Below are 70,072 nucleotides of genomic sequence, written 5' to 3'. Positions count from 1 at the left end.
TGATTATGGCAGGCGAAACGGTGTTGCAGTAGTCTAGTGTGAGGGGTTATGGCAGGGGAAACGATGTTGCAGTAGTCTAGTGTGAGGGGTTATGGCAGGGGAAAAGGTTTTGCAGTAGTCTAGTGTGAGGGATTATGGCAGGGGAAACGGTGTTGCAGTAGTCTAGTGTGAGGGGTTATGGCAGGGGAAACGGTGTTGCAGTAGTCTAGTGTGAGGGGTTATGGCAGGGGAAACGGTTTTGCAGTAGTCAAGTGTGAGAGGTTATGGCAGGGGAAACGGTGTTGCAGTAGTCTAGTGTGAGGGGTAATGGCAGGGGAAACGTTGTTGCAGTAGTCTAGTGTGAGGGGTTATGGGAGGGGAAACCTGGTTGCAGTAGTCTAGTGTGAGGGGTTATGGCAGGGGAAACGGTGTAGCAGAGGTCTAGTGTGAGGGGTTATGGCAGGGGAAACGGTGTCGCAGTAGTCTAGTGTGAGGGGTTATGGCAGGGGAAAAGGTTTTGCAGTAGTCTAGTGTGAGGGATTATGGCAGGGGAAACGGTGTTGCAGTGGTCTAGTGTGAGGGGTTATGGCAGGGGAAACGGTGTTGCAGTAGTCTAGTGTGAGGGGTTATGGCAGGGGAAACAGTGTTGCAGTAGCCTAGTGTGAGGGGTTATGGCAGGGGAAGCGGTGTAGCAGTAGTCTAGTGTGAGGGATTATGGCAGGGGAAACGGTGTTGCAGTAGTCTAGTGTGAGGGGTTATGGCAGGGGAAACGGTGTTGCAGTAGTCTAGTGTGAGGGATTATGGCAGGGGAAACGGTGTTTCAGTAGTCTAGTGTGAGGGATTATGGCAGGGGAAACGGTGTTGCAGTAGTCTAGTGTGAGGGGTTATGGCAAGGGAATCGGTGTCGCAGTAGTCTAGTGTGAGGTGTTATGGCAGGGGAAATGGTATAGCAGTAGTGTCAGGGGTTATGGCAGGGGAAACAGTATTACAGTAGTCTAGTGAGAGGAGTTATGGCAGGGGAAACGGTGTAGCAGTAGTCTAGTGTGAGGGGTTAGTGCAGGAGAAATGGTGTTGCAGTAGTCTAGTGTGAGGGGTTATGGCAGGGGAAACGGTGTAGCAGTAGTCTAGTGTGAGGGGTTATGGCAGGGGAATCGTTGTTGCAGTAGTGTGAGGAGTTATGGCAGGGGAAACGGTGTAGCAGTAGTCTAGTGTGAGGGGTTATGGCAGGGGAAACGGTGTTGCAGTAGTCTAGTGTGAGGGGTTATGGCAGGGCAAACAGTGTTGCAGTAGTCTAGTGTGAAGGGTTATGGCAGGGGAAACGATGTAGCAGTAGTCTAGTGTGAGGGGTAATGGCAGGGGAAATGGTGTCGCAGTAGTCTAGTGTGAGGGGTTATGGCAGGGGAATCGTTGTTGCAGTAGTGTGAGGAGTTATGGCAGGGGAAACAGTGTAGCAGTAGTCTAGTGTGAGGGGTTAGTGCAGGGGAAATGGTGTTGCAGTAGTCTAGTGTGAGGGGTTATGGCAGGGGAAACGGTGTAGCAGTAGTCTAGTGTGAGGGGTTAGTGCAGGAGAAATGGTGTTGCAGTAGTCTAGTGTGAGGGGTTATGGCAGGGGAAACGGTGTAGCAGTAGTCTAGTATGAGGGGTTATGGCAGGGGATACGGTGTTGCAGTAGTCTAGTGTGAGGGGTTATGGCAGGGGAAACGTTGTTGCAGTAGTGTGAGGAGTTATGGCAGGGGAAACGGTGTAGCAGTAGTCTAGTGTGAGGGGTTAGTGCAGGGGAAACGGTGTCGCAGTAGTCTAGTGTGAGGGGTTATGGCAGGGGAAACGGTGTAGCCGTAGTCTAGTGTGAGGGGTTATGGGAGGGGAAACCGTGTTGCAGTAGTCTAGTGTGAGGGGTTATGGCAGGGGAAACGGTGTAGCAGTAGTCTAGTGTGAGTGATTATGGCAGGGGAAACGGTGTTGCAGTAGTCTAGTGTGAGGGGTTATGGCAGGGGAAACGATGTTGCAGTAGTCTAGTGTGAGGGGTTATGGCAGGGGAAAAGGTTTTGCAGTAGTCTAGTGTGAGGGATTATGGCAGGGGAAACGGTGTTTCAGTAGTCTAGTGTGAGGGGTTATGGCAGGGGAAACGGTGTTGCAGTAGTCTAGTGTGAGGGGTTATGGCAGGGGAAACGGTTTTGCAGTAGTCAAGTGTGAGAGGTTATGGCAGGGGAAACGGTGTTGCAGTAGTCTAGTGTGAGGGGTTATGGCAGGGGAAACGTTGTTGCAGTAGTCTAGTGTGAGGGGTTATGGGAGGGGAAACCTGGTTGCAGTAGTCTAGTGTGAGGGGTTATGGCAGGGGAAACGGTGTAGCAGAGGTCTAGTGTGAGGGGTTATGGCAGGGGAAACGGTGTCGCAGTAGTCTAGTGTGAGGGGTTATGGCAGGGGAAACGTGGTTGCAGTAGTGTGAGGAGTTATGGCAGGGGAAACGGTGTAGCAGTAGTCTAGTGTGAGGGGTTAGTGCAGGGGAAACGGTGTTGCAGTAGTCTAGTGTGAGGGGTTATGGCAGGGGAAACGGTGTAGCCGTAGTCTAGTGTGAGGGGTTAGTGCAGGGGAAACGGTGTCGCAGTAGTCTAGTGTGAGGGGTTATGGCAGGGGAATCGTTGTTGCAGTAGTGTGAGGAGTTATGGCAGGGGAATCGTTGTTGCAGTAGTGTGAGGAGTTATGGCAGGGGAAACGGTGTAGCAGTAGTCTAGTGTGAGGGGTTAGTGCAGGGGAAACGGTGTAGCCGTAGTCTAGTGTGAGGGGTTAGTGCAGGGGAAACGGTGTCGCAGTAGTCTAGTGTGAGGGGTTATGGCAGGGGAATCGTTGTTGCAGTAGTGTGAGGAGTTATGGCAGGGGAAACGGTGTAGCAGTAGTCTAGTGTGAGGGGTTAGTGCAGGGGAAACGGTGTCGCAGTAGTCTAGTGTGAGGGGTTATGGCAGGGGAATCGTTGTTGCAGTAGTGTGAGGAGTTATGGCAGGGGAAACGGTGTAGCAGTAGTCTAGTGTGAGGGGTTAGTGCAGGGGAAACGGTGTAGCTGTAGTCTAGTGTGAGGGGTTAGTGCAGGGGAAACGGTGTCGCAGTAGTCTAGTGTGAGGGGTTATGGCAGGGGAATCGTTGTTGCAGTAGTGTGAGGAGTTATGGCAGGGGAAACGGTGTAGCAGTAGTCTAGTGTGAGGGGTTAGTGCAGGGGAAACAGTGTCGCAGTAGTCTAGTGTGAGGGGTTATGGCAGGGGAATCGTTGTTGCAGTAGTGTGAGGAGTTATGGCAGGGGAAACGGTGTAGCAGTAGTCTAGTGTGAGGGGTTAGTGCAGGGGAAACGGTGTCGCAGTAGTCTAGTGTGAGGGGTTATGGCAGGGGAAAAGGTTTTGCAGGAGTCTAGTGTGAGGGGTTAGTGCAGGGGAAACGGTGTCGCAGTAGTCTAGTGTGAGGGGTTATGGCAGGGGAAAAGGTTTTGCAGGAGTCTAGTGTGAGGGATTATGGCAGGGGAAACGGTTTTGCAGTAGTCTAGTGTGAGGGATTATGGCAGGGGAAACGGTGTTGCAGTAGTCTAGTGTGAGGGTTATGGCAGGGGAAACGGTGTTGCAGTAGTCTAGTGTGAGGGGTTATGGCAGGGGAAACGATGTTGCAGTAGTCTAGTGTGAGGGATTATGGCAGGGGAAACGGTGTTGCAGTAGTCTAGTGTGAGGGGTTATGGGAGGGAAACGGTGTTGCAGTAGTCTAGTGTGAGGGGTTAAGGCAGGGGAAGCGGTGTAGCAGTAGTCTAGTGTGAGGGATTATGGCAGGGGAAACGGTGTTGCAGTAGTCTAGTGTGAGGGATTATGGCAGGGGAAACGGTGTTGCAGTAGTCTAGTGTGAGGGATTATGGCAGAGGAAACGGTGTTGCAGTAGTCTAGTGTGAGGGGTTATGGCAGGGGAATCGGTGTGGGGTTATGGGAGGGAAACGGTGTTGCAGTAGTCTAGTGTGAGGGGTTATGGCAGGGGAAGCGGTGTAGCAGTAGTCTAGTGTGAGGGATTATGGCAGGGGAAACGGTGTTGCAGTAGTCTAGTGTGAGGGATTATGGCAGGGGAAACGGTGTTGCAGTAGTCTAGTGTGAGGGATTATGGCAGAGGAAACGGTGTTGCAGTAGTCTAGTGTGAGGGGTTATGGCAGGGGAATCGGTGTCGCAGTAGTCTAGTGTGAGGTGTTATGGCAGGGGAAATGGTATAGCAGTAGTGTCAGGGGTTGTGGCAGGGGAAACAGTATTACAGTAGTCTAGTGAGAGGAGTTATGGCAGGGGAAACGGTGTAGCAGTAGTCTAGTGTGAGGGGTTAGTGCAGGAGAAATGGTGTTGCAGTAGTCTAGTGTGAGGGGTTATGGCAGGGGAAACGGTGTTGCAGTAGTCTAGTATGAGGGGTTATGGCAGGGGATACGGTTTTGCAGTAGTCTAGTGTGAGGGGTTATGGCAGGGGAAACGTTGTTGCAGTAGTGTGAGGAGTTATGGCAGGGGAAACGGTGTAGCAGTAGTCTAGTGTGAGGGGTTAGTGCAGGGGAAACGGTGTCGCAGTAGTCTAGTGTGAGGGGTTATGGCAGGGGAAACGGTGTAGCCGTAGTCTAGTGTGAGGGGTTATGGGAGGGGAAACCGGGTTGCAGTAGTCTAGTGTGAGGGGTTATGGCAGGGGAAACGGTGTAGCAGTAGTCTAGTGTGAGGGATTATGGCAGGGGAAACGGTGTTGCAGTAGTCTAGTGTGAGGGGTTATGGCAGGGGAAACGATGTTGCAGTAGTCTAGTGTGAGGGGTTATGGCAGTGGAAAAGGTTTTGCAGTAGTCTAGTGTGAGGGATTATGGCAGGGGAAACGGTGTTGCAGTAGTCTAGTGTGAGGGGTTATGGCAGGGGAAACGGTGTTGCAGTAGTCTAGTGTGAGGGGTTATGGCAGGGGAAACGGTTTTGCAGTAGTCTAGTGTGAGAGGTTATGGCAGGGGAAACGGTGTTGCAGTAGTCTAGTGTGAGGGGTTATGGCAGGGGAAACGGTTTTGCAGTAGTCTAGTGTGAGAGGTTATGGCAGGGGAAACGGTGTTGCAGTAGTCTAGTGTGAGGGGTTAGTGCAGGGGAAACGGTGTCGCAGTAGTCTAGTGTGAGGGGTTATGGCAGGGGAATCGTTGTTGCAGTAGTGTGAGGAGTTATGGCAGGGGAAACGGTGTAGCAGTAGTCTAGTGTGAGGGGTTATGGCAGGGGAAACGGTGTTGCAGTAGTCTAGTATGAGGGGTTATGGCAGGGGATACGGTGTTGCAGTAGTCTAGTGTGAGGGGTTATGGCAGGGGAAACGTTGTTGCAGTAGTGTGAGGAGTTATGGCAGGGGAAATGGTATAGCAGTAGTGTCAGGGGTTATGGCAGGGGAAACAGTATTACAGTAGTCTAGTGAGAGGAGTTATGGCAGGGGAAATGGTGTAGCAGTAGTCTAGTGTGAGGGGTTAGTGCAGGAGAAATGGTGTTGCAGTAGTCTAGTGTGAGGGGTTATGGCAGGGGAAACGGTGTAGCAGTAGTCTAGTATGAGGGGTTATGGCAGGGGATACGGTGTTGCAGTAGTCTAGTGTGAGGGGTTATGGCAGGGGAAACGTTGTTGCAGTAGTATGAGGAGTTATGGCAGGGGAAACGGTGTAGCAGTAGTCTAGTGTGAGGGGTTAGTGCAGGGGAAACGGTGTCGCAGTAGTCTAGTGTGAGGGGTTATGGCAGGGGAAACGGTGTAGCCGTAGTCTAGTGTGAGGGGTTATGGCAGGGGAATCGTTGTTGCAGTAGTGTGAGGAGTTATGGCAGGGGAAACGGTGTAGCAGTAGTCTAGTGTGAGGGGTTATGGCAGGGGAAACGGTGTTGCAGTAGTCTAGTGTGAGGGGTTATGGCAGGGCAAACAGTGTTGCAGTAGTCTAGTGTGAAGGGTTATGGCAGGGGAAACGATGTAGCAGTAGTCTAGTGTGAGGGGTAATGGCAGGGGAAATGGTGTCGCAGTAGTCTAGTGTGAGGGGTTATGGCAGGGGAATCGTTGTTGCAGTAGTGTGAGGAGTTATGGCAGGGGAAACAGTGTAGCAGTAGTCTAGTGTGAGGGGTTAGTGCAGGGGAAATGGTGTTGCAGTAGTCTAGTGTGAGGGGTTATGGCAGGGGAAACGGTGTAGCAGTAGTCTAGTGTGAGGGGTTAGTGCAGGAGAAATGGTGTTGCAGTAGTCTAGTGTGAGGGGTTATGGCAGGGGAAACGGTGTAGCAGTAGTCTAGTATGAGGGGTTATGGCAGGGGATACGGTGTTGCAGTAGTCTAGTGTGAGGGGTTATGGCAGGGGAAACGTTGTTGCAGTAGTGTGAGGAGTTATGGCAGGGGAAACGGTGTAGCAGTAGTCTAGTGTGAGGGGTTAGTGCAGGGGAAACGGTGTCGCAGTAGTCTAGTGTGAGGGGTTATGGCAGGGGAAACGGTGTAGCCGTAGTCTAGTGTGAGGGGTTATGGGAGGGGAAACCGTGTTGCAGTAGTCTAGTGTGAGGGGTTATGGCAGGGGAAACGGTGTAGCAGTAGTCTAGTGTGAGTGATTATGGCAGGGGAAACGGTGTTGCAGTAGTCTAGTGTGAGGGGTTATGGCAGGGGAAACGATGTTGCAGTAGTCTAGTGTGAGGGGTTATGGCAGGGGAAAAGGTTTTGCAGTAGTCTAGTGTGAGGGATTATGGCAGGGGAAACGGTGTTGCAGTAGTCTAGTGTGAGGGGTTATGGCAGGGGAAACGGTGTTGCAGTAGTCTAGTGTGAGGGGTTATGGCAGGGGAAACGGTTTTGCAGTAGTCAAGTGTGAGAGGTTATGGCAGGGGAAACGGTGTTGCAGTAGTCTAGTGTGAGGGGTTATGGCAGGGGAAACGGTGTTGCAGTAGTCTAGTGTGAGGGGTTATGGGAGGGGAAACCTGGTTGCAGTAGTCTAGTGTGAGGGGTTATGGCAGGGGAAACGGTGTAGCAGAGGTCTAGTGTGAGGGGTTATGGCAGGGGAAACGGTGTCGCAGTAGTCTAGTGTGAGGGGTTATGGCAGGGGAAACGTGGTTGCAGTAGTGTGAGGAGTTATGGCAGGGGAAACGGTGTAGCAGTAGTCTAGTGTGAGGGGTTAGTGCAGGGGAAACGGTGTTGCAGTAGTCTAGTGTGAGGGGTTATGGCAGGGGAAACGGTGTAGCCGTAGTCTAGTGTGAGGGGTTAGTGCAGGGGAAACGGTGTTGCAGTAGTCTAGTGTGAGGGGTTATGGCAGGGGAAACGGTGTAGCCGTAGTCTAGTGTGAGGGGTTATGGCAGGGGAATCGTTGTTGCAGTAGTGTGAGGAGTTATGGCAGGGGAATCGTTGTTGCAGTAGTGTGAGGAGTTATGGCAGGGGAAACGGTGTAGCAGTAGTCTAGTGTGAGGGGTTAGTGCAGGGGAAACGGTGTCGCAGTAGTCTAGTGTGAGGGGTTATGGCAGGGGAATCGTTGTTGCAGTAGTGTGAGGAGTTATGGCAGGGGAAACGGTGTAGCAGTAGTCTAGTGTGAGGGGTTAGTGCAGGGGAAACGGTGTCGCAGTAGTCTAGTGTGAGGGGTTATGGCAGGGGAATCGTTGTTGCAGTAGTGTGAGGAGTTATGGCAGGGGAAACGGTGTAGCAGTAGTCTAGTGTGAGGGGTTAGTGCAGGGGAAACGGTGTCGCAGTAGTCTAGTGTGAGGGGTTATGGCAGGGGAATCGTTGTTGCAGTAGTGTGAGGAGTTATGGCAGGGGAAACGGTGTAGCAGTAGTCTAGTGTGAGGGGTTAGTGCAGGGGAAACGGTGTCGCAGTAGTCTAGTGTGAGGGGTTATGGCAGGGGAATCGTTGTTGCAGTAGTGTGAGGAGTTATGGCAGGGGAAACGGTGTAGCAGTAGTCTAGTGTGAGGGGTTAGTGCAGGGGAAACGGTGTAGCTGTAGTCTAGTGTGAGGGGTTAGTGCAGGGGAAACGGTGTCGCAGTAGTCTAGTGTGAGGGGTTATGGCAGGGGAATCGTTGTTGCAGTAGTGTGAGGAGTTATGGCAGGGGAAACGGTGTAGCAGTAGTCTAGTGTGAGGGGTTAGTGCAGGGGAAACGGTGTCGCAGTAGTCTAGTGTGAGGGGTTATGGCAGGGGAATCGTTGTTGCAGTAGTGTGAGGAGTTATGGCAGGGGAAACGGTGTAGCAGTAGTCTAGTGTGAGGGGTTAGTGCAGGGGAAACGGTGTCGCAGTAGTCTAGTGTGAGGGGTTATGGCAGGGGAAAAGGTTTTGCAGGAGTCTAGTGTGAGGGGTTAGTGCAGGGGAAACGGTGTCGCAGTAGTCTAGTGTGAGGGGTTATGGCAGGGGAAAAGGTTTTGCAGGAGTCTAGTGTGAGGGATTATGGCAGGGGAAACGGTTTTGCAGTAGTCTAGTGTGAGGGATTATGGCAGGGGAAACGGTGTTGCAGTAGTCTAGTGTGAGGGTTATGGCAGGGGAAACGGTGTTGCAGTAGTCTAGTGTGAGGGGTTATGGCAGGGGAAACGATGTTGCAGTAGTCTAGTGTGAGGGATTATGGCAGGGGAAACGATGTTGCAGGAGTCTAGTGTGAGGGGTTATGGGAGGGAAACGGTGTTGCAATAGTCTAGTGTGAGGGGTTAAGGCAGGGGAAGCGGTGTAGCAGTAGTCTAGTGTGAGGGGTTATGGCAGGGGAAACGGTGTAGCAGTAGTCTAGTGTGAGTGATTATGGCAGGGGAAACGGTGTTGCAGTAGTCTAGTGTGAGGGGTTATGGCAGGGGAAACGATGTTGCAGTAGTCTAGTGTGAGGGGTTATGGCAGGGGAAAAGGTTTTGCAGTAGTCTAGTGTGAGGGATTATGGCAGGGGAAACGGTGTTGCAGTAGTCTAGTGTGAGGGGTTATGGCAGGGGAAACGGTGTTGCAGTAGTCTAGTGTGAGGGGTTATGGCAGGGGAAAAGGTTTTGCAGTAGTCAAGTGTGAGAGGTTATGGCAGGGGAAACGGTGTTGCAGTAGTCTAGTGTGAGGGGTTATGGCAGGGGAAACGGTGTTGCAGTAGTCTAGTGTGAGGGGTTATGGCAGGGGAAACCTTGTTGCAGTAGTCTAGTGTGAGGGGTTATGGCAGGGGAAACGGTGTAGCAGAGGTCTAGTGTGAGGGGTTATGGCAGGGGAAACGGTGTCGCAGTAGTCTAGTGTGAGGGGTTATGGCAGGGGAAACGTGGTTGCAGTAGTTTGAGGAGTTATGGCAGGGGAAACGGTGTAGCAGTAGTCTAGTGTGAGGGGATAGTGCAGGGGAAACGGTGTTGCAGTAGTCTAGTGTGAGGGGTTATGGCAGGGGAAACGGTGTAGCCGTAGTCTAGTGTGAGGGGTTAGTGCAGGGGAAACGGTGTCGCAGTAGTCTAGTGTGAGGGGTTATGGCAGGGGAATCGTTGTTGCAGTAGTGTGAGGAGTTATGGCAGGGGAATCGTTGTTGCAGTAGTGTGAGGAGTTATGGCAGGGGAAACGGTGTAGCAGTAGTCTAGTGTGAGGGGTTAGTGCAGGGGAAACGGTGTCGCAGTAGTCTAGTGTGAGGGGTTATGGCAGGGGAATCGTTGTTGCAGTAGTGTGAGGAGTTATGGCAGGGGAAACGGTGTAGCAGTAGTCTAGTGTGAGGGGTTAGTGCAGGGGAAACGGTGTCGCAGTAGTCTAGTGTGAGGGGTTATGGCAGGGGAATCGTTGTTGCAGTAGTGTGAGGAGTTATGGCAGGGGAAACGGTGTAGCAGTAGTCTAGTGTGAGGGGTTAGTGCAGGGGAAACGGTGTAGCTGTAGTCTAGTGTGAGGGGTTAGTGCAGGGGAAACGGTGTCGCAGTAGTCTAGTGTGAGGGGTTATGGCAGGGGAATCGTTGTTGCAGTAGTGTGAGGAGTTATGGCAGGGGAAACGGTGTAGCAGTAGTCTAGTGTGAGGGGTTAGTGCAGGGGAAACGGTGTCGCAGTAGTCTAGTGTGAGGGGTTATGGCAGGGGAATCGTTGTTGCAGTAGTGTGAGGAGTTATGGCAGGGGAAACGGTGTAGCAGTAGTCTAGTGTGAGGGGTTAGTGCAGGGGAAACGGTGTCGCAGTAGTCTAGTGTGAGGGGTTATGGCAGGGGAAAAGGTTTTGCAGGAGTCTAGTGTGAGGGGTTAGTGCAGGGGAAACGGTGTCGCAGTAGTCTAGTGTGAGGGGTTATGGCAGGGGAAAAGGTTTTGCAGGAGTCTAGTGTGAGGGATTATGGCAGGGGAAACGGTTTTGCAGTAGTCTAGTGTGAGGGATTATGGCAGGGGAAACGGTGTTGCAGTAGTCTAGTGTGAGGGTTATGGCAGGGGAAACGGTGTTGCAGTAGTCTAGTGTGAGGGGTTATGGCAGGGGAAACGATGTTGCAGTAGTCTAGTGTGAGGGATTATGGCAGGGGAAACGATGTTGCAGGAGTCTAGTGTGAGGGGTTATGGGAGGGAAACGGTGTTGCAATAGTCTAGTGTGAGGGGTTAAGGCAGGGGAAGCGGTGTAGCAGTAGTCTAGTGTGAGGGGTTATGGCAGGGGAAACGGTGTAGCAGTAGTCTAGTGTGAGTGATTATGGCAGGGGAAACGGTGTTGCAGTAGTCTAGTGTGAGGGGTTATGGCAGGGGAAACGATGTTGCAGTAGTCTAGTGTGAGGGGTTATGGCAGGGGAAAAGGTTTTGCAGTAGTCTAGTGTGAGGGATTATGGCAGGGGAAACGGTGTTGCAGTAGTCTAGTGTGAGGGGTTATGGCAGGGGAAACGGTGTTGCAGTAGTCTAGTGTGAGGGGTTATGGCAGGGGAAACGGTTTTGCAGTAGTCAAGTGTGAGAGGTTATGGCAGGGGAAACGGTGTTGCAGTAGTCTAGTGTGAGGGGTTATGGCAGGGGAAACGGTGTTGCAGTAGTCTAGTGTGAGGGGTTATGGGAGGGGAAACCTGGTTGCAGTAGTCTAGTGTGAGGGGTTATGGCAGGGGAAACGGTGTAGCAGAGGTCTAGTGTGAGGGGTTATGGCAGGGGAAACGGTGTCGCAGTAGTCTAGTGTGAGGGGTTATGGCAGGGGAAACGTGGTTGCAGTAGTTTGAGGAGTTATGGCAGGGGAAACGGTGTAGCAGTAGTCTAGTGTGAGGGGTTAGTGCAGGGGAAACGGTGTTGCAGTAGTCTAGTGTGAGGGGTTATGGCAGGGGAAACGGTGTAGCCGTAGTCTAGTGTGAGGGGTTAGTGCAGGGGAAACGGTGTCGCAGTAGTCTAGTGTGAGGGGTTATGGCAGGGGAATCGTTGTTGCAGTAGTGTGAGGAGTTATGGCAGGGGAATCGTTGTTGCAGTAGTGTGAGGAGTTATGGCAGGGGAAACGGTGTAGCAGTAGTCTAGTGTGAGGGGTTAGTGCAGGGGAAACGGTGTCGCAGTAGTCTAGTGTGAGGGGTTATGGCAGGGGAATCGTTGTTGCAGTAGTGTGAGGAGTTATGGCAGGGGAAACGGTGTAGCAGTAGTCTAGTGTGAGGGGTTAGTGCAGGGGAAACGGTGTCGCAGTAGTCTAGTGTGAGGGGTTATGGCAGGGGAATCGTTGTTGCAGTAGTGTGAGGAGTTATGGCAGGGGAAACGGTGTAGCAGTAGTCTAGTGTGAGGGGTTAGTGCAGGGGAAACGGTGTAGCTGTAGTCTAGTGTGAGGGGTTAGTGCAGGGGAAACGGTGTCGCAGTAGTCTAGTGTGAGGGGTTATGGCAGGGGAATTGTTGTTGCAGTAGTGTGAGGAGTTATGGCAGGGGAAACGGTGTAGCAGTAGTCTAGTGTGAGGGGTTAGTGCAGGGGAAACAGTGTCGCAGTAGTCTAGTGTGAGGGGTTATGGCAGGGGAATCGTTGTTGCAGTAGTGTGAGGAGTTATGGCAGGGGAAACGGTGTAGCAGTAGTCTAGTGTGAGGGGTTAGTGCAGGGGAAACGGTGTCGCAGTAGTCTAGTGTGAGGGGTTATGGCAGGGGAAAAGGTTTTGCAGGAGTCTAGTGTGAGGGGTTAGTGCAGGGGAAACGGTGTCGCAGTAGTCTAGTGTGAGGGGTTATGGCAGGGGAAAAGGTTTTGCAGGAGTCTAGTGTGAGGGGTTAGTGCAGGGGAAACGGTGTCGCAGTAGTCTAGTGTGAGGGGTTATGGCAGGGGAAAAGGTTTTGCAGGAGTCTAGTGTGAGGGATTATGGCAGGGGAAACGGTTTTGCAGTAGTCTAGTGTGAGGGATTATGGCAGGGGAAACGGTGTTGCAGTAGTCTAGTGTGAGGGTTATGGCAGGGGAAACGGTGTTGCAGTAGTCTAGTGTGAGGGGTTATGGCAGGGGAAACGATGTTGCAGTAGTCTAGTGTGAGGGATTATGGCAGGGGAAACGATGTTGCAGGAGTCTAGTGTGAGGGGTTATGGGAGGGAAACGGTGTTGCAATAGTCTAGTGTGAGGGGTTAAGGCAGGGGAAGCGGTGTAGCAGTAGTCTAGTGTGAGGGGTTATGGCAGGGGAAACAGTGTAGCAGTAGTCTAGTGTGAGTGATTATGGCAGGGGAAACGGTGTTGCAGTAGTCTAGTGTGAGGGGTTATGGCAGGGGAAACGATGTTGCAGTAGTCTAGTGTGAGGGGTTATGGCAGGGGAAAAGGTTTTGCAGTAGTCTAGTGTGAGGGATTATGGCAGGGGAAACGGTGTTGCAGTAGTCTAGTGTGAGGGGTTATGGCAGGGGAAACGGTGTTGCAGTAGTCTAGTGTGAGGGGTTATGGCAGGGGAAACGGTGTTGCAGTAGTCTAGTGTGAGGGGTTATGGCAGGGGAAACGGTTTTGCAGTAGTCAAGTGTGAGAGGTTATGGCAGGGGAAACGGTGTTGCAGTAGTCTAGTGTGAGGGGTTATGGCAGGGGAAACGGTGTTGCAGTAGTCTAGTGTGAGGGGTTATGGGAGGGGAAACCTGGTTGCAGTAGTCTAGTGTGAGGGGTTATGGCAGGGGAAACGGTGTAGCAGAGGTCTAGTGTGAGGGGTTATGGCAGGGGAAACGGTGTCGCAGTAGTCTAGTGTGAGGGGTTATGGCAGGGGAAACGTGGTTGCAGTAGTTTGAGGAGTTATGGCAGGGGAAACGGTGTAGCAGTAGTCTAGTGTGAGGGGTTAGTGCAGGGGAAACGGTGTTGCAGTAGTCTAGTGTGAGGGGTTATGGCAGGGGAAACGGTGTAGCCGTAGTCTAGTGTGAGGGGTTAGTGCAGGGGAAACGGTGTCGCAGTAGTCTAGTGTGAGGGGTTATGGCAGGGGAATCGTTGTTGCAGTAGTGTGAGGAGTTATGGCAGGGGAATCGTTGTTGCAGTAGTGTGAGGAGTTATGGCAGGGGAAACGGTGTAGCAGTAGTCTAGTGTGAGGGGTTAGTGCAGGGGAAACGGTGTCGCAGTAGTCTAGTGTGAGGGGTTATGGCAGGGGAATCGTTGTTGCAGTAGTGTGAGGAGTTATGGCAGGGGAAACGGTGTAGCAGTAGTCTAGTGTGAGGGGTTAGTGCAGGGGAAACGGTGTCGCAGTAGTCTAGTGTGAGGGGTTATGGCAGGGGAATCGTTGTTGCAGTAGTGTGAGGAGTTATGGCAGGGGAAACGGTGTAGCAGTAGTCTAGTGTGAGGGGTTATGGCAGGGGAATTGTTGTTGCAGTAGTGTGAGGAGTTATGGCAGGGGAAACGGTGTAGCAGTAGTCTAGTGTGAGGGGTTAGTGCAGGGGAAACAGTGTCGCAGTAGTCTAGTGTGAGGGGTTATGGCAGGGGAATCGTTGTTGCAGTAGTGTGAGGAGTTATGGCAGGGGAAACGGTGTAGCAGTAGTCTAGTGTGAGGGGTTAGTGCAGGGGAAACGGTGTCGCAGTAGTCTAGTGTGAGGGGTTATGGCAGGGGAAAAGGTTTTGCAGGAGTCTAGTGTGAGGGGTTAGTGCAGGGGAAACGGTGTCGCAGTAGTCTAGTGTGAGGGGTTATGGCAGGGGAAAAGGTTTTGCAGGAGTCTAGTGTGAGGGATTATGGCAGGGGAAACGGTTTTGCAGTAGTCTAGTGTGAGGGATTATGGCAGGGGAAACGGTGTTGCAGTAGTCTAGTGTGAGGGTTATGGCAGGGGAAACGGTGTTGCAGTAGTCTAGTGTGAGGGGTTATGGCAGGGGAAACGATGTTGCAGTAGTCTAGTGTGAGGGATTATGGCAGGGGAAACGATGTTGCAGGAGTCTAGTGTGAGGGGTTATGGGAGGGAAACGGTGTTGCAGTAGTCTAGTGTGAGGGGTTAAGGCAGGGGAAGCGGTGTAGCAGTAGTCTAGTGTGAGGGATTATGGCAGGGGAAACGGTGTTGCAGTAGTCTAGTGTGAGGGATTATGGCAGGGGAAACGGTGTTGCAGTAGTCTAGTGTGAGGGATTATGGCAGGGGAAACGGTGTTGCAGTAGTCTAGTGTGAGGGGTTATGGCAGGGGAATCGGTGTCGCAGTAGTCTAGTGTGAGGTGTTATGGCAGGGGAAATGGTATAGCAGTAGTGTCAGGGGTTGTGGCAGGGGAAACAGTATTACAGTAGTCTAGTGAGAGGAGTTATGGCAGGGGAAACGGTGTAGCAGTAGTCTAGTGTGAGGGGTTAGTGCAGGAGAAATGGTGTTGCAGTAGTCTAGTGTGAGGGGTTATGGCAGGGGAAACGGTGTTGCAGTAGTCTAGTATGAGGGGTTATGGCAGGGGATACGGTTTTGCAGTAGTCTAGTGTGAGGGGTTATGGCAGGGGAAACGTTGTTGCAGTAGTGTGAGGAGTTATGGCAGGGGAAACGGTGTAGCAGTAGTCTAGTGTGAGGGGTTAGTGCAGGGGAAACGGTGTCGCAGTAGTCTAGTGTGAGGGGTTATGGCAGGGGAAACGGTGTAGCCGTAGTCTAGTGTGAGGGGTTATGGGAGGGGAAACCGGGTTGCAGTAGTCTAGTGTGAGGGGTTATGGCAGGGGAAACGGTGTAGCAGTAGTCTAGTGTGAGGGATTATGGCAGGGGAAACGGTGTTGCAGTAGTCTAGTGTGAGGGGTTATGGCAGGGGAAACGATGTTGCAGTAGTCTAGTGTGAGGGGTTATGGCAGGGGAAAAGGTTTTGCAGTAGTCTAGTGTGAGGGATTATGGCAGGGGAAACGGTGTTGCAGTAGTCTAGTGTGAGGGGTTATGGCAGGGGAAACGGTGTTGCAGTAGTCTAGTGTGAGGGGTTATGGCAGGGGAAACGGTTTTGCAGTAGTCTAGTGTGAGAGGTTATGGCAGGGGAAACGGTGTTGCAGTAGTCTAGTGTGAGGGGTTATGGCAGGGGAAACGGTTTTGCAGTAGTCTAGTGTGAGAGGTTATGGCAGGGGAAACGGTGTTGCAGTAGTCTAGTGTGAGGGGTTAGTGCAGTAGTGTGAGGAGTTATGGCAGGGGAAACGGTGTTGCAGTGTGAGTCTAGTGTGAGGGGTTATGGCAGGGGAAACGGTGTTGCAGTAGTGTGAGGAGTTATGGCAGGGGAAATGGTATAGCAGTAGTGTCAGGGGTTATGGCAGGGGAAACAGTATTACAGTAGTCTAGTGAGAGGAGTTATGGCAGGGGAAACGGTGTAGCAGTAGTCTAGTGTGAGGGGTTAGTGCAGGAGAAATGGTGTTGCAGTAGTCTAGTGTGAGGGGTTATGGCAGGGGAAACGGTGTTGCAGTAGTCTAGTATGAGGGGTTATGGCAGGGGATACGGTGTTGCAGTAGTCTAGTGTGAGGGGTTATGGCAGGGGAAACGTTGTTGCAGTAGTGTGAGGAGTTATGGCAGGGGAAACGGTGTAGCAGTAGTCTAGTGTGAAGGGTTATGGCAGGGGAAACGATGTAGCAGTAGTCTAGTGTGAGGGGTTATGGCAGGGGAAATGGTGTCGCAGTAGTCTAGTGTGAGGGGTTATGGCAGGGGAATCGTTGTTGCAGTAGTGTGAGGAGTTATGGCAGGGGAAACAGTGTAGCAGTAGTCTAGTGTGAGGGGTTAGTGCAGGGGAAACGGTATTACAGTAGTCTAGTGAGAGGAGTTATGGCAGGGGAAACGGTGTAGCAGTAGTCTAGTGTGAGGGGTTAGTGCAGGAGAAAAGGTGTTGCAGTAGTCTAGTGTGAGGGGTTATGGCAGGGGAAACGGTGTTGCAGTAGTCTAGTATGAGGGGTTATGGCAGGGGATACGGTTTTGCAGTAGTCTAGTGTGAGGGGTTATGGCAGGGGAAACGTTGTTGCAGTAGTGTGAGGAGTTATGGCAGGGGAAACGGTGTAGCAGTAGTCTAGTGTGAGGGGTTAGTGCAGGGGAAACGGTGTCGCAGTAGTCTAGTGTGAGGGATTATGGCAGGGGAAACGGTGTAGCCGTAGTCTAGTGTGAGGGGTTATGGGAGGGGAAACCGGGTTGCAGTAGTCTAGTGTGAGGGGTTATGGCAGGGGAAACGGTGTAGCAGTAGTCTAGTGTGAGGGATTATGGCAGGGGAAACGGTGTTGCAGTAGTCTAGTGTGAGGGGTTATGGCAGGGGAAACGATGTTGCAGTAGTCTAGTGTGAGGGGTTATGGCAGGGGAAAAGGTTTTGCAGTAGTCTAGTGTGAGGGATTATGGCAGGGGAAACGGTGTTGCAGTAGTCTAGTGTGAGGGGTTATGGCAGGGGAAACGGTGTTGCAGTAGTCTAGTGTGAGGGGTTATGGCAGGGGAAACAGTTTTGCAGTAGTCTAGTGTGAGAGGTTATGGCAGGGGAAACGGTGTTGCAGTAGTCTAGTGTGAGGGGTTATGGCAGGGGAAACGGTTTTGCAGTAGTCTAGTGTGAGAGGTTATGGCAGGGGAAACGGTGTTGCAGTAGTCTAGTGTGAGGGGTTAGTGCAGGGGAAACGGTGTCGCAGTAGTCTAGTGTGAGGGGTTATGGCAGGGGAATCGTTGTTGCAGTAGTGTGAGGAGTTATGGCAGGGGAAACGGTGTAGCAGTAGTCTAGTTAGAGGGGTTAGTGCAGGAGAAATGGTGTTGCAGTAGTCTAGTGTGAGGGGTTATGGCAGGGGAAACGGTGTTGCAGTAGTGTAGTATGAAGGGTTATGGCAGGGGATACGGTGTTGCAGTAGTCTAGTGTGAGGGGTTATGGCAGGGGAAACGTTGTTGCAGTAGTGTGAGGAGTTATGGCAGGGGAAACGGTGTAGCAGTAGTCTAGTGTGAAGGGTTATGGCAGGGGAAACGATGTAGCAGTAGTCTAGTGTGAGGGGTTATGGCAGGGGAAATGGTGTCGCAGTAGTCTAGTGTGAGGGGTTATGGCAGGGGAATCGTTGTTGCAGTAGTGTGAGGAGTTATGGCAGGGGAAACAGTGTAGCAGTAGTCTAGTGTGAGGGGTTAGTGCAGGGGAAACGGTGTCGCAGTAGTCTAGTGTGAGGGGTTATGGCAGGGGAATCGTTGTTGCAGTAGTGTGAGGAGTTATGGCAGGGGAAACGGTGTAGCAGTAGTCTAGTGTGAGGGGTTAGTGCAGGGGAAACGGTGTCGCAGTAGTCTAGTGTGAGGGGTTATGGCAGGGGAAAAGGTTTTGCAGGAGTCTAGTGTGAGGGGTTAGTGCAGGGGAAACGGTGTCGCAGTAGTCTAGTGTGAGGGGTTATGGCAGCGGAAAAGGTTTTGCAGGAGTCTAGTGTGAGGGATTATGGCAGGGGAAACGGTTTTGCAGTAGTCTAGTGTGAGGGATTATGGCAGGGGAAACGGTGTTGCAGTGGTCTAGTGTGAGGGTTATGGCAGGGGAAACGGTGTTGCAGTAGTCTAGTGTGAGGGGTTATGGCAGGGGAAACGATGTTGCAGTAGTCTAGTGTGAGGGGTTATGGCAGGGGAAACGGTGTTGCAGGAGTCTAGTGTGAGGGGTTATGGGAGGGAAACGGTGTTGCAGTAGTCTAGTGTGAGGGGTTAAGGCAGGGGAAGCGGTGTAGCAGTAGTCTAGTGTGAGGGATTATGGCAGGGGAAACGGTGTTGCAGTAGTCTAGTGTGAGGGGTTATGGCAGGGGAAACGGTGTTGCAGTAGTCTAGTGTGAGGGGTTATGGCAGGGGAAACGGTGTTGCAGTAGTCTAGTGTGAGGGGTTATGGCAGGGGAAACAGTGTTGCAGTAGTCTAGTGTGAAGGGTTATGGCAGGGGAAACGATGTAGCAGTAGTCTAGTGTGAGGGGTTATGGCAGGGAAAACGGTGTCGCAGTAGTCTAGTGTGAGGGGTTATGGCAGGGGAAACATTGTTGCAGTAGTGTGAGGAGTTATGGCAGGGGAAACGGTGTAGCAGTAGTCTAGTGTGAGGGGTTAGTGCAGGGGAAACGGTGTCGCAGTAGTCTAGTGTGAGGGGTTATGGCAGGGGAAACGGTGTAGCCGTAGTCTAGTGTGAGGGGTTATGGGTGGGGAAACCGGGTTGCAGTAGTCTAGTGTGAGGGGTTATGGCAGGGGAAACGGTGTAGCAGTAGTCTAGTGTGAGGGGTTTCGGGAGGGGAAACGGTGTTGCAGTAGTCTAGTGTGAGGGGTTATGGCAGGGGAAGCGGTGTAGCAGTAGTCTAGTGTGAGGGATTATGGCAGGGGAAACGGTGTTGCAGTAGTCTAGTGTGAGGGGTTATGGCAGGGGAAACGGTGTTGCAGTAGTCTAGTGTGAGGGGTTATGGCAGGGGAATCGGTGTCGCAGTAGTCTAGTGTGAGGTGTTATGGCAGGGGAAATGGTATAGCAGTAGTGTCAGGGATTATGGCAGGGGAAACGGTGTTGCAGTAGTCTAGTGTGAGGGGTTATGGCAGGGGAAACGGTGTTGCAGTAGTCTAGTGTGAGGGATTATGGCAGGGGAAACGGTGTTGCAGTAGTCTAGTGTGAGGGGTTATGGCAGGGGAAACGGTGTTGCAGTAGTCTAGTGTGAGGGGTTATGGCAGGGGAAACGGTGTAGCCGTAGTCTAGTGTGAGGGGTTATGGGAGGGGAAACCGGGTTGCAGTAGTCTAGTGTGAGGGGTTATGGCAGGGGAAACGGTGTAGCAGTAGTCTAGTGTGAGGGATTATGGCAGGGGAAACGGTGTTGCAGTACTCTAGTATGAGGAGTTATGGCAGGGGAAACGGTGTCGCAGTAGTTTAGTGTGAGGGGTTATGGCAGGGGAAACGTTGTTGCAGTAGTGTGAGGGGTTATGGCAGGGGAAACTGTGTAGCAGTGGTCTAGTGTGAGGGGTTATGGCAGGGGAAACGCTGTCGCAGTATTCTAGTGTGACGGGTTATGGCAGGGGATACGGTGTTGCAGTAGTCTAGTGTGAGGGGTTATGGCAGGGGAAACGGTGTTGCAGTGGTCTAGTGTGAGGGGTTATGGCAGGGGAAACGGTGTTGCAGTACTCTAGTATGAGGAGTTATGGCAAGGGAAACGGTGTCGCAGTAGTTTAGTGTGAGGGGTTATGGCAGGGGAAACGTTGTTGCAGTAGTGTGAGGGGTTATGGCAGGGGAAACGGTGTAGCAGTAGTCTAGTGTGAGGGGTTATGGCAGGGGAAACGGTGTCGCAGTAGTCTAGTGTGAGGGGTTATGGCACGGGAAACGCTGTCGCAGTATTCTAGTGTGAGGGGTCATGGCAGGGGAAACGGTGTCGCATTAGTCTAGTGTGCGGGGTTATGGCAGGGGAATGGTATAGCAGTAGTGTCAGGGGTTATGGCAGGGGAAACAGTATTACAGTAGTCTAGTGAGAGGAGTTATGGCAAGGGAAACGGTGTAGCAGTAGTCTAGTATGAGGGGTTATGGCAGGGGATACGGTGTTGCAGTAGTCTAGTGTGAGGGGTTATGGCAGGGGAAACGGTGTTGCAGTAGTCTAGTGTGAGGGGTTATGGCAGGGGAAACGGTGTTGCAGTAGACTAGTATGAGGGGTTATGGCAGGGGATACGGTGTTGCAGTAGTCTAGTGTGAGGGGTTATGGCAGGGGAAACGGTGTTGCAGTAGTCTAGTGTGAGGGGTTATGGCAGGGGAAACGGTGTTGCAGTGGTCTAGTGTGAGGGGTTATGGCAGGGGAAACGGTGTTGCAGTACTCTAGTATGAGGAGTTATGGCAAGGGAAACGGTGTCGCAGTAGTTTAGTGTGAGGGGTTATGGCAGGGGAAACGTTGTTGCAGTAGTGTGAGGGGTTATGGCAGGGGAAACGGTGTAGCAGTAGTCTAGTGTGAGGGGTTATGGCAGGGGAAACGGTGTCGCAGTAGTCTAGTGTGAGGGGTTATGGCACGGGAAACGCTGTCGCAGTATTCTAGTGTGACGGGTTATGGCAGGGGATACGGTGTTGCAGTAGTCTAGTGTGAGGGGTTATGGCAGGGGAAACGGTGTTGCAGTGGTCTAGTGTGAGGGGTTATGGCAGGGGAAACGGTGTTGCAGTACTCTAGTATGAGGAGTTATGGCAAGGGAAACGGTGTCGCAGTAGTTTAGTGTGAGGGGTTATGGCAGGGAAACGTTGTTGCAGTAGTGTGAGGGGTTATGGCAGGGGAAACGGTGTAGCAGTAGTCTAGTGTGAGGGGTTATGGCAGGGGAAACGGTGTCGCAGTAGTCTAGTGTGAGGGGTTATGGCACGGGAAATGCTGTCGCAGTATTCTAGTGTGAGGGGTCATGGCAGGGGAAACGGTGTCGCATTAGTCTAGTGTGCGGGGTTATGGCAGGGGAATGGTATAGCAGTAGTGTCAGGGGTTATGGCAGGGGAAACAGTATTACAGTAGTCTAGTGAGAGGAGTTATGGCAAGGGAAACGGTGTAGCAGTAGTCTAGTATGAGGGGTTATGGCAGGGGATACGGTGTTGCAGTAGTCTAGTGTGAGGGGTTATGGCAGGGGAAACGGTGTTGCAGTAGTCTAGTGTGAGGGGTTATGGCAGGGGAAACGGTGTTGCAGTAGTCTAGTATGAGGGGTTATGGCAGGGGATACGGTGTTGCAGTAGTCTAGTGTGAGGGGTTATGGCAGGGGAAACGGTGTTGCAGTAGTCTAGTGTGAGGGGTTATGGCAGGGGAAACGGTGTTGCAGTAGTCTAGTGTGAGGGGTTATTGCAGGGGAAACGGTGTTGCAGTAGTCTAGTGTGAGGGGTTATGGCAGGGGAAACAGTGTTGCAGTAGTCTAGTGTGAGGGGTTATGGCAGGGGAAACGGTTTCGCAGTAGTTTAGTGTGAGGGGTTATGGCAGGGGAAACGTTGTTGCAGTAGTGTGAGTGGTTATGGCAGGGGAAACGGTGTAGTAGTAGTCTAGTGTGAGGGGTTATGGCAGGGGAAACGCTGTCGCAGTATTCTAGTGTGAGGGGTTATGGCAGGGGAAACGGTGTCGCATTAGTCTAGTGTGCGGGGTTATGGCAGGGGAATGGTATAGCAGTAGTGTCAGGGGTTATGGCAGGGGAAACAGTATTACAGTAGTCTAGTGAGAGGAGTTATGGCAAGGGAAACGGTGTAGCAGTAGTCTAGTGTGAGGGGTTATGGCAGGGGAAACGGTGTTGCAGTAGTCTAGTATGAGGGGTTATGGCAGAGGATACGGTGTTGCAGTAGTCTAGTATGAGGGGTTATGGCAAAAGAAACGGTGTTGCAGTAGTCTAGTGTGAGGGATTATGGCAGGGGAAACGGTGTTGCAGTAGTCTAGTGTGAGGGGTTATGGCAGGGGAAACGGTGTTGCAGTAGTCTAGTGTGAGGGGTTATGGCAGGGGAAACGGTGTTGCAGTAGTCTAGTATGAGGGGTTATGGCAGGGGATACGGTGTTGCAGTAGTCTAGTGTGAGGGGTTATGGCAGGGGAAACGGTGTTGCAGTAGTCTAGTGTGAGGGGTTATGGCAGGGGAAACGGTGTTGCAGTAGTCTAGTATGAGGGGTTATGGCAAAAGAAACGGTGTTGCAGTAGTCTAGTGTGATGGGTTATGGCAGGGGAAACGGTTTTGCAGTAGTCTAGTGTGAGGGATTATGGCAGGGGAAACAGTGTTGCAGTAGTCTAGTGTGAGGAGTTATGGCAGGCGAAACATTGTTTCAGTAGTGTGAGGGGTTATGGCAGGGGAAACGGTGTAGCAGTTGTCTAGTATGAGGGGTTATGGGAGGGGAAACAGCGTTGCAGTAGTCTAGTGTGAGGGGTTATGGCAGGGGAAACGGTGTTGCAGTGGTCTAGTGTGAGGGGTTATGGCAGGGGAAACGGTGTTGCAGTAGTGTAGTATGAGGGGTTATGGCAGGGGAAACGGTGTTGCAGTAGTCTAGTGTGAGGGCTTATGGCAGGGGAAACAGTTTTGCAGTAGTCTAGTGTGAGGGGTTATGGCAGGGGAAACAGCGTTGCAGTAGTCTAGTGTGAGGGGTTATGGCAGGGGAAACAGTGTTGCAGTAGTCTAGTGTGAGGGGTTATGGCAGGGAAGACAGTGTTGCAGTTGTCTAGTATGAGGGGTTATGGCAGGGGAAACGGTGTTGCAGTAGTCTAGTGTGAGGGGTTATGTCAGGGGAAACAGTGTTGCAGTAGTCTAGTATGAGGGGTTATGGCAGGGGAAACGGTGTTGCAGTAGTCTAGTGTGAGGGGTTAATGGGAGGGGAAACGGTGTTGCAGTAGGTTGGTGGTTGAAGATTTCCCTCTTGTGGTGTGAGGGCTGTGCTTTGGCAAAGTGGGTGGGGTTATATCTTGCCTGTTTTGTTCTGTCTGGGGGTATCGTTGGACTGAGCCACAGTGTCTCCTGACCCCTCCTGTCTCAGCATCCAGTATTTCTGCTGCAATAGTTTATGGGTTGTAGGCTAGGTTCAGTCTGTTATATCTGGAGTATTTATCCTGTCTTATCTGGTGTCCTGTGTAAATTTAAGTATGCTCTCTAATTCTCTCTCTATCTCTTGGAGGACCTGAGCCCTAGGACCATGCTTCAGGACTACCTGGCCTGATGACTCCTTGCTGTCCCCAGTCCACCTGGTCGTGCTGCTGCTCCAGTTTAAACTGTTCTGCCTGCGGCTATGGAACCCTGACCACCTCTCAAGATGGTATCAGTTCGGTTCTGGGCTCTTTTGAGGGGTTTGAGTTGCTTTGGAGTGTTCACACTGCACAAGAAATTAAGCAAACTGCACTGAGTTCACAAAAATATATTATAAAATATTTTTTTCCACTAATTAGAATTTTGACAAATTGCATCAGATATTTTCTCCTCAGATCTTTTTCAGAGCTAATCTGATTGGTCAAAAAAAACATTTGAATTGGGCTTCCTGTATAAACGCAGCCTTAGAGTAACCAGAGGTGTATATATGAATGAGTAATGATTTGATATTGTAACTTTAAATATCCACTGTGTGATGGGAATGGAGCTCTTCCTCAGCTGAGTGAACAGAGCACCATCCTAACTGCCTTCTTTCCAACTTGTTCTCCCCATGTCTCTCAGGGGCCATCACAGAGTAATGGCTGTATTACAGTGTGGTTTTGGCTCATCTATAAATGACCAGGGCTCTATAATAACACACTGACCTGGGTTCATCTGAATGCTCACACACACACAGAGACAGACAGAGACAGACAGACACAGAGAGACACAGACAGAGAGAGAGAGAGAGAGAGACATAGGCAGAGAAAGAGCCAAAGCAAGCAACTGAGCCAGATATTGATCTGAGGTCAGTCTAATTATTCTCTCTTGTGCTCATCATGCTAAACCAACCTGCCTGCCCCACTCTGCTTTGCTCTGAGAGGATTAACAGGAGATGACACATACATTAGACGGCAAAAAGGAGAACAGAAATTCAGCAGAGCAGATACTTACAGTACAGGGCAAATCAAACACCTTAGAAATTATAGCAGTGCAATTTCCAATTTCTGCATTAGTTAATGAACATAATACCAGTGAGTTCAAAAAGACATGTCAAAATCAAACGATTCCAAGAATCCAAAGAATGACTTTGAAAGACTGATCTTAGATATTGCTGTGGTTTCTATACCCACTCCTGGCTAACATATATCTATGTAGACCCTGCAGTGGGCTGAGAATACAATTGATGTACTAAAAGATTAAATGAAGAAATGGAGCTTTTGAAATGGTTTGATGTGTCAGTGTCAGAGGGATAGATACTGTTTATCATGATGCCGACTTCTCCAGACACATAAACGTGGCTGATTTAAATGGCATGTATTTGGGAGAGAATGGCAGGTCAGGTTGCCGAGAGACACGTTGCCGTGGACACTCTGTGCTCGTCCCAATGAGAGATAAGAGCTTAAGCTGCATATCAAAGGGTGTGCATGTAGAGAGGGTGGCACGGAGGACAGCTGTTGGCAGCCAGATCTGGGAGCCCACCGAGGCTCCATGGGGTGGGATGGAAAGGATCCTCCCCCCTCCCCTGCCCTCTGACTCTCTCATCCCCACATGTTCCCACATACAGCCACATCAAACAAACACATACACGGCACATCAAAACACACACACATACAAAGCGGATAAAACGACCCGCAATAAATCCAAATGCACAAACACTACAATGAGAAAATGTATGCATAAAAAACACCACAGGAACAGAGGTTCAGCAGAAACAGATTCCAAGACACACAGATAGACCTGTGGTGGTTTAGATCTCTCTCTCTCTCTCTCTCACACACATTCCCTCCCTCATCCAACACATATTCGCACAGCACAAAGCTACACAAAGGAGTCAGCAGACGTATTCTAGGGAACAGGTTCATACTTTAATGAAAGGGTATCTCCCTTGGCACAGTTCTGCTATCAAATAAATAAAGCAATTAATCAAAAATCGTCTATATAAACTAAACAAAGTCATAAAAAAGCCATTAGGGAAAAGAGGGAAAGGGTCTGGTCTGCTATTGAGGAACTGAACAGCAAGTGTTAGACATGTTTCATTTACAACAATCACCAAGAAGAAGTGAAGGAAGTGAGAGAAAAAGAGACAACTATCATTCCCTGCTAGCACTGATTGGCACAGCAGACTCTGTAGAGAAGTGACAAAATAGCAGGCAAGTGTGATAGCTTGGCAGAAATACTGTATATTCGCTCAGTCATTCAATTATTATAAATACGTTTATTCCTTCTACATGACACTGGTATAACCTTTCTGCAGTCCATATACTATTTACATTAGTTTAACATGGAGATACATTAATTTTACAAAACATAACTTAGTGATGGAATACAATGAGAACATTTAATTCAGTCTTGTCTGTAAATACCAAAACTGAATACATTTACAGATGAAGATACAGTGGAGCATTCTGGAGCAGAACTTTAGATGCCAGTGAAGCTGGAGTGTCCCTTTAAAGAGGGACAGTGCACTACTTTTGACCAGACCCTGGGCCCTGGTCAAAAGTTGTACATTATATAGGGAATAGGGCTCCATTTCAGACACACCATAGAGATATCTGTTCCAGCGGCTGCCCCACTAATACCACAGTACTCTAAAGGCACATGGCACCATTCGTCTAGTGTCTGTGGTGTTGGGGGGAGGGAGTTTAACTGAGGATGAGAACCCAAGCAGATCCCTGCCTATTAGCCACAGTGTCTGTCTGAGCGGATCACTGCAGACACCTTCTCACACACACACACACACACACACACACACACACACACACACACACACACACACACACACACACACACACACACACACACACACACACACACACACACACACAGTTTAGGTGTGGTGTGAAGACTACAACATGAGTTATAGTGTTGAGATGGGCCCTGTCAGATGGGGTGCTGCCATGCTAGGCCAGGCAGATGCCAGCGGCAAGCAGATCGCAGAGCGGGGCTGAGGAATGGGGTGCAGCTGCGTTCCCCTTGGGGGTGGCTGAGGTGGGTGACTGTGTCCCGTGGTGAGGTCAGCTTGACTGGTGCCTCTGCTAATGGACAGTTTGCAGCTATGTGAGAGAAGGAAGCACTGGAGCTTAGGACAAGACTGGAATGCACCAGATTCCCTCAACTGACCCAAAACACACACTAACGGAAACTTGTAGTAAAAGCTCTAAACCTAGACATGACCCAGAGTGGAAAGTTGGCTTTGATGTCTACACACCTGGTGTGAGGTTCAACACACCTGTAGGGGAATTCATTAACTCTTCACACCTGCTCACAACGCATAGCCAATAGCGAGGTCTATTAGCTCATACGGACTACCAGCTCCCCCAGGACTGCCATGCAGAAGAAATATCTGCCCACACAGAGAAGCAAACTTTCTAGAGTTTTCCCCATTAGTTAACGTTTCTGTTTACTGTGGGAATTGTGATCGAATCAACGCAATATTAGCTACATGTAGCAACGCGTGTACATGTGTTCATATCCTTCGCTAGTTAGTCAGTTATTAGCCCAGTTATAGATCATTTGTAGTCAGTAATGGGGGAGTGATTGCTTCCTACAAGGGCACAAAACGTGTGCATTTCTAGACATATTTGAAAAGTCAGGTAAATTGCTTATTTGTCTTAAAGGAGCAGTGTAGCCAACAGGCAGAGGGTAGCATATTTTGCCTGATTCCCTGTAATAATGGTATGTGAATAACGATGCCTCAGTGTTCACATTAAACACGCTTAGAATTTTCACAATGTTCAAGTTTGTGCTCAGCAGACCTGAAATTTGTTCAGTAACGAAAAAAATAGAGGGAACATTGCGGATTACAGTATTTCTCCTCTTCACCCTGACCAGATGATACTCAGTCAAGAGCTCCTGGACTAGATGCAGGCATACCATAGTGACCTGCCCTAAACAGTGGTGTAGGGCTCTGATGGTTCACCTAGGATGGGAGAGGATCTGAGAGGTCCTGTATGGTTTGAGCTGCCGGTCCCAACAACAGGCCTTCAGCAGGGTGAGTTATGGTCCTGGTGGAGCCTAGGGGCTGGGCCTGGTGTCACCTAGCACCAGAGGAATGAGACAGACAGCTGAGCCTCCACCCCGGCCCAGCCCACCCTGCCAGCATCATAAACAGAGCCTTGTTGCCTGAGTGCTGGGGACACATGGCGTGAGGGCGGCCTGGTGAAACAGGTGCTGACAGCTGGGGAGAGGGGGATGCCTCATGAGGGGACAGCGGTTAGGGTCATGTGTTATGATCAGACCTGGAGGATCATGGGACTGCTGTGGATTGTCAACCACCACATACTTATGATTCAGCTAATGAGAAAGAGCCTTACTGTGAACTGCTAACCACAACGATTAGACAGACACTGTTCAGAAGGCAGAGATGTACTTGAGAAGGTGTACACTGACCATTTGTGTGAAAGAACTGTGTGTGGTGATATTAGGAGGTGATATTAGGGGGATTCAGAGTTGTATCTTTGATGGTCTAAATTGTATATATAATGGTCTTTCAATAGGGTACATCAGGAAAATGGGGTTGAGTGAGAAATAAATGTAGATTGTTGATACAAACATCACATTATAAATAAAGATTATAATGTTGATAATATATACAATATGTAGGTAAAACATGTAGGAGCGTTTCAACACTACATTACTGCAGATTGTGTCATCTTTAAAAATTACAACAAAATGTAACTGAAAAATAGCATCTGATTAATAACAATAATAATAACACCATTAATAACACTAGAGGTAGCAGCTGATTACAGTCTTCTATTCTCACGGAACATTTTAACATCGTTCTCTCAGGGAGGGTCCTGTATTGCATGTGAGATTCAGGAGCTGGATGATCTCGTCTTCATCATATCCAGCCGATGCCTGTCAGCCCTCTGTTCTGACAGCCCAAAGTGTCTCCAATGCAACTGCAGCCACAAGTGCTTTTCAGTGGCGACAGGGGTGTCACAGCAGACAGGTAATACATGCACACAGACACTATACACACACACACACACAAATATTCATATGAACCAATGCACACACACACACACACACACTGTATATTCATACACCCAAATGTGTGTACATTTTTTCACACACACACACACGCAGTCTCTCTCTCGGACAAAAACTCACTGGACACTGAGCATCATATATTTTATCTTTTTACATCAGTCTTTCCATCCAAGTCACCTAGTCCATCAGAGTAGAGGCTTTCAGAGAACCAGACAGACAGAGAGGGATGAGAGGAGTCCTCTGGAGGACTACAGCCAAATCTCTTTTCTCCTTCTGTTCCTCTCAGGTTCCCCTGTTACATCCCTCTGCCGTGTCCTGCTCCTGGTTCCTGGCACACCTGAAGACCAAGACACTGTCCCGCTGACTCACAGGGACTCTTCATGCCTGGACAACCCCATAATAACCCTCTTCACCCTGCACCTCTCCCTGTCTGTCCAACTCCTCTTGATGTCCTGTCCTCTTAGCCCACAGGGCCATGTAAGACCCAACTCCCCCTGACAGTGTCACACTTCTAGCTGTGCTGTTGCTGTGCTGTGTGGGAGGGGCCTGTCTATCTGTAGAGTCTACTGGGCTGGCAGTGGAGCCAGGTTGAGATGGGACTGTGAGAAGGTGCTCAGGGGCCAGGGGCAGCAGGACAGGGAGCTGGCTGGCTGACTCAGGACTGGTAGAAGTGGTGGTAGTGGTGGTGGTGTTCATGGTGGTGATGATGCTCGTGCCTCTGAACCATCTGGGCCAGCCCTCCTTCATAGAGTCGCACACTGGGTAGGACCCTCACCTGCTCCTCCACCACAGGCCCCACTGGAGCCCCCAGGGCCCGGGACTGCTGCTGGCCCTCCTTGGCCCTCTGCTTGTGCCTGCGGTAGGGGGCTGAGGACTGGTGAGAGGGGGCCTGGCTGGGTAGGGCCGGGGGAGGTGGGGCCCCTCTGCTCCTCATCACCCTGCCCGTGGTGGTCTGTGTGGGGTGTGTCCGGCTGTGGGTCTTGGGGGAGCGCAGGGCGTGTTTACCTGAGTCTTTACTCGGTCGTGGGGGACAAAGGGCGTCAGGGCCTGGGGCGGCGCTGCTCTCCATGGCCACCTGTGAGCGACGGTGGTGGGAGTAGGTGTGGCCATTCTCTGGTTCATGAGAGCGAGACCTGGTCTGGTTCGATGGTCGGGTCTGTGGCTCTGCTTTCACAGGCTCTGTGGTGGGGGCTGGAGAGGGGAGAAATATAAGTCAGGATAAATAACCCATAATGGGTCAATTGATACATCAATAACTTCACTGAAAGACAGAAGTTCGTAACTCATAAACGTTAAAATTACCAGTTCCAATACTTTTGTAATACCTCTTCATTTTTTTCTGCTTTCTTTTTTTCTAGAGGGGGGGGGGGGGGGGGGTCACACTAAAAAATATTACCATCAACACAGACATTTAAACAAAAGCAGCCCCATATTAAACATAATTGAATTCACTTCATGATGAGGCTTGGCCCCTAAAGACATTGCATTGTGCCCTGGTGGGTCCAGATGTTTTACTGGCCAGACCAACCTGCCTGCCTCCAAGCAGGTGCTGGGGTAATGAAGGCCTCTATGTTTTACTGGCCAGACCTACCTACCTGCCTGCCTCCAAGCAGGTGCTGGGGTAATGAAGGCCTCTATGTTTTATTGGCCAGACCTACCTGCCTGCCTCCAAGCAGGTGCTGGGGTAATGAAGGCCTCTATGTTATACTGGCCAGACCTACCTGCCTGCCTCCAAGCAGGTGCTGGGGTAATGAAGGCCTCTATGTTATACTGGCCAGACCTACCTGCCTGCCTCCAAGCAGGTGCTGGGGTAATGAAGGCCTCTATCTGGACACAGCTTCAAAGTACCGCGGTGCTGTGATCAGTCAGTGCCTCTAGTCTCCAATCTCTCCATCATCGGCCCTAGCCCCCCCCCCCCATCCTTCTGGCTTTCTACCCCCCCGGACCAGCCCACCTGGGCCAGCTCACCTGCTCCAAAGCGGGATGTGTAATTCTCGATGCCAGCCAGGTCGAGGTAGTGGTTCCTGCGCTCCAGGTTCTCATCCACACAGTGGCGCTGGCAGCCCTGACTCTGACCCTGCTGGATCAGAACCTGGTGCTGGATAGTGTGGTGGTCACTGTGATGGCGCCTGGAGGGGAGAGAGATGCAACTTTACAACAGCTTGAAGCAGTTTTTTAGCTCTCTTAGATGCATTGCAAAACATACATTCTGTCGGTGTCAAAATAAAGATTGTTATTAGTGTCAAAGCTGTACAGATGTACATTATTGTCTTGTAAAACCTTGCTGCAGGCTGTAGAACATATGTTACCTGAGGAGGGCTCGAGACTTCTTCTCTGCACCTTTAAGGTCTTCAATGCACTTGTCAGTCTTCGTTCTGGGGTGGGGCATGTCTGTGAGAGAGCAGGACATTATCAAAAAGAGCAGCCACACACACACACAATTTCTCTCAGAAGAAAGAAACCTTTGTTCACTGCCTTTTACTTTGAAGATCTATAAAAGACAAAAAACAACAATGCTTCATTTATTTACTCCAGGTCTCATAAGACACAAAGAAAAAATAGATACAGTACCAGTCAAAAGTTTGGACACATCTACTCATTCAAGGGTTTTTCTTAATTTGTACTATTTTCTACATTGTAGAATAATAGTGAATACATTTTAAAACTATGAAATAACACATATGGAATCATATAGTAACCAAAAAAAAGTGTTAAACAAATCTAAATATATTTGAGATTCTTCAAAGTGGCAACCCTTTGCTTTGATGACAGCTTTGCACATCCCTGGCATTCTCTCAACCAGCTTCACCTGGAATGCTTTTCCAACAGTCTTGATGAAGTTCCCACATATGCTGAGCACTTGTTGGCTGCTTTTCCTTCACTCTGCAGTCCAACTCATCCCAAACCATCACTCTCCTTCTTGGACAAATAGCCCTTACACAGCCTGGAGGTGTGTTGGGTCATTGTCCTGTTGAAAAACAAATGATATTCCCACTAAGCGCAAACCAGATGGGATGGTGTAATGCTGCAGAATACTGTGGTAGCCATGCTGGTTAAGTGTGCCTTGAATTCAAAATAAATCACAGTGTCACCAACATAGCAACCCCACACCATCACACATCTTCCTCCATACTTCACGGTGGGAACCACACATGCAGAGATAATCTGTTCACTCTGCATCTCACAAAGACATGGCGGTTGGAACCAAAAATCTCAAATTTGGACTCATCAGACCAAAGGACAGGTTTCCACCAGTCTAATGTCAATTGCTCATTTTTCTTTGCCCAAGCAAGTCTCTTGTTCTTAGTGTCCTTTATTAGTGGTTTCTTTGCAACAATTCAATCATGATGACCTGATTCACGCAGTCTCCTCTGAACAGTTGATGTTGAGATGTGTCTGTTACTTGAACTCTTTCTGAGGCTGGTAACTCTAATGAACTTATCCTCTGCAGCAGAGGTAACTCTGCGTCTTCCATTCCTGTGGCGGTCCTCATGAGAGCCAGTTTCATCATAGCGCCTGATGTTTTTTGCGACTGCACTTAAAGAAACTTTCTTGACATTTTTCCGGGTTGACTGACCTTCATGTCCTAAAGTAATGATGGACGGTCGTTTCTCTTTCCTTATTTGAGCTGTTCTTGCCATAATTTCTTGCCTTTTATTTGGTCTTTTACCAAATATGGCTATCTTCTGCTTACCACCCCACCCTTACCTTGTCACAACACAACTGATTGGCTCAAACGCATTAAGGAAAGAAATTCCACAAATTAACTTTTAACAAGGCACACCTGTTAATTGAAAAGCATTCCAGGTGACTACCTCATGAAGCTGGTTGAGAGAATGTGCAAAGCTGTCAAGGCAAAAGGTGGCTATTTGAAGAATCTCAAATATAAACTATATTTAGATTTGTTTAACACTTTTTTGGTGACTACATGATTCCATATGTTATTTCATAGTTTTGATGTCTTCGCTATTATTCTACAATGTAGAAATAGTAAAAAATAAAGAAATAAAAAGAAAGAAAGAAAGAAAGAAAAACCCTGGAATGAGTAGTTGTGTCCAAACATTTGACTGGTACTGTATATATAACCCAGAGTTTATTAATGAAGTAAGATATGTTGTGGTTTGAAATTAGCATGAAAACAGCCAGCTAATGGTTCGTTTTCAAAGCCTGCTTCTTTTGAATCACTTGACGTTATAAATAGCCCCAACAACAGGAAGTAAACAAACAGGGCATCATATTTTCTCAATACTTGTTTACCAAGTCGTCAGTTAGAAAAGTTACATTGAATGTAGCTATATTTTACCGACAGCTCTGAGAAGTGGGGGGTGAGGGAGAAGAAGAAACACTGGAGAAAAATAAAATGGTTGTGGTTATCAAAAGGAGTTGGTGCATCTCTTAAGGTTTCTTTCAGAGTATTTGAAGGCACTGGGGGGTTCTCAGCTCTGTCACTACTCCCATCATTAAAAATGAACCCCATTGTGCCGGAGAGATAGGGAGAGAGAGAGAGAGAGAGAGAGAGAGAGAGAGAAAGAGAGAGAGAGAGACAGAGAGAGACAGAGAGAGACAGAGAGAGAGAGAGAGAGAGAGAGACAGAGAGAGAGACAGAGAGAGAGAGAGAGAGAGAGAGAGAGAGAGAGAGAGAGAGAGACAGAGAGAGACAGAGAGAGACAGAGAGAGAGAGAGAGAGAGAGAGAGAGAGAGAGAGAGAGAGAGAGACAGAGAGAGAGAGAAACAGAAAGAGATACAGAGAGAGAGACAGAGAGCGAGACAGAGAGCGAGACAGAGAGCGAGACAGAGAGCGAGACAGAGAGAGAGACAGAGAGAGAGACAGAGAGAGAGACAGACAGAGAGACAGAGAGAGAGACAGAGAGAGAGACAGAGAGAGACAGAGAGAGACAGAGAGAGATAGAGAGAGAGATAGAGAGAGAGATAGAGAGAGAGATAGAGAGAGAGATAGAGATAGAGCGAGAGGAGTCTGACATGCCTGAAGCAGGTGCCTTTCTGCATGACAATAAACAAGACTCTGGATGTGCTGACAGCAGAACAGTCAAGTAGGGGAGCTCAAAGAACACCGCTCCTCTCTCCTCCCCCTCCATCTCCCCCTTCTGGTCCCCCGTCTGCCCCATCCTCCCTCCCTCCCAGCCCTGTGATCCTCCCCCAGCCTGGTGGTTACCTGCGGTGCCCTGTGTGCAGCTCTGCCAGCGCTGGCTGGAGTCGGGGGCCACGGAGAGCTTGACCCGCAGTGTCTTGCTGCTGCTGGGGGAATGGTTGACCGACGTGTCCACCACCTCATAGATGGTGTGGAGCAGGCTGGTGATGTCCTGAGGGGGGGTCTGAGTTAGTGCACAGCCGACAACTCAGTTACTGTAGTCTGTCTAACATGTTACAGGAAAACAGGAGAGATGAAGAGAAGAACATGCAGAGTTGTCAGTTGTTTTATTTCAGTGTTCCACCTGTAAAGTGATCAGGCAGGGAGAACAAAGCGGGAGTACAAAGATGGGATAAATGCATGACAAGATATGTCTGGGAGGTGGGAGGAGAAGTGCTAAAAGATGAACTGATGCACAACCCACTCTATAGCAGCTCTGCTCTTAATAGATAGAGTCTTCATTACCCTTTCTCTCTGTAGGCTTTTTATGGTGGTTAGTGTAACTTTGGCAGTGGTTCAATTAAGAGCTTTTAAAAGTATTATCTCCCTCTCAGTATCTCTCTCTTTCCGCTCTTTGAAAGAGTTGAGTAGCTGAAGGCCATAGCACAGACCTTTGCCCCAGGGATAAGAGTCAGACATAAACAGAATAAGAAAGAGAAAGAGAGAAAATAAGAGGGAAAATCCTGTAGGAGAGACAGAAAGGCCGAATAACATCCACACACAAAGTCAGTGAGCACAGAGCAGACATCTGAAATCTGCACTCGCGTAAGTCTTTAAAAGCCTGTTTGGGAAGAGAGCAACATGAACATCCACAGATGGATCAATAGCATAGTATGTTTAATTATACATATTTCAAGTCTTGTTAGCATTTTCCCTCTGAAGGTAATTACTGCATTTCTACTAATGTTCCCTGGACTGTCACTGCCGAGAAAAGGGGCTTACAAAACCACTCAGAAATTAGGACCTTTTTGGGCCTGTTAGCCTAGCTTCTGCTCTCGCTCCTCTAAAACGTCCAAATGCCTGCATTCCTATTGCCTTGCCTCTCTCTCAATACAACATAAAGGCCTATTATGAGCTCTTTGGGGACTGGCTCCAGATACCGTTTCAAACGCTAAGACGTAAAAAAAAGCTTCCTATGTCACTTTTAGTTTTCCATTTTTTCATACGTCTGAAGAAATAAAGAAAGGGAGCTGGAGAAGAAAGCTATTTCCTTCTTCTTTTTGTGTGAGCTGCCGCCTGCCGTCTCATGTGCCGCGGGGCCATGGGCGATGCCAAAGAAACTGGAGATCCAACCATCCCACCACACAGAGGACGGCTTCAGTCTCTTCACACCGTTTCAACTCAGCTCTCCAAAAATACAGGCCTCTCTGACTGCACTGCTCAGATCTTTACAAGGCAGAAGCCAGCCACTAGGTATCTAACGCTGGGAAGGAAAAGGTCTCTTTGGTTCCTAGTGGCTGTATTATTGAAATGGATGAATGTAACTTCACCTGGTTGTGTCTCCCTTAGTCTATGTATGTGTATGTGTGTGTTAGTTTGAAAGAGGAAACGATCATGGGCGGGGGAAAAGGAAAGTGCCCTGTTATGTGTTAGAGTATGTTTGAATATAAAATGTGTTTGAACCCTTACCTCTCTGGTGACCTTGCCATTGTTGTCAAAATCATACAGCGTGAACGTCCACTCCTGTCTGTTGTCTTCCTCTACAGAGACGGCACACTCAAGCTCCTGAAACGAATCGCATTGCAATATACTTTTTAATACATTCATGACTATGTGTGCAAGTGTGCCTCCTTCCATCCCTGAAAGAGTATTAATATTGTCGCTCTAGTTTTTCCCAGAAGCACTAATAAATGGTCCATGTTGGTGGTTCACAGTTCAACTTCACACTCACTTCAAACTGGAGCTGTTTCTGTGTGCCTGTGGGCGCCTGGCTCGCTCTCCCCTGCATCTTCTCCTCCACACAGCAACTGTCCACCGTCTTCTCCGGGGGCAGAGCCACTGTAAGAACACACACGCAACCAAATTATCAAATACAAGTTTACTGGTCGCGTACACAGTTTAGCAGATGTTGTAGCAGGTGCAGCGAAATGCTAATGCTACTAGCTCCTAACGATGCAGTAAAATGTTTTAAAAAATGTAAGGAAAGAAAATACAAAAAAGACAAATCATTAACGGCGAATCTGATTAACAACCCAAAGAGCACTGTAGCAGTAATCAAATGCAAACTATATGTATGTACACCGGGAGAATGTACACAGGATCAACTAAGAATGATATTTACAGCAGTAGATATGTACAACAGTAGATATGTACAACAGTAGATATATTACAGTAAGCTACATCAAGAATCCAGTGTATAAATAAGCATAAGGCACAGACACAAAATACTCCGGGGCTTGGATGCACATCATTGCCATGGGAAAGTGCTAGCATAGCCCCAGGAATGGGAGAGGAGGTGGAGGAATAGAACATGGAACTGAACAGACATAACATGCCCTACATGCCAAGAACAGGACATGATGCTACTGTATAATGTGGCTTAAGATATTACATTCTAAAGTGGGAACATCATCTGATCTGAACATCAAAGAACCCCGTGGGAGCCCTGCCTCGGTCTCTGTGCCCACTGTAGCTGAGCTCATAATGCTGGAAGTTTCACTGAGTATTATAGCTTCCAGACATATAGCCCAGACAAACAGCGTCCATAGGGAGGCCTCACCTCGTCTGTCACACACACATCCTATTCCACCGCTACGCACATCCTCATCAACAGTAGGCCCCAACTACAGTATCAAACCTGTATAGTGTATGTCATCCCACCAACATCTCCTACTGTAACATGTCACAGTCCTTTCATATCCTCTCATCACATCCGAATCCAACTAAAACCTCAGATGTTTCAGACCTGGGTACTACAAATGAAAAAGAGACTGATAGGCCAAGGGCAGAGGCCATGAATACACAGAGTCACTCCATGGGTCCAAGTAGTGCACTATTTACGGAATAGGGTGGCATTTCATTGGGACGCAGTTGGTGGCCATTTGGTTTTGCTTGTGCTCCTGCCCAACCAATCAGGAGATGGCTGGGTTACTGAGCACGCGGGCACACACACACACACAAACACACACACACACACAGCTCACCCCCAAACCCCTCCCCCTGTTGCACTTTGAAGTTCCATTCTCAAACCTTTTGGCCGAGGATCAGACCAGCCGGCTGTAAAACAGAATCACTAATTAATTAAGCCAAGTCAAATCTGAAACAGCGTTTGTTGTGGTCGCCAAAGGAGCAGACAGACAGACACAACAGCCTCATTCCCTTTCCTCCGTATCCAAGCAGATCAAAGAGAGAGGAACATGTCTGTCCAGTCTCCCGTCCCCTCGGCTGCAGGCACAATGAAAGGCAGCGTCCTGGGGAGCAAAAACTTTTTGGAGGAGGGAAAAATATCCCTGTCTTTTGATCATCACAGATGCTCAAAGGTACCATTGTGCCGTGCGGGGGGGGGGGATCTGTTGCGTAACAAGCCCAATGTGGAGATGGTGATGCTTATCGCCAGGCTAATTAAAAGACCCAGAGGAATAGGCTATGTCCCAGAGGGCACCCTATTCCCTATGTCAACATAATCTGCTATCTCCCTCTCAGACTGACCCCCTAATCACTGAAATACAGTCAGCCTGCTCTTTAGAGGGGAACTAAATGCTGGTGATCTGAAGGGAGGGGGAGGAGGGACTCGCACTATGCCATCATGCCTGATCCAACAGGCCTGACATAACACACACACCCGCTGTCACACACGACCGCTGTCACACACTCTCAGCTTTCAACTCTGTGTGGTTGGTCTGAGAGTCAAGCAAGTGTGACCTGACACAAAGATACAGGTTTATACAGCTGATTGGGACTTATAAGCCTCACTTAATGGCCTTGTGAAAACTACATTTGAAAAGGCACGGAGGATGTATCTGCAAGATCCAAAGAGTCAAAACACACTACCATCTTGGATCCCTTTTGCTTCATCCCGCTTTGCAATTTTGCCAGCAAGCTATTTTTTAATCCTCACAAACTTTATTTGAAAATGCTTACTGAAGCCCTGAGGAAAGACAAGCTTTTATATGTGCTTTGGTCTAACGATCATCTGTAAGCTCTCTCTGGCTCTCTATGTCTGTCCCTTTCCCCTTCAACAAACCACTTTCTTTCCAGGGTTATAAAGAATCAAGAAGCCGGAATGCTCCATAAGGGCTTTCATTCAAGTTAAAATCTGAAATCTGTTAGTGAACCCCCAGGTCTGAAGAAGAATTGCACCAAACGGTAATCAAGACCTACTTTGATAATAAGTTGTCTCTTATAAGTTCTGACTGAAATGTACCACAAATAGTACTTTTGCAGAGTCTGTAAGAAAACCATAGTGTCTACTCTTCTGAGAATGAGGGGAGGAGAAAGGAAGCAAGATGGCTCCTAAGCGTACACAGGGAGGGATTTTGACATGAACAAGGTGTGGTGTGAATGGTCATTTAACGTTACCATAATTACATGTTCTATAATAGGTTTATTTATATCGCTTTTCACCAGGTCTTAAGGTACTTGTATATGGTGATTTTTATTTTACCTTTATTTAACTAGTCAAGTCAGTTAAGAACAAATTCTTATTTCCAATGACAGCCTAGGAACAGTGGGTTAACTGCCTTGTTCAGGGGCAGAACAACAGATTTTTACCTTGTCAGCTCGGGGACTCGATATTGCAACGTTATGAGGACCAAAGCATACCTGGCCCACCCCTTAAAATAAACCAGCCTGAACTAGCTCAAATCAACGACAAAACTAGCCAGCCGAGACACCCTGACCCACATATCTGGCCTGGTCCCATCCCAGTCTCCCCTGCAGCCAGTTAAGTAGCACAACAGAGCTCTGGTGCTCTTTTCCAGCTCAGTTCAGATGAAGGGGGATGCCTTTCCTCCCGATTCCTTAATTAAGGATCACAACACACAGGGGGAAAACAGAATAGATGGAGGTGGATTGCAAAGCACAGAGGGGGAGAGGAGGGCCAGGTGAGAGAAAGGGGGAGGAAAGGAGAAGGAAGGTAAAGGGGGAGAGGGGGACTGGGGGAGGGGTTCCATACATCCCCCTCAGCACATTTGAGGAGCTTAGTGGGGGGAGGGGGGGTGTCCTACCTTCTAAACGGTAATGTTCATCACTGATTCCCTCTGCACACGCCTTGTCCAACACATCCTGGAGAAAGAGAAACATAGAGACACATTCATTTTAGTGTATTTGTCACGGACCAAGCACAACAAATATATATTCCACCAGATTTAGCTACAGAGTTTATTTCCATGTTTGTTGTCATACATACAGTAAAGAGGAAGAGTATAGTCACCATATAAACAAGCTATTCTAGATGGACACTGGAGATATACACTAGAGCCGCCAATACATACTGACATGGCTAAATCCAAATGACACTATTCAGCTCTATATATTTAGAGCTCGTTTGACAACTGAGTTGAAGCTGAGCAGAACCAGAAAGTTAGAGAAGACAGTACTGTAATTGAAGAATCTAAACAGAGTGAGCGTATGACTGACTGTCACTGACACACAGTACTGGAGTTGGTCAAAGAACGGCCTCAAATCACTGGTCACAATCACACTCTTCCTGTGGGGAATTGTGGGTTGTCTGTGAGGTTATTTCCGTGACGGGGTCTATCGTCATTGGGGGTAGCGATACGCTGGTGGGATTGTTTTTTCAGTCCACCCGACCCCCTCTTCTCTCCTGGCAGCAGTGTCTGTGAGTGCATACCAATGGGACTGCGTGATATGTGAGCACAGGGCTTAACCATGGAAAATGCCAACTCAGGTGTCTCTGGCATTACAGTCATCTGGCCTAATAACCATTACACACACACACCCCTGATCTGAGAGTTCTCTTTCACACACACATCTGAAAAAGCTCTCTCTCTCTGGCATTGACACATATACTACTGAAAACACTCTCATTCCACAAGACTACACAGATATAAACCTAGACATACACTAACTACATGATAAACACAGCAATCAAATCAAAAACCACTAAAACAACACCTGAGCTGCTTGATCTAGTCCACGTGGAGCTACTAGCTCTCTCAGTGTCTCCCCCTCTCTCTCTGTAGATCTCTCCCCCCTCAATGTATCGCTCTCTCCGTGTCTCCCCCTCTCTCTGTAGATCTCTCCCTCTCTATGTATCGCTCTCTGTAGATCTCTCCCCCCTCTCTGTATCGCTCTCTGTGTCTCCCCCTCTCTCTGTGTAGATCTCTCCCCCTCTCTCTCTGTATCGCTCTCTGTGTCTCCCCTTCTCTCTCTGTGTAGATCTCTCCCCCCTCTCTGTATCGCTCTCTGTGTCTCCCTCTCTCTCTCTGTCGATCTCTCCTCCCTCTCTGTATCGTTCTCGGTGTCTCCACCTCTCTCTCTGTAGATCTCTCCCACCTCTCTGTATCGCTCTCTGTGTCTCCCCCTATCTCTCTGTGTCTCCCCCTCTCTCTCTGTATCGCTCTCTGTGTCTCCCCCACTCTCTCTGTGTAGATCTCTCCCACCTCTCTGTATGGCTCTGTGTCTCCCCCCTCTCTCTCTTTGTAGATCTCTCCACCCTCTCTGTATCACCCTCTGTGTAGATCTCTCCCCCCTCTCTGTATCGCTCTCTGAGTAGATCTCTCCCCCTCTCTGTATCGCTCTCTGTGTCTCCCCCTCTCTCTCTGTGTATATCTCTCCCCCTTCTCTGTATCACTCTGTGTCTCCCCCTCTCTCTCTGTAGATCCCCCCCTCTGTGTCTCCCCCTCTCTCTCTGTAGATCTCTCCCCCCTCTGTATCGCTCTCTGTGTCTCCCCCTTTCTCCTCTGTATCGCTCTCTTTGTCTCCCCCTCTCTCTCTGTAGATCCCCCCCCCTCTGTGTCTCCCCCTCTCTCTCTGTAGATCTCTCCCCCCTCTGTATCGTTCTCTGTGTCTCCCCCTCTCTCCTCTGTATCGCTCTCTTTGTCTACCCCTCTCTCTCTGTAGATCTCTCTCCCCTCTGTATCGCTCTCTGTGTCTCCCCCTCTCTGTGTCTCCCCCTCTCTCTCTCTGTAGATCTCTCGCCCCTCTGTATCGCTCTGTGTCTCCCCCTTTTTCTGTAGATCTCTCCCCCCTCTCTGTATCGCTCTCTCAGTGTCTCTCCCCTCTATCTCTGTGTAGATTTCCCCCCCTCTCTGTATCGCTCTCTGTGTCTCCCCTCTCTCTCTATAGATCTCCCTCCCCTCTCTGTATCGCTCTCTGTGTCTCCCTCTCTCTCTCTGTAGATCTCTCCCTCTCTGTATCGCTCTCTGTGTCTCCCCCTCTCTGTATCGTATCGCTCTCTGTGTCTCCCCCTCTCTCTCTATAGATCTCTCCCCCTTCTCTGTATCGCTCTCTGTCTCCCCCTCTCTCTGTAGATCTCTCCCCCCTCTCTGTATCACTCTCTCTGTGTCTCCCCCTCTCTCTCTGTAGATCTCTCCCTCTCTCTGTATCGCTCTCTGTGTCTCCCCCTCTCTCTGTATCGCTCTCTTTGTGTCTCCCCCTCTCTCTCTGTAGATCTCTCCCCCCTCTGTGTCTCCCCCTCTCTCTCTATAGATCTCTCCACCCTCTCTGTATCGCTCTGCGTCTCCCCCCTCTCTCTGTAGATCTCTCCCCCCTCTCTGTATCACTCTCTCTGTGTCTCCCCCTCTCTCTCTGTAGATCTCTCCCTCTCTCTGTATCGCTCTCTGTGTCTCCCCCTCTCTCTGTATCGCTCTCTTTGTGTCTCCCCCTCTCTCTCTGTAGATCTCTCCCCCCTCTGTGTCTCCCCCTCTCTCTCTATAGATCTCTCCACCCTCTCTGTATCGCTCTGTGTCTCCCCCCTCTCTCTGTAGATCTCTCCCCCCTCTCTGTATCGCTCTCTGTGTCTCCCCCTCTCTCTGTGTAGAGCTCTCCCCCCTCTCTGTATTGCTCTCTTTGTCTCCCCTCTCTCTCTCTATAGATCTCTCTCCCCTCTCTGTATCGCTCTCGGTGTCTCCCCCTCTCTCGCTCTGTAGATCTCTCCCCCTCTCTGTATCGCTCTCTGTGTCTCCCCCTCTCTCTGTGTAGATCTCTCCCTCTCTCTGTATCGCTCTCTGTGTCTCCCCCTCTCTCTCTGTAGATCTCTCCCCCTCTCTATCGCTCTCTGTGTCTCCCCCCCTCTCTCTATAGATCTCTCCCCCCTCTCTGTATCGCTCTCTGCGTCTCCCCCTCTCTCTCTGTAGATCTCTCCCTCTCTCTATCGCTCTCTGTGTCTCCCCCTCTCTCTCTATAGATCTCTCCCCCCTCTCTGTATCGCTCTCTCTGTGTCTCCCCCTCTCTCTCTGTAGATCTCTCCCCCTTCTCTGTATCGCTCTCTCTGTGTCTCCCCATCTCTCTCTGTAGATCTCTCCCTCTCTCTGTATCGCTCTCTGTGTCTCCCCCTCTCTCTGTATCGCTCTCTTTGTGTCTCCCCCTCTCTCTCTGTAGATCTCTCCCCCCTCTCTGTGTCTCCTCCTCTGTCTCTCTCTGTATATCTCTCCCCCTCTCTGTATCGCGCTCTCAGTGTCTCTCCCCTCTCTCTGTGTAGATCTCTCCCCCCTCTCTGTATCGCGCTCTGTGTCTCTCCCTCTCTGTGTAGATCTCTCCCCCCTCTCTGTATCGCGCTCTCAGTGTCTCTCCCCTCTCCACTCTGTGTTAAAGAGGGGGATTTATGAGAGTGAGAACGTGTAGGAGAGATTAGGGTTTAATCCAGTAGAGAGGTAGAGTTCAGCTGGTGTGATCCTAGCCCAGTCAGCCTAGTAGAGCAGCTCTGCAGTGTACCCAGTGGGGTGGCACCTCAGGAGGAGTATACACCACATCACTGACTGACTGACTGACTGACTAACTATAGTGCACTAAATATGGAGTAGGGTGCCATTTGGGACACAGCTTGACAGAGGTTGTCTGAATCATTAAAACCTCCTCAGGATGTAGCCAGGTTCCTCTCTCCCCCATGGAGCTGAAATCTTACCAGCCTGCTATTTAAACTAGGCCCAAACTAATATGGTCAGGTCCAAAAGAAGCCAGCCCAGGAGAAAAAATCAGACACTGAGTGTGTGGAAGAATTGAGAGTAGAGATGGAGATAGGAGGGAGTGGGCGGTGGGGCGGTGGGGAGAGAGTTATATGAAGTAGTGTTGTGTTGCTGCTTAAGCACTCAGCCCCTGCTTTGCCTTTGCAAGGCAGCCAGCAGAGCAGTCTGCAGCAGACAGGGTAAGTAACAGGAGAGGCTCTCCATGTGTACGCTGCTTTAAAAGATATCCCTGGCCAACATAAGAACACACTCGGAGACCTCAATATCTCAACACTGCTGAAATCCTGCTGCCAGCACACATCTGTAGCGCATTTCTGAATGCCTCGTACTTACAGGTCCTCAGCAGGGGGCTCTGAATCTTGTACAGATTAAGCTGTACTGTGTAGCACGTGTGTGTGTGAGTGTGAGAGAGAGACGGAGACAAAGAGAGAGAGCTGCAGTCTGGGGATGGCTGTCCCTGAGTGGCGTCAGGGCTGTCTCTGCAGGTCAGGCAGAGTTCTTCAGGTCAGAGGAGGAGGGCTCTGGAGCGCCAGCTGACAACTTCTACAGTACTCTTCACAATTAAGGTCCAGGCCTGTACAGTAACCCCAGCCCAGGACCCAGCCCAGGACCCAGCCTCCTTCTATAAACCCCCAGAAAAATCACCCCTCAATCAACATTCCTCCAGCCGCTCTCTCACCAGGGTTTGTGCTCTGAAATTAAACAACGAAGGTGGCTGGGTTTTAGATACAATGAGCAACATCCCTCCAACCAAACTCAAAGTACACACTCTCTCTATCACACGCACAGTATTGAGTCCAGCACATTTTCTGTTTTTGATGAATGACACAAAATGAAGGGATTAGCCAAGAACATGAGAACAGGGGAAAGAGGAATGTGCTAATTGGTTGTTGTCTGTGATGATGGATGACAGCAGTATTATTAGTATGCTGGGGTTACTCCAGGATCTGCTCTTGGCATCTCTGCTTAATGTTTTTATACATTCAGTAAAAAAAACGGATTATTTTTTTCAGCTCTCTCTCTCTCGTTTCTCTCTCTCCCACTGAGAGAGCGATACAGAGAGGGGGGAGAGATCTACACAGAGAGAGGGGAGAGACAGAGAGTGATACAGAGAGGGGGGATATATCGACACAGAGAGAGAGGACGGGTAGCCTACTCTCACCAAAGAGGTCTTAGAAATCTTGAATAAGGGTTTCAAATTTGGGGAAATTAGACTCAAATTGTTTTATATTATTGACATTTTGTCAGGAAATGCAGTTCCGTCTCAGGTTCTGTTGTGGTTGCACAGCCTTTCCTCTACAGGGGTCACTCACTCAATCCCTTGTTTCTCGCTCTCTTTCTTTCCCTTGTTTCTCGCTCTCTCTCGGTCCCTTGTTTCTCGCACCCTTGTTTCTCGCTCTCTCTCGAACCCTTGTTTCTCGCTCTCTCTCGGTCCCTTGTTTCTCGCTCCCTCTCGGTCCCTTGTTTCTCGCTCCCTCTCGGTCCCTTGTTTCTCGCTCCCTCTCGGCCCCTTGTTTCTCGCTCCCTCTCGGCCCCTTGTTTCTCGCTCCCTCTCGGCCCCTTGTTTCTCGCTCCCTCTCGGTCCCTTGTTTCTCGCTCCCTCTCGGTCCCTTGTTTCTCGCTCCCTCTCGGTCCCTTGTTTCTCGCTCCCTCTCGGTCCCTTGTTTCTCGCTCCCTCTCGGTCCCTTGTTTCTCGCTCCCTCTCGGTCCCTTGTTTCTCGCTCCCTCTCGGTCCCTTGTTTCTCGCTCCCTCTCGGTCCCTTGTTTCTCGCTCCCTCTCGGTCCCTTGTTTCTCGCTCCCTCTCGGTCCCTTGTTTCTCGCTCCCTCTCGGTCCCTTGTTTCTCGCTCCCTCTCGGTCTCTTGTTTCTCGCTCCCTCTCGCTCTCTTGTTTCTCGCTCCCTTGTTTCTCGCTCCCTTGTTTCTCGCTCCCTTGTTTCTCGCTCTCTCTCGGTCCCTTGTTTCTCGCTCCCTTGTTTCTCGCTCCCTCTCGCTCCCTTGTTTCTCGCTCCCTCTCGGTCCCTTGTTTCTCGCTCCCTCTCGGTCCCTTGTTTCTCGCTCCCTCTCGGTCCCTTGTTTCTCGCTCCCTCTCGGTCCCTCCCTCTCGGCCCCTTGTTTCTCGCTCCCTCTCGGCTCCCTTGTTTCTCGCTCCCTCTCGCTCCCTTGTTTCTCGCTCCCTCGCTCGCTCCCTTGTTTCTCGCTCCCTCTCGCTCCCTTCGCTCCCTTCTCGCTCCCTCTCGCTCCCTTGCTCCCTTCGCTCCCTTGCTCTCTCTCGCTCCCTTGCTCCCTTCTCGCTCTCTCTCCCTTGCACCCTTGCTCCCTTGTTTCTCGCTCTCTCTCGCTCCCTTGTTTCTCGCTCTCTCTCGCACCCTTGTTTCTCGCTCTCTCTCGCACCCTTGTTTCTCGCTCTCTCTCGGACCCTTGTTTCTCGCTCTCTCTCGAACCCTTGTTTCTCGCTCTCTCTCGAACCCTTGTTTCTCGCTCTCTCTCGGTCCCTTGTTTCTCGCTCTCTCTCGGTCCCTTGTTTCTCGCTCTCTCTCGGTCCCTTGTTTCTCGCTCCCTCTCGGTCCCTTGTTTCTCGCTCCCTCTCGGTCCCTTGTTTCTCGCTCCCTCTCGGTCCCTTGTTTCTCGCTCCCTCTCGGTCTCTTGTTTCTCGCTCCCTCTCGGTCTCTTGTTTCTCGCTCCCTCTCGGTCTCTTGTTTCTCACTCCCTCTCGCTCTCTTGTTTCTCGCTCCCTCTCGCTCCCTTGTTTCTCGCTCCCTTGTTTCTCGCTCCCTTGTTTCTCGCTCTCTCTCGGTCCCTTGTTTCTCGCTCCCTTGTTTCTCGCTCCCTCTCGCTCCCTTGTTTCTCGCTCCCTCTCGGCCCCTTGTTTCTCGCTCCCTCTCGGCCCCTTGTTTCTCGCTCCCTCTCGGCCCCTTGTTTCTCGCTCCCTCTCGGCCCCTTGTTTCTCGCTCCCTCTCGGCCCCTTGTTTCTCGCTCCCTCTCGGCCCCTTGTTTCTCGCTCCCTCTCGGCCCCTTGTTTCTCGCTCCCTCTCGGCCCCTTGTTTCTCGCTCCCTCTCGGCCCCTTGTTTCTCGCTCCCTCTCGGTCCCTTGTTTCTCGCTCCCTCTCGGCCCCTTGTTTCTCGCTCCCTTGTTTCTCGCTCCCTCTCGGCCCCTTGTTTCTCGCTCCCTTGTTTCTCGCTCTCTCCCTCGCTCCCTTGTTTCTCGCTCCCTCTCTCTCGCTCCCTAGTTTCTCGCTCCCTCTCTCTCGCTCCCTAGTCTCTCTCTCCCTCTCTCTCGCTCCCTAGTCTCTCTCTCGCCTCTCTCTCGCTCCCTAGTCTCTCTCTCGCCTCTCTCTCGCTCCCTAGTCTCTATCTCGCCTCTCTCTCGCTCCCTAGTCTCTCTTTTCGCGCTCCCTAGTCCCTCTCTCACGCTCCCTAGTCTCTCTCTCGCGCTCCCTAGTCTCTCTCTCGCGCTCCCTAGTCTCTCTCTCGCGCTCCCTAGTCTCTCTCTCGCGCCCCTAGTCTCCCTCCCTTCGCCTCCCTCAGTCTCCCTCCCGCATCTCCCTCCCACTCCCTCCGTCTCCCTTCCACTCCCTTCATCTCCCTTGTCTCCCTCCCACTCCCTTGTCTCCCTCCCACCGTCTCCCTCCCACTCCGTCTCCCTTGTCTCCGTCTCCCTCCCTTGTCTCCCTTGTCTCCCTCCCTCCGTCTCCCTCTGTCGCCCTCGTCTCCCTCCCACTACCTCCGTCTCCCTTGTCTCCCTCCCACCGTCTCCCTCGTCTCCCTCCCTCCGTCTCCCTTGTCTCCCTCCCACTCTCCTCCGTCTCCCGCCCTTGTCTCCCTCCCACTCTGTCTCCCTCCTCCCTCCCACTCTGTCTCCCTCCGTCTCCCTTGTCTCCCTCCCACTCCCTCCGTCTCCCTCCCACTCCCTCCGTCGCCCTTGTCTCCCTCCCACTCCCTCCGTCGACCTTGTCTCCCTCCCACTCCCTTCCTCCCACTCCCTTGTCTCCCTCCCTCCGTCTCCCTTGTCTCCCTCCCACTGTCTCCCTCCCTCCGTCTCCCTTGTCTCCCTCCCACCGTCTCCCTTGTCTCCCTCCCACCGTCTCCCTCCGTCGCCCTTGTCTCCATCCCACTCCCTCCGTCTCCCTTGTCTCCCTCCCACTCTGTCTCCCTCCGTCTCCCTTGTCTCCCTCCCAATGTCTCCCTCCCACTCCCTCCGTCTCCCTCCGTCTCCCGTCTCCCTCCGTCTCCCTCCCACTCCTTCCGTCTCCCTTCTCTCCCTCCCTTGTCTCCCTCCCACTCCCTTGTCTCCCTCCGACTCCCTCTGTCTCCCTCCCACTGTCGCCCTTGTCTCCCTCCCACTCCCTCCGTCGCCCTTGTCTCCCTCCCACTCCCTTGTCTCCCTCCCTCCGTCTCCCTTGTCTCCCTCCCTCCCTCTGTCTCCCTTGTCTCCCTCCCACTGTCTCCCTTATCTCCCTCCCACGTCTCCCTCCCTCCCACTCCCTCGTCTCCATCCCACTCCCTCCATCTCCCTTGTCTCCCTCCGTCTCCCTCCCACGCCCTCGTCTCCCTTCCACTCCCTCGTCTCCCTCTTCTCCCTCGTCTCCCTCCCACCGTCTCCCTCCCACCGTCTCCCTCCCTCCCACTCCTTGGTCTCCCTCCCTCCCACGTCTCCATCCCACTCCCTCCCACTCCCTCGTCTCCCTCCCTCCCACCCTCCCGTCTCCATCCCACTCCCTCCCACTCCCCCGTCTCCATCCCACTCCCTCCATCTCCCTCCCACTCCCTCGTCTCCCTCCCACCGTCTCCCTCCCACTCCCGTAGTCTCCCGTGTCTCCCTCCCACCGTCTCCCTCCCACTCCATTAGTCTCCCTCCCAATCCCTCCCACCGTCTCCCTCCCTCCCCCTCCTTCCATCTCCCTCCCTCGTCTCCCTCGTCTCCGTCTCCCTCCCGTCTCCCTCCCACTCCATCTCCCTCCCTCGTCTCCCTCCCACTCCGTCTCCCTCCCTCGTCCCCCCCCCACTCCGTCTCCCTCCCTCGTCTCCCCCCCACTCCGTCTCCCTCCCTCGTCTCCCCAACTCCGTCTCCCTCCCTCGTCTCCCCCCAACTCCGTCTCCCTCCCTCGTCTCCCCCCCCCAACTCAGTTTCCCTCCCTCGTCTCCCCCCCAACTCCGTCTCCCTCCCTCGTCTCCCCCCAACTCCGTCTCCCTCACTCGTCTCCCCCCAACTCCGTCCCCTCCCTCGTCTCCCTCCGTCCACTCCCTCGTCTCCCTTCCACTCCCTCGTCTCCCTCCCACCGTCTCCCTCCCACCGTCTCCCTCCCTCCCACGTCTCCATCCCACTCCCTCCCACTCCCTCGTCTCCCTCCCTCCCACCCTCCCGTCTCCATCCCACTCCCCCGTCTCCATCCCACTCCCTCGTCTCCCTCCCACCGTCTCCCTCCCACTCCCGTGTCTCCCTCCCACCGTCTCCCTCCCACTCCATTAGTCTCCCTCCCAATCCCTCCCACCGTCTCCCTCCCTCCCACTCCTTCGTCTCCCTCCCACTCCCTTGTCTCCCTCCCTCCCCCTCCCTCTCCCTCCCACTCCATCTCCCTCCCTCGTCTCCCTCCCACTCCGTCTCCCTCCCTCGTCCCCCCCCCCACTCCGTCTCCCCCCCACTCCGTCTCCCTCCCTCGTCTCCCCCCCACTCCGTCTCCCTCCCTCGTTTCCCCCCCACTCCTTCTCCCACTCCCTCGTCTCCCCCCCAATTCCGTCTCCCTCCCTCGTCCCCCCCCCCCAACTCCGTCTCCCTCCCTCGCCCCCCCCCCCCAACTCAGTTTCCCTCCCTCGTCTCCCCCCCAACTCCGTCTCCCTCCCTCGTCTCCCCCCAACTCCGTCTCCCTCCCTCGTCTCCCCCCAACTCCGTCTCCCTCCCTCGTCCCCCCCCCACTCCGTCCCACTCCCTCGTCTCCCTTCCACTCCCTCGTCTCCCTCCGTCTCCCTCCCACCGTCTCCCTCCCTCCCACGTCTCCATCCCACTCCCTCCCACTCCCTCCCACTCCCTCGTCTCCCTCCCTCCCACCCTCCCGTCTCCATCCCACTCCCCCGTCTCCATCCCACTCCCTCCATCTCCCTCCATCTCCCTCGTCTCCCTCCCACCGTCTCCCTCCCACTCCCGTGTCTCCCTCCCACCGTCTCCCTCCCCCTCCCACTCCATTAGTCTCCCTCCCAATCCCTCCCACCGTCTCCCTCCCTCCCACTCCCTCGTCTCCCTCCCACTCCCTCGTCTCCCTCCCACTCCATCTCCCTCCCTCGTCTCCCTCCCACTCCGTCTCCCTCCCTCGTCTCCCCCCCACTCCGTCTCCCTCCCTCGCCCCCCCCCTCCGTCTCCGTCTCCCTCCCTCGTCTCCCCCCCACTCCGTCTCCCTCCCTCGTCTCCCCCCCACTCCTTCTCCCACTCCCTCGTCTCCCCCCCACTCCTTCTCCCACTCCCTCGTCTCCCCCCCACTCCTTCTCCCACTCCCTCGTCTCCCCCCCAACTCCGTCTCCCTCCCTCGTCTCCCCCCCAACTCCGTCTCCCTCCCTCGTCTCCCCCCAACTCCGTCTCCCTCCCTCGTCTCCCCCCAACTCCGTCTCCCTCCCTCGTCCCCCCCAACTCACTCCGTCTCCCTCCCTCGTCCCCCCCCACTCCTTCTCCCACTCCCTCGTCTCCCTCCCCCCCACTCCTTCTCCCACTCCCTCGTCTCCCTCCCACTCCCTCGTCTCCCTCCCCTCCGTCCCCTCGTTTCCCTCCCACTCCGTCTCCCTCCTTCCCACTCCGTCTCCCTCCCACGTCTCCCACTCCGTCTCCCTCCCTCGTCTCCCTCTCCCTCCCTCCCTCCCACTCCGTCTCCCTCCCACGTCTCCCTCGTCTCCCTCCCACTCCGTCTCCCTCCCACTCCCTCGTCTCCCTCCCACTCCCACTCCCTCGTCTCCCTCCCCCCCACTCCTTCTCCCACTCCCTCGTCTCCCTCCCCCCCACTCCTTCTCCCACTCCCTCGTCTCCCTCCCCCCCACTCCTTCTCCCACTCCCTCGTCTCCCTCCCCCCCACTCCTTCTCCCACTCCCTCGTCTCCCTCCCCCCACTCCTTCTCCCACTCCCTCGTCTCCCTCCCCCCACTCCTTTGTCTCCCTCCCCCCCACTCCTTCTCCCACTCCCTCGTCTCCCTCCCCCCACTCCTTCGTCTCCCTCCCCCCACTCCTTCTCCCACTCCCTCGTCTCCCTTCTCCCACTCCCTCGTCTCCCTCCCCCCACTCCTTTGTCTCCCTCCCCCCCACTCCTTCTCCCACTCCCTCGTCTCCCTCCCCCCACTCCTTCTCCCACTCCCTCGTCTCCCTCCCCCCACTCCTTCTCCCACTCCCTCGTCTCCCTCCCCCTCCCACTCCTTCTCCCACTCCCTCGTCTCCCTCCCCCTCCCACTCCCTCGTCTCCCTCCCCCCACTCCTTTGTCTCCCTCCCACCCACTCCTTCTCTCCTTCCCACCGTCTCCCTCCCACTCCCTCGTCTCCCTCCCTCCCGTCTCCCTCCCTCGTCTCCCTCCCTCCCGTCTCCCTCCCTCGTCTCCCTCCCTCCCGTCTCCCTCCCACTCCCTCCCTCGTCTCCCTCCCACTCCCTCCCACTCCGTCTCCCTCCCACTCCCCCCAACATCTCCCTCCCCCCTCGCACATCTCCCCCCCTCGCACATCTCCCTCCCTCCCCCCCACATCTCCCTCCCTCCCCCCACATCTCCCTCGTCTCCCTCCCCCCCACATCTCCCTCCCTCCCCCCATCTCCCTCCCCCCTCGCACATCTCCCTCCCTCCCACCCACATCTCCCTCCCCCCCCCACATCTCCCTCCCCCCCACATCTCCCTCCCCCCTCGCACATCTCCCTCCCTCCCACCCACATCTCCCCCCTCGCACATCTCCCTCCCCCTCCCCCCCACATCTCCCTCATCTCCCTCTCCCCCCACATCTCCCTCCCCCCTCGCCCCTCCCTCCCCCCTCGCACATCTCCCTCCCTCCCCCCCACATCTCCCTCGTCTCCCTCCCCCCCACATCTCCCTCCCACCCACATCTCCCTCCCCCCTCGCACATCTCCCTCCCCCCTCGCACATCTCCCTCCCCCCCTCGCACATCTCCCTCCCCCCCACATCTCCCTCGTCTCCCTCCCTCCCACCCACATCTCCCTCGTCTCCCCCCCCCACATCTCCCTCCCCCCTCGCACATCTCCCTCCCCCCCACATCTCCCTCGCACATCTCCCACGTCTCCCTCCCTCCCCCCACATCTCCCTCCCCCCTCGCACATCTCCCTCCCCCCCACATCTCCCTCCCCCCTCGCACATCTCCCTCCCCCCTCCACATCTCCCTCCCTCCCCCCCACATCTCCCTCGTCTCCCTCCCCCCCAAATCTCCCTCCCTCCCACCCACATCTCCCTCCCCCCTCGCACATCTCCCTCCCTCCCACCCACATCTCCCTCCCCCCTCGCACATCTCCCTCCCTCCCCCCCACATCTCCCTCGTCTCCCTCCCCCCCACATCTCCCTCCCTCCCACCCACATCTCCATCGTCTCCCCCCCCCCGCACATCTCCCTCCCCCCTCGCACATCTCCCTCCCCCCCACATCTCCCTCGCACATCTCCCACGTCTCCCTCCCCCCTCGCACATCTCCCTCCCCCCCACATCTCCCTCCCCCCTCGCACATCTCCCCCCCTCGCACATCTCCCTCCCCTCCCCCCCCCCTCGCACATCTCCCTCCCCCCTCGCACATCTCCCCCCCTCGCACATCTCCCTCCCCCCTCCCTCCCCTCCCTCCCACCCATCTCCCTCGCACATCTCCCACATCTCCCTCCCCCCTCGCACATCTCCCTCCCCCCTCGCACATCTCCCTCCCATCTCCCACCCCCTCCCTCCCCCCACATCTCCCTCCCCCCTCGCACATCTCCCTCCCCCCTCGCACATCTCCCTCCCATCTCCCTCCCACCCGCACATCTCCCTCCCCCCTCGCACATCTCCCTCCCTCCCACCCACATCTCCCTCCCCCCTCGCACATCTCCCTCCCCCCTCGCACGTCTCCCCCCCTCGCACGTCTCCCCCCCTCGCACATCTCCCCCCCTCCCCTCCCCCCCCCCATCTCCCTCGCACATCTCCCCCCCCCCCCCCCCCCCACATCTCCCACATCTCCCTCGCACATCTCCCTCCCCCCTCGCACATCTCCCTCCCATCCCCCACATCTCCCTCCCCCCTCGCACATCTCCCTCGTCTCCCTCCCCCCCACATCTCCCTCGCACATCTCCCACGTCTCCCTCCCTCCGCCCCACATCTCTCTCCCCCCTCGCACATTTCCCCCCCCCCCACATCTCCCTCCCTCCCCCCTCCATCTCCCTCGTCTCCCTCCCCCCTCGCACATCTCCCTCGTCTCCCTCCCCCCCACATCTCCCTCCCCCCAACATCTCCCTCCCTCCAACATCTCCCTCGTCTCCCTCCACCCCACATCTCCCTCGTCTCCGTCCCACTCCCTCCCCCCATCAAAAGACCTGACCGCTAAATGGCAGGAGGAATATGATAAGAGAAACAAACAGAACTAGGCAGAAAGAATCATTTGAAGTTTATTTTCTCTCCTACTTTTTAGAATGTGCCGTTCGGAGAACTGGGCAATTCGACAAACACTCAAAATGTTTAAACTACTCTGGTCCTGGCAGTGAAGTGACAATGTCTCTCGTTCTTTCTTTCATGGCCTTGTCCCAAAGGAACAATAAGGCCACTCTCTTTGTCCAGCAGCTCCAGGGCCTGTTGTGGTCCAGTCAGCAGGCTTTAATGGAGCTACAATAACACTTTCAGTGAGGCTCAGGTCCTCGCCTCCTCACCAGGCAGGCAGAGGGCTGGACCAGCTTTATTCAGCGCTATGAGAATTAAGTTTAATCCCCTGAACCTCACTTCTGACTCTGGTGGTGACACACTGAGCACTCCATTGTCTTCAGCCCCTCCCTGCCACCTCAGCATCTCCATTTAGATCAATGGAGGACCTGGCCCAGGCCCGCACCCCTCAGGCCCGCACCCCTCTCTGTGGGACTGACTGCTCTTTTCTTCCTGGGGAGCTCATAGGGACCCCACAGCTCCCAGGTTTGAGGATTAGGGAATGGGGATACTGACTAGTGACCTCTGTCCTCTTTAAGGGGGTTCTAAAAAAGGTTTAGGACTTGTTTTTGTTCATTGGTGGATTCTTGGCTGGCTCGATAGATTTCACACAGGATGCTTACTGATTTTTTTAAATTCACATTTCAAAGTTGTTTCATCCTCTCAGCTTCAGGGCCAATGTGGGCTTCAATACACAAGTGACGTTACCAAAGAAGAATTTATACTATTCTTAAAATGTTTTTCAGTGATTGCATCTTTTGTTCATCCAACCTTTATTCTTTATCTTCAATGACAGTGTTTTCCACTGGCTATAAGCATGGTAATCAGCTGACCTTAAAAGAGCCATCCATCTTGACCTGTCGTGTCAGGCCAATGAGCCAATCACAGGCCTGCCTGGTGACCTTTGTCCTATGTGGGGTCAAGGGTCACAATAGGAGTGCAGCTTAAGGCAAACAGAGTCAGGGACAAGGCCAAGAGCTGCACCACTTTGATCATCTCAAGTAGATCTCAATGAACACTGCCTCGTCCTGTATCTTTCATACCTTCAGTAACCATCTTCCATACTATATATGCTAATCAAATGTGCTTCCCTGGTCTAACTCTATACAAAACAAAAAAAGTGAAGGCCCAGCTGCTCATTTGAGAAATAGTCGAGGAGAATGAATTGCTCAGATGATGAACATTGCATGATACTGTACGTGTAAAAGGTCTTGTGGCTTTTTTCTGTGTGTTCACGACTGGTGTTATGGAGTGTTTATGAAGGTTTTACGGAGACTACAGTGAAGTGTCACTTTCCCAGCTCTGCAGGACGTATTTGGGTGCTACTCCAGAGCTTCATGAAACGCTGTAAGCACATGAACAAGCCTCTTTCCTCCAACGCTTGGGACCACCACAAACTATTTTCCAGACATGATGTTTAATGTTCTGTGGAATCCAAAGTTTAAAGCATTTTGCTTTCAACAGGAGCCAGACCCTTCAGAGCGTTTTCTCTTCTGGGCTTGGAGGATGGAGGATTGTATGGCCCCAGTGTGTTTTAAAGTTGTTAAAGCCCCTTCACAGAAAGTGATTTATTCCTAGAGCAGCATAAGACAGGAACACAGTGTGACTATGCTGCATTACAGCATCCCAGCAAGCTACATCAGTACTGGACAGGCTGCCCGCTCCGTCTACTAGGGTTGTTTGATTTGGCCTTTGAATCAAAATGGCCGACCCACGTCAATGAGACACATTAATATGGATTTGAAAAAGGGAAAATAAAGGAAAACCCAGATTTGCGTATTTACAAATAATAATATTTAAGAAATAACATTGGTTATATTGAGAGTTTAAGTGAGCCAAGGAACCACTGACTGCTGGGGTGAAGAGCAAATCATAGACTGACTGAAGTTTGGCAAGTTATGGCATGAGGTTGCCATGGGGGCCCGCCAGCCTTACCCAGGCACTGTGTTCACAGACAGACTGTGTGTGTGTGCATAAGTGCGTGTGTAATTGCATGTGCGTGTGTGTTTGTTTGTGTGTGTGACCGTGTGGTTGTGAGCGCATTCAGTGTATGAGTGCATGTGTAACTACCATGTGTGTTTACGTGTGTAAGTGTAGGTTTGTGGAAAGTCCTACAAGGTCGTGGGCCAGCCAACCAGCCAGCCAGCCAGCCAAGGCGCAGGGCTCGGTGGAGGCAAGCCGGAGGCCTCGGGAGCAGTGTTACTAGTTACAGGCACTCCTTCAAAACCCAGGAAAAATCTCATTATGAGAGTGAAGCGTTGGGTTGGGAGCCTCCCGCTGCTCTCTGCTCTGCTCTCCCAGGCAGTGCTGGCACTGGAGAACACCTTCAGGTCTGACATTTAGACTGGAGCAAGACAGGCCCACGATGCCGAGCAGGGAGGGAAACAACACATGGAAGGCCATTTAGGGAACGTGAGGAAAACAACAGAGTGAGGAAGAAAAACAGAGCGAGGAAGACGAGAGAGGGGAGAACGAGGGAATGGTTGGTAGCCATATCGTTCTGGTTGTCTGTCAGTTCGGCCTGCTTGGTCCTTTTGACAGAGACACACAGAGGATCACAGCCCATAGGCCTCACCCAAAACCAAGAGGAAATGTAACCTTTATTTAATTAGGCAAGTCAGTTAAGAACAAATTCTTATTTACAATGATGGCCTACACCAGCCAAACCCAGACGACGCTGGGCAAATTGTGAGCCGCCCTATGGGACTCTAAATCACAGCCGGTTGTGATACAGCCTGGATATGAACCAGGGTGTCTGTAGTGACACCTCTAGCACTGGGATGCAGTGCCTTAGACTGCTGCACCATTTGGGAGGCCAGGTTTTAAAAAAGGAAAGGGGTTTTAAGTGTAAAAATTGTCCGGGTGATATCGGTCTACAGAAACTAAGCTCCTCTCAGAGTCAAGACAGGGTTATGAATAACCTAAAGAAAAACACACCATTGCTAACATCTGAAATATATAAATTAAATTCATAAATGAAAGAAATCAACTAAAAATGCTTGTTTTTAAAGCCAAGACATTGCCGAACTAAAACAACAAAACGTATATTAGTTTTAGGGCTGCACATGAGCTTAAGGTGTAGTGTTACAGAAGCAGGACCTGGAGAGGAAATGCCCCTCCCCTCTCCGCCCCCAACAGAGTAAGCTGATACACTCTGGAGGCTGGTTCAAAGGTTTGGGTCTGGTGCTGTGACTATATCCTTGAGAAGGGGGATCTGGATCAGAGTTAAAAAGTGCAGTGACCCTTTTAATTGTGTGGTACTGTTTGGAAAAACAGAAGGCATCAGACACCAGACAGCAGCTTCGAACTAGGTTGAAAACTGAGTCAAATGGGGTTGAACTACATGGACTTGTCCTATAATAAATGCAAATGTGTGTTTTCTGCTGCCATAATGAACACGGCCCAATGTGAACCGCTCCTCCTCCTCACTTGTCTCTACCCGACATTTAACAGTCAGTCAGACTGGGCGGCAAGTACCGACAAAACACAACGTTTTGAAATGGTTCCAAGATAGAAAGTGTTGTTGTGAGGTAGTGAACGGAGCACTGCCTCTAAGCATGGCTTCGAAAAGGATCGGTTTGCACACCTGAAATTAAGAACTCAGATAATCATATACCGTAGCGAACCTGGCAGGAGACAAAGACACATCTACCAGGGAGGAGAAAGCAGACAGCCAATTATTGTGCAACACATCTGTTAGAACAACAGCCATCTCTGTGTGCATGTGTGTTGAGTAAACATAATGTAGGTGTCTGCATGTAGAACTATGAGCCAGAACCAGAGAGGCCTGTTCTGTTGTTGTTCAACTGTGAAGAGCCTATCCTCTCGGGCCAAAACATCTGATGATACTTGAGGTATTTCTTGGGTTCCCTCCAACATCATAGATCTTTATTATGCATAACTGCATAAAATCAGAGGAGAGGCCGTTTGACATGCCAAGAAAAGAGACATATCTGTTTTCTTTTACAATGCTATTTGATGCACAACTGAACGTTTTTGCTGATATCAAAGCATGTCAAGGCAATCCGAGGTTTGATCTTGAGGTCCTTTTCAACTTGTGAGCCAAGTTCAGTCTGATCAGATAAAACCCTCTTCAAGGAAATAAAGAATGTTTCCTTGAAATCTAACTGGACCATTACAACTCACTGACTGAACACCAGGTCGCCCGTTTGAAACACTATGCCAGATGGTCGGAGGATGACGATGGCTAATTGGACACTTCTGAAGGAGCAGAGTGGACCAGGCACCTTCATTGCAGTCGGCGAGGTTACGGTGCAGACTCTGCAGCCCCATGCCGACACTGCTTACTCACAGCACACCCACTTGTCTTCCCTTCCTGCCTGTGACCCAGGAAGGAAATTATTGCCACAGGCTGGGGATTCGTCAGCAGTCAGTCAGCCAGTCAGGTTGGAGGAATCTGCCTTATGGTATGCAGTGAGCAGCACCAGGGCTCGGTGATGGCTACGCTGGGCTGGATAGGAGAGGTGGAGGGGCCTGGAAGGATGCATGCCAGCAGGCTTACCATCTTATCTCTAGTTAACTGGACAGGTCACACAGACAGCTCGCTCCTCTCTCAACACGGGGAAGGGGGAAAAAGTTATGTGATTGGAGGAGCTGTGGTGTCCAACCTCATGGATTCATGCTGGTATGTTTAGTGACATTTGGTGTGTCTGTGCAGACCAACTGAATAACATAGCCGAATGTGATGCCTTTGGATCCCAGATTTCACTCATGGGCCTGGAGAGAGAAAATTGCGTGCGTGTGTGCATGAGCGTTGGCGTGCCTGCTTACATGTGTGCCCGTCTACATGAATCCAGCTCTGTTGACAGCCCCCCAGAAGATTCCTCCCCTAATGACTGGCTCTGGCTTTTATAGTCTGATTGTACACAACCTGCCCATCATTCATTTTCACCAAGTCAGATTAACATTGCTGGTCACATTACCTCATCCACATCAAAGGCTTCCCCCTAAAAGGCTCAGTAGAATATTAGTGGAGATTTACAGCCCTCATTTCTGTACTTCAGAAACATGCTGATTTGAGCTAATCTCCCTCCTTCCCTCTTTGTGGTTCATGTGTGAAGTTAGCCAACGCTTTAATAACCCATTTACAAAACCTTTACACCTGCAAAGATAATCTTTTACAGCTCTGCTAGCTTGCTAACCCCTTCAGCAACACACACCACTGTAACCTGCCTGTTTCTCAAGGCATAAAGCAAGGTATTTATTAGGGCTTTGAAAAATATGTAACCACAGCAATTAGCTTTTATCAGGCTGTTTATCAAACAAGTGTCTCACAGAGAGGAGAAAATGGCTGCTTGATCAAGGGTCTTTAAAGCTCATGTTATTCTGCAGTTGGTTCCCCCCAGCCCAGCAGCAGAGAAGGTGTTCATGGAGATACAGTAGATAGACCATATGAACTCCAGGTGGACTGCTCTCTCGCTCTCAATTCAATGGGCTTTATTGGCATGGGAAACATATGTTTACATTGCCAAAGCATGTGAAATAGATGAACAGTAAACATTACACAAATGTTTCAAAGGATCAGAGACAATTCAAATGTCATACGTACAGTATTGTAACGATGTGCAAATAGTACAAAAGGGAAAATAAATAAACATAAATATGGGTTGTATTTACAATGGTGTTTGTTCTTCACTCTCTCGAACACATTCTCCGCCAGCCAGCCCAGCCATGATGAACCCTCTGGGAGAAAGCCTCCATTCCCAGGGGGAGCCGGGATTGGAAAGGAATGGAGACTGCTTGTCACTTGGCCTTGATTTACAGGTGGCCCAGTCTGCCAAGAGTAGCGAATCACTATGTTATGGCCCTTGTCTTTGAATGCAGAGTGAAGTGGAGTACATTTCTTAAGAATGGAAGAGATGAGGGGAGAGGAGCAGTATAGGCAGCAGAGACAGTGTTACACCTCATCTCTGTTTGAAGGTCGTTTGGGGGCTAAAACTGCAATCACATACCTCTCATCTCCACACAGGAAATGATGGAGCTCTTTGGAACCATCTAGCTATACTGCCAAGCAGCAGCAGAGAGTGAGAGCTGTATGCGTTCTAGAGGGCTTGACACAGTGTGTCTAGGAAGTCTGGGTAATTAGTTGAAGTATCATGAGTTGGTTTAGGAGGCGGTGCTGTAGGGGTATGTGTGGGTTCAGACGCCGGTTCAGAATGTGGGAGGGGGTCTACAGCCCTCAAGGGAAGTAGAAAGTGACAGGCACTTCAGCCTCTCACCACAGACAGAGCACTGGGGAGATATCCAGCTAAACACACCTCTGTTCTCTACCTTGTCAGGAAATGACATCTGGGCCTACATCTGCTCTGACTGCCCTTCTTTCAATGTCCCAAGCCATTATCTAAAGGGACCATTCACAGCCACTTCCAGATAGCGGTGTCTAGTTTTTAAACCTAGGACAAAGGTGGAATGAGGTTTAGGTGAACACTTTAAGGTTGACATGAGAAGGAACCCAGAGACCTGGAAGACAGAGTCACCACACCTTAGACCACACAGACTTTATTAGAGCCTATATGAGGACTTTTTCAGCCCAGTCCAGACAGACACCCTCCCAAGTCCACGTCATATGTAACTCTCTCATGTTGAGCTTTAAACTTTACACAAACATTATTTCTAATTACAGACACCCTCCCAAGTCCACGTCATATGTAACTACGTAAAAACCCATCTCTCACATGTTGAACTTTAAAAACTTTACACAAACATTATTTCTAATTACAGACAACTTCTCAACTTAGCAAATAAACACAGGGGCAGAAATAAGCACTTCCAACTCCAGAGAGCACTCTGGTGCCAGTGGCAGGTTTAAGGGGTTTCTATTCATAGCTCTAACCAGAACTAGTGGTCAGGGTTAGCTGTCAGTCATGATAATGAACTTTGGTGGAGCATGTTGTTCACGCTCGTGCTTGACTGAATCCCCTGCAAGCACACAGTGACAAACCAATCAGGAAACGGGCACTCAAACAGGAAGGAACAAAACAAATCTCTGAGCACCCCACTCACAGAATCCAGAACTGTCATTGAACCTCTCACTTTTGTTGGTTTCAAAGATCTTGGGAAATGTGTAGCATTAGCAGTGGCTTCATAATCTCAAGTGAAAGTATCACACCGACGGCATACAAGCGGATTGGCTTTGAAGCATCAAATATGAATCGGCACCGTCAGTTTGTTCCACTTCTACTCCCTTCAGGCAACCCCTGTATTTCACTCACAGATTTCAAAATCTGTGAGGTTCCACTGGTACTGCAGCAGAAAGTTAAAGCAGAACCGTTTCACATAGATAGCTCATTCAGAAGGAGGAGGTGAACAACACACTGCATTTGAAACAGTATTTCCATCAACCCCAGGTGTACCTCAGAGAGGGATACAACTTAAGCTAGGCCCATCGCAGTCCAATGTCTGGGAACACCTAAGCTAGACCCACCACAGTCCAATGTCTGGGAACACCTAAGCTAGACCCACCACAGTCCAATGTCTGGGAACACTTAAGCTAGGCCCACCACAGTCCAATGGCTGGGTACACTTAAGCTAGAAGAACAAAAGCTTCTGGAGCAGAAATGACCCATAGATGTTACAGTGTTTAGTAATTACAGTTGTGCTATTAGAGTTGAAATGGGGTAGCAGAGGCAAGACAGTGAGGCATGTGTTAACATCTGCCTGGTGGGGAGGCCTACAGCGCAGGCCCCTGGATGTTCCTACACACTCATCCCTGTCCCTTGAGCACTGTCATTAGCCCACAAGAGATTCCCCCAGCTGCCCTCATCATCCACACAGATACACCACATGCATACACAAACCAACAAAAACAAATCTGGGCAATATAATCAGAGACCATGGATGAAGAACCAACCAGCCACGCACCCCCACAAACCAGTAGCCACAGTTAAACGCTTGACAGCCTGTGGCCACTTTACATTGTTCCATTGAGAGTTCACACAGACCAACTCCATCTCTGGTTAAGCACTCTTCCGGTTGAGGTTCCTCTGCCTGTGTTGAGCATGAGTAATGGTTTTAAGGTTAACAGCCAGGTCAAATGGGCCTTCAGGGACTCCTCCCTGGTCGTCCTGACCCGGTGACAGGCTGTGATGTGGGGTAAAGTCCTCACCTCTTTGGGCCTCACTCAGGCACCTGTGGAGCATAAACACACCGGAGAGCATCAGGGAGCAGGGCCTTCCTTTACAGCTGGGTCCCCCTGCTCCTGTCCTGTGTTTGGGTTTCTCTCAACCAAAAACATCCCCCTAACAGACAATCCAGGCCACCTCTAACCCATGCCAGCTCCCTCCAGCCCAGACCGAAAACATCCCCTAACAGACAATCCAGGCCACCTCTAACCCATGCCAGCTCCCTCCAGCCCAGACCGAAAACATCCCCTAACAGACAATCCAGGCCCAAATACACACCCTGGGTCCCAGGCGCCATGGGAAGGGCCCAGGCGTCATCGGAAGGGCCCAGGCGCCATGGGAAGGGCCTACCCCCCACGCTGGCTGTCAGGAGGAGGCCACAATGGTCTCAGAGCTGTTTAATGTTTATCTATGCCCCACTTCCTCTGTTCCATCTCAGTCTGTCACTCAAGTGACCACAGGATTCTAGTGGTCATCCTGTGTCTGAAGCAGAGAGTAACGACTCCAAGAGTTGTAGACTGGAGACCATCATTGGTGTCATCCTACTAATGAAAACATGCAAATGTAGAAGTAGACTAAATTGGTATTTGGCTGTTACTACTCCTAAATCAACAAGTAAATTAATATTTTGAGAGAGTGTGTGCTTGACTGTGTGTCTGTGTGTGTATGCGCCTGTCTATGTGTGTGCCTGACTGACTGTGTGTTTGCAGTTTTATTCAGATGATGATCTTGTCCTATTTATAAGAGCTGTATACATGCAGCAACTTTGACTGCTCAGTCAAATTATTCAGTGCTTACTACATGGGCCGGAGCGCAACCCACTGGGGGACCACAAACAAACGAGATAATTATTCAGGGTTTAAACGCTTAAACGCCCACTTCAGCAGAGCCTTTTAAGTGTGTGATTAAAACGGGCACTGAGCTTCACATGGAATGCTCAGCAGAACCCAACGCCACTACAGGAGTTTCTTTCCCGCTCAATCTCCCCCTCTCCTTCTCTCCCACTCAGTCTATACATGGTCCTGCCTCACACGCGCCATCTTTACCAAGTCTTCCTGTCCCATATAACATCCATTACTACCAACACTCTCTGTGACCATCCCTTTTCAATCAGCAAGTGTAAAACAAAAATGGGGATATAGCTTACAGATAGATAGATATATATATATGTAGGATCTGAATTTGATCACTCTTTTACAAAGCAGGAAATGCAAACTTGTAGTGTATTTGAGTTTTTAAAATGCTTCTAAAAAGTTTGTCAATTCCATTTTGAAATTTCAGACTTGATTATTCCTAATGAAAAATGTATCAACTCCTTAAAAAAATTATATTCCACATTTCATTTTGCTGCATGATTATTTTCCTGCTGTAGGAAACTGGCTCAAATTAAGATCCTACATCTACATTTGCTTTCTAGATCTGTTCTGTGTCTGACGCATCCACACATCAAAAGGATAAAGAGAAGAGAGCATCTCAGCATGATGATGTCAGCATGATTAGCTCTATATTTAGATGGTTAATCTGCTAATTAGGCCTTTCACTGATACTTAATATGCACACACATCAATTTGAAAAGCCATCTCAAAACCGGAAACTATAAACTCTGTCACAAACCAAAAGGCAAAGAGAAAAAAGCACTAATATCTATCAGTGGTCCATAGTGTTAAAATTACACCAAAAAAAGTATCTCTATTGGCATACTGAACATACAAACAACTCCTACTGAAAGCCAAGCATCATAAGAGAACAGAGAGGAGAAGATAAACACTTACAATTGATCCTGGGATATTTGTAGCTCCACAGTGAGCAGATATTTGGAGAAACTAAGCCCAAATGTCAGCTGCTAATACCTGGGGATTCAGAGCACATTCCAGGGACTGCTTTGATCTCCTGAGTGCATCCGGACAGCCCATCCCAGACACACGCGCATCCTCATACACGTCTCATGCCGTCCCCCCTGCACACCCCCATAACTCACATGCTCAATCACTATTTTTACACATATAAAAAATCAGATCAAAACATCACACAGACATGGAACCCAACAATAAACTGAGACAAAGGAACAATATTGTGAAGATACTCAACCTAAAATGAATGGCGAACCATGTGAGATGTATCATAACACACAACAGAAAGTTGTAAACAACAGGGCCAACAGTTCTAATGTCTGTGTATCGTGTATTATTATTATTTCTACCTCATTTAGCATATGATTATCATCTCCTCCTTTCACCAAAACCATTTCTGGCAGTCCCATTCACAACACCCAATGAGGGTTATCTACTTCACATTGTCACATAGGGTGAAATTCCTCCAGCTATATAATCTGTGACACACGATCGGGGAAGTGACATTAATGACACCTGCATCTCCTCTCCCTCCCAGTCCCCCAGATACGTAAACGACAACCCAAGACTTCCTCTTCCCTCTTCTATTCTCATTGGAATAACACAGAGCCAGGTGCATGTACCCCTACTCCCTAGCCCTCTCCCCAAAGGCAAACACTTTCTTTTCATAGACCACAACTCCAAACTTCTCCCAGCCTTTCCAAAGGCCAACACCAGGGGGGTGTGGAGAAGTACGGCCTGGTGGGAGAGGGCCATATGACACACTGTCACTCACAGCACGCAGGGAGACAGCTGGTGGGAACAGCACGGGCATGGGGCGAGGACAGAAAGCGAGAAGAGAGGACAGAAAGCGAGAGAGAGGACAGAAAGCGAGAGAGAGGACAGAAAGCGAGAGAGAGGACAGAAAGCGAGAGAGAGAGGACAGAAAGCGAGAGAGAGAGGACAGAAAGCGAGAGAGAGAGGACAGAAAGCGAGAAAGGAAGAGAGGAGTCTGCATTTGAAAGGTGCATTCAGCGCTGAGACAAGGACCCTGTGCTTTTGTGAAGACAATAAAAAACCACTACAGGAGAAGTAAGAAAAGAAGCCCAGAACTGCCATGTCTTTTATCAGACTCAGAGGCTGAGGGTAGCACATTTAAAAGCTTTACTTCAAAAATCAGAGCGCTGGCGCCCAGTGAGAAACACGGGGATGTGGGCAGAAGTTATACTCTTGAGATTCATTTCGGAGTGCTGTTAGTTGTCAGATGTACCTTAAGATATTTTGTCCCAGTTTTGTATGGGTTTAGAACCTAAACTTTAGATGGAAGGTTTTGAAAATGTGCTTTGGAATTGTCAGCCCAGAGAAGGGGTTTGGCGACTCCAGCAGTAGCATCACTGGGGGCTTCCTTTTACTACACAGAGGGTTAGGTCTCACAGAGGGGGCCTCTATATATCCACCTCCCTGGCCCACTTCAAATGCAGTCTAATTTCATCAGCAACAACCAGGCAAGGCCACAGGGTAAACACAAGAAACAGATGGAGCCTGAGAGGGAAAATAGGAAAGGAGAGAGTGAGATGGGGGAGGGGGCTTTAGGGAGGAGGAAAGTTACTTGGCAAGGGTGTGGGGGAAAAAGCCTTAACAAATCATCAAATGAATTCTTTGCAATTTGCTTTCAGCACATTGCAAATTCCCTAGACAGACCGCTGGCTTAGGGTACAACTCATAACACTGCCTGAAGAGGACAGGAGAAGACCGGGTAGGGCAGGAGACCTTCAACACCCGGGCTAAGAGACTTGTTAAGACCCAACAAACCAGACCAGACAGGCATTGGAACTGCCAAATCATAAACTGTTGACTTCTCTACTTCTTAATCATCTAAATTACAAAACGTTACAGGAGATATAAAAACAGCATAGTAAAAAAACAAACTGTGCTTAGAGTCAGAATTAAAGCTGGAATCCTTAGTGGTGAAACTGACATATCTGTTTGGGATAACACAACAACAAAGAAGTTACTGCAAAGAACAAACAGTTTTTCCCCCCTCAGACATTATTGCACACGCGATAGAACTGCAGATTAAGTACTGCAATTTTTTCCCCCAAACTGCTCATTTCATTTGGATGCTGCTCACCTCCGTTTGTCAACAAAACAAAAACAATAACAAAGGTGCTGGGGCAAACAGTGGCGCTGTTTCCCCTAATGTGGATTCTATCTTTAAAGGGCCATAGTCTGGAGAGAAAATGTACCCAGCTCACCTGTTGTGGACCTCACATGACAATACCAGCTGTCCTTACTGCTCAGTTCCACATAAAATAACTGTTAACTTACATTGTGATTTCAAATAATACATATGAACGAGTTAAAATCATCTATATGCACTAAATCTACATGCAAGAAAAGTTCTCTTGACTCTGGAGTCTCTCCTCTTCCAATCTCTCCCCCTACCACATAACAACTCAATGCATATATACCTTAACCAATGATAACAGCCGTGCTAATATAATCAGCTCTACAAAACAAACATGTTCCATATATGGGCATTTCATTTTAATGGAGGTAGGCTATGGCAGTAATCCCCTCTCTCCTTTCAAGAATATGATAGTTTAGTTTGGGAGGTTTCAGATCAAATGGATTCCAGTCTCAGACTCCCCGCTGCTGCCACCATCTGACCCACATTCTCCGGGACCCCAGTTCAGCCGGGAGGCAAAAAGAACACGGCCTATAAAGTATATGTATCCTATAAAACATGGGCTGCTTTTAAAAGGCTAAGAGGGTTGTTTGCATTGTATTCTCACCTAGCTAAGGTTTTAGCCCCTTTTCATTTGACAATACTATGGGGTTAGGGTATTTACTACGACTTATGGAAAGTAGTAACTTCCACAAACTTCCTGTCAAGTTATGTAATGCTAATGCTTCATGATAAGGTTAAGTTATAGATAATTTATAAAGACATATGCTAGTAAATATCTCACTATTTAAAAAAATATCATGTAATTTCAAGCATTGTCATACTTAGCCGTTTTAATTATTATTATTTTTTATCTACAATGCCAAATGGTCCCTAAATAAACAACATATGAACTGCCATGTCAAAGCAAGCAAACAAAATATTCAAAACTTTACAATGAAATATTCAGGTTCGAAAGAGTACTTTGTTGAAGGGAAAAAAACAAAGGGAAAAGCATCCAAATAAATATTGATGTCAGGAACACATTTAGTCTTATTCTATTAATTTTCCCACAGCGCTGTGAAAGCCATTAGGCACATAGAATTAAATAATTTATAAAACAGAAAACTCTGCGAGCCCATCCTGGCCAAATATCACTTCACACCATCTGGGGAATGAAAAAGAGCTCCACAAAACAATCCCACCCTTTCACATGTATCCCACAATGCCCTCTGGTGAGTCTGCTGAACTGAAGAGGGCCCATGGATACCCTAACTGTGCCCAGAGGGCTGCTACACTACACGGAACAGAACACCGAACCCCTTCCTACCCCGATGATGATGTCATAAGGAGGGTCCGATTACAATATGAAGATGTTTATTAGAGGCCTGACAGCATGTCAGGCTTAGTGGCTTTGACACCATGTGCATGCAACAAGCAGACCTGAGGCTGACCCCATCACGGCACTCAGTGCTACACTTGATCACTCGCACGTCAATACAAACTGGACATAAGTAAAAAAAATCTCAGCCCGCTGCTTTTCTCATCAACCTCCCTGGGCTAACAGAGCCTCTCACCTTCACAACAACTGTGTACTTTAGACACAGGTTGGACTTTGATCAAGATATTTTGCCAGCGTGATGATTGTCACTCCCTGAAGGAGTCCTTGACTTGGCTCCTCCCCAGCATATCCCTGTGTCTTCCTCATACCAGAGACATTTAAATGAAATGAACCAGACTGGTCTGGTATGCGCTGCTATCGGTCACTTCCTTATGATGATGACAAGATAATGATAAATCATAAGAAGCCATGCAAAACGAGGCATATGCAATCACATAAAAGATTCAGTTTAGATACATTGCTTTGTGTGCATTGCCAAAGCTTCAAAGTGCTGAGGTAATACATGCTTGGGATAATCCAACCAGAGAAACAACAGCAAACGGTTAGAACACCTCTCATTCAGTTAACACAAGGCTTTTCATGCACACAAGCATGAGCAGCTCACTAGAAATGCAATGTCCATGAAATAGTGTGACATGATTCTCATTGAATGCAACTGCAGCACGAAATGTAGCATGTAAACATCCTAATGGTGGTATGTCTGTGGTCACAACATGATGGCCACTTTGCTGGACAGAGTGTATTAGCTTCCCTCTGTTCCAGTGGGCTGAGTGAGCTCAGTAGCTGAGAAGTGGAAAAGTCCTAGTGGATTTTTTGATGAGCTCTCAATCCTCAAAAATGCTGCCTTTGAAAAGTGAGCATCCCTAACCAGAGGCTTACACCCGGCTCCTCTGAAGCTTTTCCAAAAAAGGATTTCTCCTCTCGACAACAACACAGGTTACGTGCCAAATGGCACCCTATTCCCTATATAGTGCACTACTTTTGACCAGAGGGCTCTGGTTAAAAGTAGTGCACTATATAGGATATCGGGTGCCATTTGGGATACAACCACTGTGTGTTTACCGGGATGACAAATCTGAAACAGACATGACCTCCACCACCTCTATCCTAGCCTTACAATGCAGCCCTGTCACCGGTCTGTCAGACTGCAATGCTTTCAACTCAGCCGTGATCTATTACCTAGAGTATAAACTTTAGCAGCATCTGTTCTTGGTGGTGTGACATTTGTTCCCATGCACCAAAAGTGTCTGATGATAAGACAGTTACCAACGCAAGCAGTGTGTAGCAAGTCAGGGCTCCTTTTGTAAAAAGTTGTACCAGAATATGCTGTTTTGTACTGTATGTTGAAACAAACATGGCTGAAAGACTGAAAGGTGCTGTGGGAAAGATATTTGTTAATAGAGAGAGGTTTAAACACAATTCTACAAAGTTTTCCCTCTTAAATATTTGGTCTATCATGTATATGGGGCCAAGTGTGTACTGTCAACAGCCATGTCATTGTGTTAACATGTCACACTTTTATTCTCCAGAATCACAAAACACACAACATCCTTACAAACTGTTTGCAATGGAATGAAATAAACACACTGATAAGAACGTCACACGTAAAGAAGAGGAAGAAGTTTGTGCAAACTGAATTTTGAATAGCAGCTTTTATCTGCCACACCTGCATGAGACTTCTAATGTGCCACTGCATTCAATCATTTCCATGTTTCTGGATGAGAGAGTCAAGAATGTCTATCTATGTTGTCTAGCCAACAATGCAAATAAGGATTATCTAAACAAACAAAACCATACATATGCAAACTATCCGTGTGATGTCAGCTTTATATTATCAACCATTTACCATTTTTTAATTGAGATTATTAGTCTAGCCTATAACTTTCCCTCAACTAGCCTATAACTAAACACACTGCTACTTTCTTTTTACAACATTTCTGGTTCTCTTTTCAACTTCTGCATGATGCACAGAAAAAATAGAAATAAGAAACTTTTATTGAGAATGTCATTGAATAGGTCTATGTCAAAAGCAGAATTGAGAAAAATTAAGCAGGCAACATCTGAAGATTTGGTTGGCTATTTATCAGGTATTATCGTTCCATTGGTGTATTGCAATAAGGTGACTGAGAATCTACCATTGTATTTTTTTTTTATGAACTTAATTCGAAACAACCGATAAACTCAGTTAAACTTTAGACTAGTAAAAATAAATGCAGCCTTGGCTAAGCCTCGAAAGGGAAGCTAAGAAAGTTAGGACCGTCCAGGCTTCATTGTATCAACATCAAACTGAGATTAACAATCTTGTTTTTGAAATCATAATAATTTATTTAAACATTTATTTTTTATAAACTTACCCGAGTAGACAAGCCGCACTTATTCGTGTGGTGACAGTCCTGTTGCTCAAGCCGCGAACCCGTGCAATAGTATTTCTGTTTCACGAGCCAATCGTCAATTCCTTTCCTTGCCAAACAGGCATTAACTACAAAACTGTCGCCTGAAATCAACATAAAAAGGTGCGTTATTGCAATGTAAACAACATGTTACGGTTAGGTTACAATGTAACATATTTCTTCAGCATTGTGCTTTTTTCATAAATTTTCTTGACTTCGTCTGATGTTGTCAACGAGTCGGTCATTATTGGTGCATGGATAAATGGGATGATAGACTGGACATACTTTTAACAATGTATATTTTCAACAAATATAATAAAATATAGACAACAAATGTATAGCCTGTCCTAAGTGTAGGCCTATGGGCTACTCACCCTCCGGACTTTCCCTCGGTTTACAAATCGCAGCTTTTCGGGACAATTGTCGAGAGAAACAGAGAACATAAAGATAGGCATTACTCAAAAGTATTACCGCAAGATAGGCATTCACACAATTCAGCATTTTTCGGTAAAACATATCTTACCATGTTTCGAGTGAAGTTTACCCATTTCTCTGCATTGAGTTGGGATTGAAAAACATCAAATGTATTTATAATCCAGAAATCAGCGAAATCCAGACGATACAAAAAGCGTCCGTAAAGAAAGCAGCAGGCTGCACTCTGCACATCCTACGGCAACAGCGCCACACCAGCCTTTGATCCGAAGAAAGCTCCCTCCTTCGTCTCGCTTCCAAGCGTAAAGGAGGCGGTTACCAAAACCCGCACTTCAACCGCTGAATGAACATGATTGACACCTCGCCCAAGATTAGTCGACTTGCAGGCAGGCTCTCTTCTGTTTTATTGGACGAAGGCGGCACATGAGTGCCAGCCGAGATTCTTTCGGAGTTTCCACATATAAAAAGAGCAGCAATGCAGCAGCCCCCGTCACCACTACCACCATTCCCAGCCAGCCAAGTAGGCGCAGTGGTCGAAGAGCAGCGCAATAGCGCTTTAAAGGATATTTCGCAGGACGATACAAAAGAATGAATAAAAACAGTTATTTGATTGATAGACACGCAAACATAATATTTTATGAATCATACAAACGGTTGGATTAATTGCTACCTATAATAACTTGTTTACAATTTTTTCATAGTTCACACTGTGGGAGAGAGTCCTGAATAAACACAAACTAATGTTTATAGAATACAACTTATAATATTTATGGCACTTATAGAACACTTTGTGATCCCAGTTTTAAAACTAAAATAAACACAAGACAAACTCATTTGGGGCATACATTTGATAAACCATAAATGCCCTTCGGACATTTTACAACATACTATATGAGCCTCAAAAAGAAAGGAGGACCAAGGCACTCTTCATATAATTAATTAAAATGCCTTTATTAGTATGGCATGTTCAATAGAAACAACGTTTTGTTTTAAACGACGCGTTTCGGCTGCATGGCCTTCGTCAGGGAGTACAAAAAAACACAAAAAAATACTATATGAGCCTGTTGACAGCACAGTTTTGAGACACATCACATTTTTTAATGTATATAATACTAGCTACATTTAAAATCTCATGAAGTCCCATACAACTTTGAAATTTGTTCAAGGTCTTACAAAAAAAAGACAATTATTGCTTTAACAAAAAAAGTGCACAATTTCACAGGATGGGTCCCACGTGGCCCAAGTGTAATGGCCCTTAATTATCCCGGGCCTCTATAACAGTCAAGGCTATGTTTAAGTTTACAGGCCTGGTCAGCCTCCTGCAGCAGTTTAGATCTACCAAGCCATTGTAACGGATGTGAAACGGCTAGCTTAGTTAGCGTGGGCGCTAAATAGCGTTTCAATCAGTGACGTCACTTGCTCTGAGACCTTGAAGTAGTAGTTCCCCTTGCTCTGCAAGGGCCGTGGCGCGATGGGTAACGATGCTTCGAGGGTGACTGTTGATGTGTGCAGAAGGTCCCTGGTTTGCGCCCGGGTATGGGCGAGGGGACGGTCTAAACTTATACTGTTACACCATGCAACCACCTGCACCACCAACCCACATGCCTGGACAGTGTGCGAATTACGGGAGGCAGGGGGGGCTCAGACCTCCGAATGAGACATGAGCTCCCCTTAATGCAACAAAAGTCTAACTCTGGAGCCAGTGGGTTTGGCGACGAGTATGAAGCGAGGGCCAGCCAACGAGAGCTTACAGGTCGGAGTGGTGGGTAGTATATGGGGCTTTGGTGACAAAACGGATGACAATATCATATACTGTATCCAATTTGTTGAGTGTTGGAGGCTATTTTGTAAATCACATCGCCGAAATCGAGGATCCTTAGGATATTCAGTTTTACAAGGGTAAGTTTGGCAGCATGAGTGAAGGATGCCTTGTTGCGAAATAGAAAGCCAATTCTAGATTTTGTATTGGAGATGCTTAATGTGAGTCTGGAAGGAGAGTTTACAGTCTAACCAGACACCTAGGTATTTGTAGTTGTCCATATATTCTAAGTCAGAGCCGTCCAGAGTAGTGATGCTGGACGGGCGAGCAGGTGCGGGCAGTGATCGGTTGAAGAGCATGCATTTAGTTGCATTTAAGAGCAGTTGGAGGCCACAGAAGGAGAGTTGTATGCCATTGAAGCTTGT

General features: G+C 50.0%; 1 protein-coding gene across 1 annotated transcript; it reads right to left on the bottom strand.

Annotated features, from left to right (window-relative positions):
• Positions 1–24,524: 24,524 nt before the first annotated feature.
• Positions 24,525–68,141, bottom strand: LOC139411603 (protein naked cuticle homolog 1-like). The gene is made up of 10 exons (XM_071158167.1): positions 67,980–68,141; positions 67,831–67,863; positions 67,421–67,560; positions 37,991–38,048; positions 34,717–34,823; positions 34,455–34,550; positions 32,850–32,997; positions 29,986–30,067; positions 29,645–29,805; positions 24,525–28,867 (listed from the first exon to the last, which is right to left on the bottom strand). The coding sequence occupies exons 1-10, from the start codon at positions 68,002–68,004 to the stop codon at positions 28,332–28,334; spliced, it is 1,386 nt and encodes a 461-aa protein (XP_071014268.1). The 5' UTR covers positions 68,005–68,141; the 3' UTR covers positions 24,525–28,331.
• Between the last annotated feature and the right edge of the window lie 1,931 nt (positions 68,142–70,072).

This window comes from Oncorhynchus clarkii, chromosome 6 (assembly GCF_045791955.1).
Source record: "Oncorhynchus clarkii lewisi isolate Uvic-CL-2024 chromosome 6, UVic_Ocla_1.0, whole genome shotgun sequence".
Taxonomy (NCBI): Eukaryota; Metazoa; Chordata; class Actinopteri; order Salmoniformes; family Salmonidae; genus Oncorhynchus; species Oncorhynchus clarkii.
The sequence above is the reverse complement of the archived record's forward strand: the minus strand, read 5'-3'. Positions and strand labels throughout refer to the sequence as shown.

Coding starts and splice junctions, on each gene's coding strand:
- LOC139411603 (XM_071158167.1), bottom strand. CDS start 68,004: ATGGGTAAACTTCACTCGAAACATG. Junction 34,824..37,990: donor TGAACATTACCGTTTAGAAG/GTAGGACACCCC, acceptor GTGTTCTTACAG/TGGCTCTGCCCCCGGAGAAG. Junction 28,868..29,644: donor CACATCCCGCTTTGGAGCAG/GTGAGCTGGCCC, acceptor TCCCCTCTCCAG/CCCCCACCACAGAGCCTGTG.